The sequence below is a fragment of the Arachis stenosperma genome, chromosome 1 (assembly GCF_014773155.1).
Source record: "Arachis stenosperma cultivar V10309 chromosome 1, arast.V10309.gnm1.PFL2, whole genome shotgun sequence".
Taxonomy (NCBI): Eukaryota; Viridiplantae; Streptophyta; class Magnoliopsida; order Fabales; family Fabaceae; genus Arachis; species Arachis stenosperma.
The window spans coordinates 102,639,371-102,711,459 of NC_080377.1; the positions used below are offsets into that span (position 1 = coordinate 102,639,371).

General features: G+C 37.5%; 1 protein-coding gene and 2 non-coding genes across 3 annotated transcripts; 1 reads left to right on the top strand and 2 right to left on the bottom strand.

The window, feature by feature from the left end:
- Positions 1-32,522: 32,522 nt before the first annotated feature.
- On the bottom strand, positions 32,523-32,626 carry LOC130949934 (small nucleolar RNA R71). Its single transcript, XR_009073490.1, has one exon. It is a non-coding gene; the product is annotated as a small nucleolar RNA R71 (small nucleolar RNA).
- Positions 32,627-40,499: 7,873 nt separating this feature from the next.
- LOC130954853 (small nucleolar RNA R71) lies at positions 40,500-40,606 on the bottom strand. Its single transcript, XR_009076434.1, has one exon. It is a non-coding gene; the product is annotated as a small nucleolar RNA R71 (small nucleolar RNA).
- Positions 40,607-51,304: 10,698 nt separating this feature from the next.
- On the top strand, positions 51,305-52,978 carry LOC130982866 (uncharacterized). The gene has a single exon (XM_057906991.1). It carries the CDS (start codon positions 51,305-51,307, stop codon positions 52,976-52,978), a length of 1,674 nt encoding a protein of 557 aa, XP_057762974.1.
- The last annotated feature ends 19,111 nt before the right edge of the window (positions 52,979-72,089 follow it).

Sequence of the window (72,089 nt, forward strand, 5' to 3'; positions counted from 1 at the left end):
CAAAAAAAATTTTCCTCAAATTTTAAGGTATTCAACCTTAGTTCAACAAAAGTTCAACCCCAAACATTCAAAACTTCACAAAATCAAGATCCATACCAAATTAACCTATCTATGCTTCAAATTAAACTAATCCTAAGCTAACCAAGACAAACAAAAGTGCAATTAAGGCAAATTATAAACAAAGAGAAAGGGGTTAGAACAATGTTACCATGGTAGGGTGTCTCTCACCTAATACTTTGGTTTATAGTCCTTAAGTTGGACTTGTTGAGGAGACTCTTGTTAGGGTGGCTTGTTGGTGCACGAAATTGTGATCATCAATGGCGCCATCAACATGGTACGCTCAATTGTAATCTCAACTCTTTATCACAACTTCGCACAACTAACCAGCAAGTGCACAAGGTCATCCAAGTAATAAACCTTACGCGAGTAAGGGTCGATCCCACGGAGATTGTTGGTATCAAGCAAGCTATGGTCACCTTGTAAATCTCAGTCAGGCAGATTCAAATGGTTATGGATGATATATGAATAAAGCATAAAATAAAGATAGAGATACTTATGTAATTTATTGGTGTGAATTTCAGATAAGCGTATGGAGATGCTTTGTCCCTTCCGTCTCTTTGTTTTCCTACTGTCTTCATCCAATCCTTCTTACTCCTTTCCATGGCAAGTTGTATGTTGGGCATCACCGTTGTCAGTGGCTACAATCCCGTCCTCTCAGTGAAAATGTTCAACGCGCTCTGTCACAGCACGGCTAATCATCTGTCGGTTCTCAATCAGGTTGGAATAGAATCCATTGATTCTTTTACGTCTGTCACTAACGCCCAGTCTTCAGGAGTTTGAAGCTCGTCACAGTCATTCAATCCTTGAATCCTACTCAGAATACCACAGACAAGGTTTAGACCTTCCGGATTCTCAAGAATGCCGCCATCAATTCTAGCTTATACCACGAAGATTCCGATTAAGGGATCTAAGAGATATCCACTCAATCTAAGGTAGAACGGAGGTGGTTGTCAGACACACGTTCATAGGTGAGAATGATGATGAGTGTCACGGATCATCACATTCATCAAGTTGAGGAACAAGTGATATCTTAGAACAAGAACAAGCTGAATTGAATAGAAGAACAATAGTAATTGCATTAATACTCAAGGTACAACAGAGCTCCACACCTTAATCTATGGTGTGTAGAAACTCCACCATTGAAAATACATAAGAACAAGGTCTAGGCATGGCCGTGAGGCCAGCCCCCAAAATGTGATCAAAAGATTCAAAGATCTAAAGATGAAAATACAATAGCAAAAGGTCCTATTTGTAGAGAACTAGTAGCCTAGGGTTTACAAAGATGAGTAAATGACATAAAAATCCACTTCCGGGCCCACTTGGTGTGTGCTTGGGCTGAGCATTGAAGCTTCTATGTGTAGAGACTTTTCTTGGAGTTAAACGCCAGCTTTTGTGCCAGTTTGGGCGTTTAACTTCCATTCTTGTGCCAGTTCCGGCGTTAAACGCCAGAATTCTTGAGCTGATTTAGAACGCCAGTTTGGGCCATTAAAACTCGGGCAAAGTATGAACTATTATACATTTCTGCAAAGCCCAGGATGTCTACTTTCCAACGCCATTGAGAGCGCGCCAATTGGGCTTCTGTAGCTCTAGAAAATCCACTTCGAGTGCAGGGAGGTCAGAATCCAACAGCATCTGCAGTCCTTTTTAGCCTCTGAATCAGATTTTTGCTCAGGTCCCTCAATTTCAGCCAGAAAATACCTGAAATCACAGAAAAACACACAAACTCATAGTAAAGTCCAAAAAAGGAATTTTAACTAAAAACTAATAAAAATACAATAAAAACCAACTAAAACATACTAAAAAACATACTAAAAACAATGCCAAAAAGCGTATAAATTATCCGCTCATCACAACACCAAACTTAAATTGTTGCTTGTCCCTAAGCAACTAAAAATAAAATAAGATAAAAAGAAGAGAATATGTAATGAATTCCAAAAACATCTATGAAGATCAGTATTAATTAGATGAGCGGGGCTTTTAGCTTTTTGCCTCTAGACAGTTTTGGCATCTCACTCTATCCTTTGAAATTCAGAATGATTGGCTTCTATAGGAACTCAGAATCCAGATAATGTTATTGATTCTCCTAGTTAAGTATGATGATTCTTGAACACAGCTACTTTATGAGTCTTGGCCGTGGCCCAAAGCACTCTGTCTTCCAGTATTACCACCGGATACATACATGCCATAGACACATAACTGGGTGAACCTTTTCAGATTGTGACTCAGCTTTGCTAGAGTCCCCAATTAGAGGTGTCCAGGGTTCTTAAGCACACTCTTTTTGCCTTAGATCACAACTTCATTATTTTTTTTCTTTTTCCTCCCTTTTTTTTCGTTTTTTTTTTGTATTCACTACTTTTTCTTGCTTCAAGAATCATTTTTATGATTTTTCAGATCCTCAGTAACACGTCTCCTTTTTCATCATTCTTTCAAGAGCCAACATTCATAAATAACAAATTCAAAAGACATATGCACTGTTCAAGCATACATTCAGAAATCAAAGTATTGCCACCACATCAAAATAATTAATATGTTATAAAATTTAAAATTCATGCAATTCTTCTCTTTTTCAATTAAGAATATTTTTTATTTAAGAAAGGTGATGGATTTATAGGACATTCATAACTTTAAGGCATAGACACTAAGACACTAATGATCATAAGGCACAAACATAGATAAACATAAGCATGAAAATTTCGAAAAATAGAAAAATAAAGAACAAGGAGATTAAAGAACGGGTCCACCTTAGTGATGGCGGCTTGTTCTTCCTCTTGAAGATCTTATGGAGTGCTTGAGCTCCTCAATGTCTCTTCCTTGCCTTTGTTGCTTCTCTCTCATGATTCTTTGATCTTCTCTAATTTCATGGAGGAGGATGGAATGTTCTTGGTGCTCCACCCTTAGTTGTCCCATGTTGGAACTCAATTCTCCTAGGGAGGTGTTGATTTGCTCCCAATAGTTTTGTGGAGGAAAGTGCATCCCTTGAGGCATCTCAGGGATTTCATGATGAGTGGGATCTCTTGTTTGCTCCATCCTTTTCTTAGTGATGGGCTTGTCCTCATCAATGAGGATGTCTCCCTCTATGTCAATTCCAACTGAATAACAGAGGTGACAAATGAGATGAGGAAAGGCTAACCTTGCCAAGGTAGAGGACTTGTCCACCACCTTATAAAGTTCTTGGACTATAACCTCATGAACTTCTACTTCTTCTCCAATCATGATGCTATGAATCATGATAGCCCGGTCTATAGTAACTTCGGACCGGTTGCTAGTGGGAATGATTGAGCGTTGGATAAACTCCTACCATCCCCTAGCCACGGGCTTGAGGTCATGCCTTCTCAGTTGAACCGGCTTCCCTCTTGAATCTCTCTTCCATTGAGCGCTCTCTTCACAAATGTCTATGAAGACTTTTGTCCAACCTTTGATCAAAGTTGACCCTTCTAGTGTAAGGGTGTTCATCTCCTTGCATCATGGGCAAGTTGAATGCCAACCTTACATTTTCCGGACTAAAATCTAAGCATTTTCCCCGAACCATTGTAAGCCAATTCTTTGGGTCCGGGTTCACACTTTGATCATGGTTCTTCGTGATCCATGCATTGGCATAGAACTCTTGAACCATTAAGATTCCGACTTGTTGAATGGGGTTGGTAAGAACTTCCCAACCTCTTCTTTGAATCTCATGTCGGATATCCGGATATTCACTCTTTTTGAGTTTGAAAGGGACCTCGGGGATCACCTTCTTCATGGCCACAACTTCATAGAAGTTGTCTTGATGCACCCTTGAGATGAATCTCTCCATCTCCCATGACTCGGAGGTGGAAGCTTTTGCCTTCCCTTTCCTCTTTCTAGAGGTTTCTCCGGCCTTAGGTGCCATAAATGGTTATGGAAAAACAAAAAAGCAACGCTTTTACCATACCAAACTTAGAAGGTTTGCTCGTCCTCAAGCAAAAGAAGAAAGAAGAGAGTAGAAGAAGAAGAAATAGAGGAGATGGAGGTGGCTTTGTTTTTCGGCCAAAGGGGAGAAGTAGTGTGTAGGTTGTGTGAAAATGAAGGAGTGAGGATGGGTTTATATAGGAGTGGAGAGGGGGTGTATAGTTCGGCCATTGTGGGTGGGTTTGGGCGGGAAAGTGGTTTGAATTTGAATGGTAGGGTAGGTGGGGTTTTATGAAGGATGGATGTGAGTGGTGAAGAGAATGGTAGGATTTGATAGGTGAGGGGTTTTTGGGGAAGAGGTGTTGAGGTGATTGGTGAATGGAGCAGAAGAAGAGAGAGAGTGGTGGGGTAGGTGGGGATCCTGTGGGGTCCACAAATCCTGAGGTGTCAAGGATAATTCATCCCTGCACCAAGTGGCGAGCAAAATTGCTCTTTCTGCCAATCCTGGCGTTAAACGCCAGGCTGGTGCCCATTTTTCTGGCGTTTAACGCAAGCTTAGTGCCCATTCCTGGCGTTAAACGCCAGTCTGGTGCCCCTTTCTGGCGTTAAACGCCCAGAATGGTGCCAGACTGGGCGTTAAACGCCCATTTGCTGCCCTTACTGGCGTTTAAACGCCAGCAAGGTTTTCCTCCAGGGTGTGCTGTTTTTCTTTCTATTTTTCATTCTGTTTTTGCTTTTTCAATTGATTTTGTGACTTCCCATGATCATCAACCTATAGAAAACATAAAATAACAAAGGAAATTAGATAAATATAACATTGGGTTGCCTCCCAACAAGCGCTTCTTTAATGTTAGTAGCTTGACAGTGGGCTCTCATGGAGCCTCACAGATGCTCAGAGCAATGTTGGAACCTCCCAACACCAAACTTAGAGTTTGAATGTGGGGGTTCAACACCAAACTTAGAATTTGGTTGTGGCCTCCCAACACCAAACTTAGAGTTTGATTGTGGGAGCTCTGTTTGACTCTATTTTGAGAGAAGCTCTTCATGCTTCCTCTTCATGGTAATAGAGGGATATCCTTGAGCCTTAAACACAAAGGATTCTTCATTCACTTGAATGATCAATTCTCCTCTGTCCACATCAATCACAGCCTTTGCTGTGGCTAGGAAGGGTCTGCCAAGGATGATGGATTCATCCATGCACTTTCCAGTCTCTAGGACTATGAAATCAACAGGGATGTAATAGTCTTCAATCTTTACCAGAACATCCTCCACAAGTCCATAAGCTTATTTTCTTGAATTGTCTGCCATCTCTAGTGAGATTCTTACAGCTTGTACCTCAAAGATCCCTAGCTTCTCCATTACAGAGAGAGGCATGAGGTTTATTGGTGCGCGAAATTGTGATCACTACAACTTCACACAACTAACCAGCAAGTGCACTGGGTCGTCCAAGTAATACCTTACGTGAGTAAGGGTCGATCCCACGGAGATTGTTGGTATGAAGCAAGCTATGGTCACCTTGTAAATCTTAGTCAGGCAGACTCAAATGGATATAGTGATATACGAATAAAGCATAAAGATAAAGATAGATGTACTTATGTAATTCATTGGTAGGAACTTCAGATAAGCGTATGAAGATGCCTTCCCTTCCGTCTCTCTGCTTTCCTACTGTCTTCATCCAATCCTTCTTACTCCTTTCCATGGCAAGCTTGTGTAGGGTTTCACCGTTGTCAATAGCTACCTCCCATCCTCTCAGTGAAAACGTTTGCAAATGCTCTGTCACAGCACACGGAATTCAGCTGTCGGTTCTCGGTCAGGCCGGAATAGAATCCATCGATTCTTTTGCGTCTGTCACTAACGCCCCGCCTGCTAGGAGTTTGAAGCACGTCACAGTCATTCAATCATTGAATCCTACTCAGAATACCACAGACAAGGTTTAGACCTTCCGGATTCTCTTGAATGCCGCCATCTGTTCTCGCCTATACCACGAAGACTCTGATCTCATGGAATGGTTTGCTCGTTTGTCAGGCGAGCACTCGGTTGTCAGGCGATCAACCATGCATTGTGCAATCAGGAATCCAAGAGATATTCACTAGAGCCTTGGTTGCTTGTAGAACAAAAGTGGTTGTCAGTCACCTTGTTCATAAGTGAGAATGATGATGAGTGTCACGGATCATCACATTCATCAAGTTGAAGAACAAGTGATATCTTAGAACAAGAACAAGCGGAATTGAATGGAAGAACAATAGTAATTGCATTAATACTCGAGGTACAGCAGAGCTCCACACCTTAATCTATGGTGTGTAGAAACTCCACCGTTGAAAATACATAAGAACAAGAGTGATCATTGGTTTCGGCCCCAGAGAGGGAACCAGAAGAACCAAGATCTGATCTAAGAACTAGATGTCCAAAGATGAAAATACAATAGTAAAAGGTCCTACTTATAGAAAACTAGTAGCCTAGGGTGTACAGAGATGAGTAAATGACATAAAAATCCACTTCCGGGCCCACTTGGTGTGTGCTTGGGCTGAGCAATGAAACATTTTCGTGTAGAGACTCTTCTTGGAGTTAAACGCCAGCTTTTATGCCAGTTTGGGCGTTTAACTCCCATTTAGGTGCCAGTTCCGGCGTTTAACGCTGGGATTTCTGAGGGTGACTTTGAACGCCGGTTTGGGCCATCAAAACTTGGGCAAAGTATGGACTATCATATATTGCTGGAAAGCCCAGGATGTCTACTTTCCAACGCCGTTAAGAGCGCGCCAATTGGGCTTCTGTAGCTCCAGAAAATTCACTTCGAGTGCAGGGAGGTCAGAATCCAACAGCATCTGCAGTCCTTTTTAGTCTCTGGATCAGATTTTTGCTCAGGTCCCTCAATTTCAGCCAGAAAATACCTGAAATCACAGAAAAACACACAAACTCATAGTAAAGTCCAGAAAAGTGAATTTTAGCTAAAAACTAATAAAAATATACTAAAAACTCAACTAAAACTACTAAAATCATACTAAAAACAATGCCAAAAAGGGTACAAATTATCCGCTCATCATTTATACTTGACCCTAAGTCACACAGAGCCTTCTTAAAGGTCATGGTGCCTATGGTACAAGGTATTGAAAACTTCTCAGGATCCTGTCTCTTTTGAGGTAATCTCTGCCTAATCAAGTCATCCAGTTCTTTGGTAAGCAAAGAAGGTTTGTTCTCCCAAGTCTTATTACCAAATAACTTGTCATTTAGCTTCATGATTGCTCCAAGGTACTTAGCAACTTGCTCTTCAGTGACATTTTCGTCCTCTTCAGAGGAAGAATACTCATCAGAGCTCATGAATGGTAGAAGTAAATCCAATGGAATCTCTATGGTCTCAGTGTGAGCCTCAGATTCTCATGTTTCCTCATTGGGGAACTCATTGGAGGCCAGTGGACGTCCATTGAAGTCTTCCTCAGTGGCGATCACTGCCTCTTCCTCCTCTCCAAATTCGGCCATGTTGATGGCCTTGCATTCTCCTTTTGGATTCTCTTCTGTATTGCTTGGAAGAGTACTAAGAGGGAGTTCAGTAACTTTTTTACTCAGCTGACCCACTTGTGCCTCCAAATTCTTAATGGAGGACCTTGTTTCAGTCATGAAACTTTGAGTGATTTTGATTAGATCAGAGACCATGGTTGCTAAGTCAGAGTGGCTCTGCTTAGAATTCTCTGTCTGTTGCTGAGAAGATGATGGAAAAAGCTTGCCATTGCTAAACCTGTTTCTTCCACCATTATTGTTGTTGAAACCTTGTTGAGGTCTCTGTTGATCCTTCCATGAGAGATTTGGATGATTTCTCCATGAAGGATTATAGGTGTTTCCATAAGGTTCTCCTATGTAATTCACCTCTTCCATTGAAGGGTTCTCAGGATCATAAGCTTTTTCTTCAGATGAAGCGTCCTTAGTACTGCCTGGTGCAGCTTGCATTCCAGACAGACTTTGAGAAATCATATTGACTTGCTGAGTCAATATTTTATTCTGAGCCAATATGGCATTTAGAGTATTAATCTCAAGAACTCCTTTCTTCTGATTCGTCCCATTGTTCACAGGATTCCTTTCAAAAGTGTACATGAATTGGTTATTTGCAACCATTTCAATGAGTTCTTGAGCTTCTACAGGCGTCTTCTTCAGATGAAGAGATCCTCCAGCAGAGCTGTCCAATGACATCTTGGACAGTTTAGACAGACCATCATAGAAGATACCTATGATGCTCCATTGAGAAAGCATGTCAGAAGGACACTTTCTGATCAATTGTTTGTATCTTTCCCAAGCTTATAGAGGGATTCACCTTCCTTCTGTCTGAAGGTTTGGACTTCCACTCTAAGCTTACTTAATTTTTGAGGTGGAAAGAACTTTGCCAAGAAGGCATTGACTAGCTTTTCCCAAGAGTTCAGGCTTTCTTTAGGTTGCGAATCCAACCATATCCTAGCTCTGTCTCTTACAGCAAAATGGAATAGCATAAGTCTGTAGACCTCATGGTCAACTCCATTAGTCTTGACAGTGTCACAGATTTGCAAGAATTCAGCTAAAAACTGATGAGGATCTTCCAATGGAAGTCCATGGAACTTGCAATTCTGTTGCATTAGAGAAACTAATTGAGGCTTAAGCTCAAAGTTGTTTGCTCCAATGGCAGGGATAGAGATGCTTCTCCCATATAAGTTAGGAGTAGGTGCAGTAAAGTCACCCAGCACCTTCCTTGCATTGTTGGCATTGTTGTTGTTTTCGGCTGCCATGTCTTCTTCTTGTTTGAAGATTTTTGTTAGGTCCTCTTTAGAGAGTAGTGCTTTAGCTTCTCTTAGCTTTCGCTTCAAGGTCCTTTTAGGTTCAGGGTCAGCCTCAACAAGAATGCTTTTGTCTTTGCTCCTGCTCATATGAAAGAGGAGAAAACAAGAAAGTATGGAATCCTCTATGTCACAGTATAGAGATTCCTTGAGGTGTCAGAGGAAAAGAGGAAGGAGAGGGTAGAAGAAGAATTCGAACTTATCTAGAAAGATAGAATTCGAATTGTGCATTGAGGAGGAGTGTTAGTCCATAAATAGAAGGATGTGAGGAGAGGGGAAGAAATTTTCGAAAATTAAATTGAATTAATTAAAAGAAATTTTGAAAAATAGTAATTGATTTTTGAAAACTAAGATTGGCAAAGAAATTAAGTAATTTTTGAAAAAGATTTTGAAATTAGAAATCAAAAATATATGATTGAAAACTATTTTGAAAAAGATGTGATTAAAAGATATGATTGAAAAGATATATTTTTAAAAAGATATGATTGAGAAGATATGATTTGAAAAACAATTTAAAAAGATTTGATTTTGAAAATTAATGACTTGGCTAACAAGAAATTTAAAAGATATGATTCAGACATTAAACCTTTCTCAATAGAAAAGGCAGCATACCTGAAATGTTGAATCAAATCATTAATTGTTAGCAAGTATTTTTGAAAATGGAAAGAAATTGATTTTGAAAATATATTATTGAAAATATATGGTTTGAAAAAGATTTGATTTTGAAAAATTTTGAAAACTTGAAAAAAAATTTGAATTAAAAACAAAATCTTCCCTCTTGTGCCATCCTGGCGTTAAACGCCCAGAATGGTATACATTCTGGCGTTTAACGCCCAAAATGCTACCCTTTTGGGCGTTAAACGCCCAGCCAGGTACCCTGGCTGGCGTTTAAACGCCAGTTTTCCTTCCTCACTGGGTGTTTTGAACGCCCAGCTCTTTCTGTGTAATTCCTCTGCTGTATGTTCTGAATCTTCAATTCTCTGTATTATTGACTTGAAAAGACACAAAATAAAAAATTTTTTTGAATTTTTAATGATGAGGAATAATCAAAATGCAACTAAAATCAAATAAACAATGCATGCAAGACACCAAACTTAGAAGTTTGTATACTATTGACACTAACAAAATGAGAATGCATATGAGAAACAACAAAACACTCAAAACAAGAGAATTTAAAGATCAGAGTAAGGAAATCATCAAGAACAACTTGAAGATCAATGAAGACACATGATTGAATTCAAAGAATGCAAGAAGAACAGAAACATGCAATTGACACCAAACTTAAAATGAGACACTATACTCAACAAGAAACATAAAATATTTTTGGTTTTTATGATTTTGTAATTTTTTTTGGTTTTTTTTTTGAAAATTGAAAGAAAATAAGGATATCAAAATTCTTGATGAGAATTCCAGGAATCATGCAATGCTAGTCTAAAGCTTTAGTCTAAAGAAATTAGACATGGCTAGCCAAGCTTCAGCAGGACATTGTATTCAAGAGCTAAATTGATGAGAATCAATCAGCTTTGGTGATGATAAGAACATCACCTTGAAACACTAGAATTCATTCTTAAGAACTCTGAAGAAAAATACCTAATCTGAGCAACAAGATGAACCGTCAGTTGTCCAAACTCAAACAATCCCCGGCAACGACGCCAAAAACATGGTGCACAAAATTGTGATCATCAATGGCGCCATCAACATGGTACGCTCAATTGCAATCTCAACTCTTTATCACAACTTCGCACAACTAACCAGCAAGTGCATTGGGTCGTCCAAGTAATAAACCTTACGCGAGTAAAGGTCGATCCCATGGAGATTGTTGGTATGAAGCAAGCTATGGTCACCTTGTAAATCTCAGTCAGGCAGATTCAAATGGTTATGGATGATATATGAATAAAGCATAAAATAAAGATAGAGATACTTATGTAATTCATTGGTGTGAATTTCAAATAAGCGTATGGAGATGCTTTGTCCCTTCCGTCTCTCTACTTTCCTACTGTCTTCATCCAATCCTTCTTACTCCTTTCCATGGCAAGCTGTATGTTGGGCATTACCGTTGTCAGTGGCTACAGTCCCGTCCTCTCAGTGAAAATGTTCAACGCGCTCTGTCACAGCACGGCTAATCATCTGTCGGTTCTCAATCAGGTTGGAATAGAATCCATTGATTCTTTTTTGCGTCTATCACTAATGCCCAGCCTTTAGGAGTTTGAAGTTCGTCACAGTCATTCAATTTTTGAATCCTACTTAGAATACCACAGACAAGGTTTAGACCTTTCGGATTCTCAAGAATGCCGCCATCAATTCTAGCTTATACCACGAAGATTCCGATTAAGGGATCCAAGAGATATCCACTCAATCTAAGGTAGAACGGAGGTGGTTGTTAGGCACACGTTCATAGGTGAGAATTATGATGAGTGTCACGGATCATCACATTCATCAAGTTGAGGAACAAGTGATATCTTAGAACAAGAACAAGCTGAATTGAATAGAAGAACAATAGTAATTGCATTAATACTCAAGGTACAACAGAGCTCCACACCTTAATTTATGGTGTGTAGAAACTCCACCGTTGAAAATACATAAGAACAAGGTCTAGGCATGGCCGTGAGGCCAGCCCCCAAAATGTGATCAAAAGATTCAAAGATCTAAAGATGAAAATACAATAGCAAAAGGTCCTATTTGTAGAGAACTAGTAGCCTAGGGTTTACAAAGATGAGTAAATGACATAAAAATCCACTTCCGGGCCCACTTGGTGTGTGCTTGGGCTGAGCATTGAAGCTTCTATGTGTAGAGACTTTTCTTGGAGTTAAACGCCAGCTTTTGTGCCAGTTCCGGCGTTAAACGCTAGAATTCTTGAGCTGATTTGGAACGCCGGTTTGGGCTATCAAATCTCAGGAAAAGTATGGACTATTATACATTGCTGCAAAGCCCAGGATGTCTAATTTCCAACGCAATTGAGAGCGCGCCAATTGGGCTTCTGTAGCTCCAGAAAATCTACTTCGAGTGCAGGGAGGTCAGAATCCAACAGCATCTGCAGTCCTTTTCAGCCTCTGAAACAGATTTTTGCTCAGGTCCCTCAATTTCAGCCAAAAAATACCTGAAATCACAGAAAAACACACAAACTCATAGTAAAGTCCAGAAAAGTGAATTTTAACTAAAAACTAATAAAAATACAATAAAAACCAACTAAAACATACTAAAAAACATACTAAAAACAATGCCAAAAAGCGTATAAATTATCCGCTCATCACTTGTGTTTCCACTCTTCCTTAAATCTCCATCTGAGCTTGCACTTCAAGGCTCCTCCGGGATCCCATATTCTAATTTCTTGTTGTTCTTCTTGTTGATCTTTATTCTTCAAGCAGGATGGACAAACTATCAAATTACCCTTAAAGCAAACCCAACACTCTCCGGAATCCACTCAATTGTGCTTTACACCATGCTTGAATCCTAAAGCTTGAATTGGCTTTCTTGAAGAGCTTTGGACTCCTTTGACAACTAACACTATTTTCTTCACCATGTACCAACCCAAGAAGGACCTTAAGTTGGTAGTCCGTCTCCAAGATAGCATATTGATGGGGGCCAATAAAGTTCATCGGTGAAATTGTCACCCACTCAATATGTTCTTGGAACAGAATTGCTTCCTCACCAACCTCCTCTTCCCCATTACTTAAGTTATAACAATGAGGTTGTGAGAAATCTACCTCCATATCTCTTTCAAGCTCAATGGGAAGATGTTCATTAATATCATTAAGGGTATTGACCAAGGTGGACAAAAAATCATCACTGATGGAATCCACCTCTTGGTCAATCTCCCTCAATGCTTCATCTCTCTCCACCAGTTTAAATACTTCACTTTCTTCCTCTTGTTTCAATTCATGCTCTAACCCTTCTTCTTTCCCTTAAGGCTTCATGCTCTCCTCTTTACTACAATCTTTAGTTGACCCTTCACATTCTTCAAGAGGAGTGTCTTGATCGGATGAGTGAAGTAGGACCAAGTGGCTCACCGCTTCGGCTATGGTGGACATGAATTCCCCTTGTGTCTATGGAATCCTTCTTGCTCTTTGAGAAAGGCTTGAAGGTCTTGGGCCAAGGATGGAAAAACTTCACATTATGGTGAAAAATGAGATTCATAGTTTGGGAGAAAGGTTGTATATGTGGGAGGTGACTCATGTTGGTAAGTATTTTGAAGTGGTATATAAGAAGGTGGATGGTAGTAGTGGTATGGTGTTTGGAAATATGGTGATTGAGGATTATGTTGGGGGTATAGATTATAGGTATATTGTGGTGAAAGTGCATAATCAAAGTGAAATCCACCATATCCTTGGTTTGGGTATGTATATTAGGGAGGATTTTGCTCATTATAGTATAGAGGAGGTTGCTCCTTCCAAAATTGATGTTCCAATCCCATGATACAATCCAAAATTGAAGTTATCAAGCCCTACAAAATGATCACAACCATACTCCAAACCAAGAGGGTGATAACTTATAGAGAAAATTGAAAATAAAAACTAAAGACATCAATTAACAAAAGAAACAAAATCCTAATTAATAGCAAAAACAATCAAACAACCAAAAAAAAGTATCTATTCACACTATTCACATATTCACAACAACCAAAATCATAGCACTCATTGCACTAGTTCCCCAGCAACGGCACCAAAAACTTCATAGGTAGGATTTGTGCCAGTTCAGAATTTCTCAAAACAAGAATTACTTCATCGGTAGCATAGTCCAAACCGGCAATTTAAATCACATCAATCAAAGTTTAATTTCTAATTAAAATAAACCGAGAGTAATTAAACCTCGGGTCATCTTCCCTAGGAACTAATGCCTAAGAGTGCACAATTTTGGTTGCAGAAAGCAAATGGTGTTTTCAATAATTGAAGCAAGCAATAAAGAAATAAAAGAACAATCTAAAATTGCAATTAATAAACTAATAAAAGAGCCAAAGAACTATGTATGTAATATGAACAAGTAAGACTCAAAATTGATGGAAATGTCGTTTAAAACATAAATGGAGCCTTGACTTGGGATGAGTTATGAAATTCCTTCCTTGCCATAACCACAACTATGATAATTATAATGGATTAATCTCACTTAGTCTACCCTTAACATCGAAGAATAAGTCAAGTGAGCATAATTATTTTTAATCCATACATCCTAGCTAACTTACTAATTACCTTAGTAAGATGCTAGCGTTAGTGGAAACAATAACAACTAACAACCCAAGAATTATCACTAAATGTCGGACATTATGACTCTAGTATTCCATAGTCTCATAACCCGAAGCCAAGGGGTGGAAATCTCCCCCATAATTAAAATTGACATTTCATCAAACACATAGTGGGCATAATCATAAAACATGCCAAATTGAGAAAATGATAATAGCTATGAACCATAAATGATCAAAATAAACAAAGGCAACTCAATAAGCATATAAAAATCACTAAACATCAAATTTATTAACCAAAACTCAAAATTGCATAACTATGTATATATTGACAAGAGAAATAAAAATATAAGAGAGTGTAGAACAAGTAGTGCAATAAAAGGGAAAATTAAGAAATACTTACAATGGAAAATGGGTAGAATGAAAGATAAAAACTTGAATTATAAAATTCTACAAATTCTAATTAAACCTAAGAGAAATTGAGAGAAAAAAAACCTAAGCTAAACTACCCTAAAACTATCCTAAGTGTGTTGTATAATGTGTGGTATGAGTGCCTATGTTTTATGGCTGCTAGCCCTTCCTTTATAAGCTCCAAGCCATCAGAAATGGGCCAAAAAGCCCCTCAAATCGCGAGTGATGCCAAGACATCTAGGCCAATTTCACTGACCTTTTCTTTACTATTTTAGGGTAGTTTCATGCATTTTCTTAGTAAATAAGGCAAGTTTTAGATGAAAATACACTTACACCTTGATTCAGGCAAGTATTGTGAATTTTATATGGTTTCATGAGAATTAGGCATGAATTGAATGATATAATTGATGATGCATAATCTCATGACTTGGAGCAGAGCTTTAATGCACTTTAATTGCTTGATTTCAGGACAAAGGAAGCAAGGAAGAGCCACGTTAGTAGCCACGTTAATCTAATTAACGTGACCACTAACATGGAATTGGAATGAGCTTGCAACGTTAAAGAGAAAAGTGATCGCCAATAACGTCTTCGAAGCCATCATAGCCCACGTTAATTGCCACGTTAACTACATTAATGTGGTAGTTAACGTGGAAGAAAAGGGAGCTCCAATGTTAGTGGTAAAAGTGAATACCACTAACACTCCAAATTGGCAATTGGCCACGTTAAGAGTCACGTTAACTCAGTTAACGTGAACTCTAACATGGAAGGGGAAGACAATGCCAACGTTAGTAACACTCACCTTTGTCACTAACGTTGGATTAAGCCAACATTGCCCATGTTAGTGGTCACATTAAGACCACTAACGTGAGAGATAACGTGGAGCTAAGCATGATGAGCCAACGTTAGTGACAATCACCTTTGTCACTAACGTTGGAGATGGCATTCACTACCACGTTAGTGGCCACGTTAATCCAATTAACGTGAGCTCTAACGTGGGAAGGAGGGGCATTTGGAGCGTTAGTGACAAAGGTAAGTGTCACTAACGCTCTCGAAGCTTAGGCATGCCCACATTGAGAGTCACGTTAGTTATACTAACGTAAACTCTAACATAGGGAAAGGGGGCACAAGGCAACATTATTGGAAAAGGTGATTCCCAATAACGTTCGCGAAGGACCAAGAAGCAACGTTAGTGCCACTAACGTTGAAGTTAACGTTGATCATTTTGGGTTGAAACGTTAGTGGAAAAGGTGATTGGCACTAACGTTCCCGAACCCACATCCTCACTTAACGTTAACGCCACTAACGTCCTAACTAACGCCCATGCCTAACTCACACTTTTTCTGCAAACAAAGCTGAGCCCACTGAAGATTGTAACTGCTTCAACTCAAGATCAAAGGCCCATATCCAAGACTTGAAGAACTCACTAGAAGATCAAGATGAGTAGTATATATAGGAGTAGTTTTGAACTGTAGGAAAGCTTTTCGGCACTTTTGGAGAACCACCCTTTGTATATTTACTTTTCTGCATTTTCTAGTTAAGCATGTATTCTTCACGGCCATTTTCCATTTCCAGAGCTATGAACAACTAAACCCCTTTCATTGGGTTACGGAGCTCTGTTGTAATTTGATTGATCAATTATAGTTTTCATTCTTCTTCCTCTTTCTTTTCTCTTGATTTACTAGAAAGCTTTCAATCTTAATTCAATTGGTTAGTTGTCTTGGAAAAGAAACTCTCCATAATTGGATCTCCTCTAAGCCTTGGAAAAGGGATGAGGAGATCATGCTAAAAATGCTTTCTCATGTTGGACCAAATTGGGATTTGGATGGATATAGTGACATGTAATCCTCCCAACACTTTGATTTCAAAATACGTGTGGTTTAATCAGTGACCACACTTCATCTCTTCCCATGAGCAATTTGATGAGCGGATAATTTATTCGCTTTTTGGCATTGTTTTTAGGCAGTTTTTAGTAGGATCTAGCTACTTTTAGGGATGTTTTCATTAGATTTTATGCTAAATTCACATTTCTAGACTTTACTATGAGTTTGTGTGTTTTTTTGTGATTTCAGGTAATTTCTGGCTGAAATTGAGGGACCTGAGCAAAACTCTGATAAAAGGCTGACAAAGGACTGCTAATGTTGTTGGATTCTGACCTCCCTGCACTCGAAATGGATTTTCTGGAGCTACAAAACTTCAAATGGCGCGCTCTCAACGGCGTTGGAAAGTAGACATCCAGAGATTTCCAGAAATATATAATAGTTCATACTTTATTCGTGATTAGATGACGTAAACTGGCGCTCAACGCCAGTTCCATGCTGCATTCTGGAGTCAAATGCCAGAAACGCGTCACGAACCAGAGTTGAACGCCAAAAACATGTTACAACTTGGCGTTCAACTCCAAGGTAAGTCTCAGCTCGTGTAAAGATCAGGCTCAGCCCAAGCACACACCAAGTGGGCCCCGGAAGTGGATTTCTGCATCAATTACTTTCTTCTGTAAACCCTAGTAGCTAGTCTAGTATAAATAGGACTTTTTACTATTGTATTAGAAATATTTGGTCTCACTTTTATATTATTATTCATCTTAGGAGACTATTGATCATGCTTTGGGGGCTGGCCATTCGGCCATGCCTGAACCTTCATCACTTATGTATTTTCAACGGTGGAGTTTCTACACACCATAAATTAAGGGTGTAGAGCTCTACTGTACCTCGAGTTTTAATGCAATTACTACTATTTTCTATTCAATTCGATTTATTCCTATTCCAAGATATTCGTTCCACTACACCATGATTAATGTGGTGATCCGTGACACTCACCATCATTATCACCTATGAACAAGCGTGACTGATAACCACTTCCGTTCTACCTTAGACCGAGCGCATATCTCTTGGATTTCTTAATCAGAATCTTCGTGGTATAAGCTAGAATTGATGGCGGCATTCATGGGAATCCGGAAAGTTTAACCTTGTCTGTGGTACTCCGAGTAGGATTTCAGGATTGAATGATTGTGACGAGCTTCAAACTCGCGATTGTTGGGCGTGCTGACAAACACAAAAGAATCAAGGGATTCTATTCCGACATGATCGAGAACCGACAGATGATTAGTCGTGCTGTGACAAAGCATTTGGACCATTTTCACTGAGAAGATGGGATGTAGCCATTGGCAACGGTGATGCCCTTCATACAGCTTGCTGGTGCACGAATTTGTGATTCGCACAACTAACCAGCAAGTGCACTGGGTCGTCCAAGTAATACCTTACGTGAGTAAGGGTCGATCCCACGGAGATTATTGGCTTGAAGCAATCAATGTTTATTTTATTTGTCTTAGTCAGGATTTCAAGAAAATTGTTTGGACTACTTGAACAATAGAGTTATTTGTTTATAAAGGATTATGGAATATATTGGAATAATAAAGAATACTAGCGTTACTTGTTGTGCAGTAATGGAGAATATGTTGGAGTTTTGGAGATGCTTTGTCCTTTGAATTTCTACTTTTCCTTGAGATCCTCTTCTCACACGCCTGGTTCCTTCCATGGCAAGCTCTATGTAGGGTGTCACCGTTGTCAATGGCTACTTCCCATCCTCGCAGTGAAAACTATGCTCACGCACTCTGTCACAGTACGGCTAATCACCGGTTGGTTCCCGCTCCTACTGGAATAGAATCCCTCTTTTGCGTCTGTCACTAACGCCCAGCAGGTTAAAGTTTGAAGCACGTCACAGTCATTCAATCCCGGAATCCTACTCGGAATACCACAGACAAGGTTTAGACTTTCCGGATTCTCATGAATGCCGCCATCAATCCGGCCTATACCACGAAGATTCTGTTGGGGAATCTAAGAGATATTTATTCAGTCTGATGTAGAACGGAGGTGGTTGTCAGGCACACGTTCATGGATTGAGGAAGGTGCTGAGTGTCACGGATCATCACCTTCTCCACAGTTAAGCGCGAATAAACATCTTAGATAAGAACAAGCGTGTTTGAATGGAAAATAAAGGAATTGTATTAAATCATCAAGACGCTGCAGAGCTCCTCACCCCCAACAATGGAGTTTAGAGACTCATGCCGTCACAAAGTATGTAATTTAGATCTGAAAATGTCATGAGGTACAAGATAAGTCTGTAAAAGTTGTTTAAATAGTAAACTAGTAACCTAGGTTTACAGAAAGTGAATAAACTAAGATAATTGGTGTAGAAATCCACTTCTGGGGCCCACTTGGTGTGTGCTGGGGCTGAGACTAATGCTTTCCACGTGTGGAGGCCTTTCTTGGCGTCAAACTCCAGGTTTTGACGTGTTTTGGGCGTTCAACTCCGGATCATGACGTTTTTCTGGCGTTTAACTCCAGACAGCAGCATGTACTTGGCGTTCAACGCCAAGTTACGTCGTCTATCCGTGCGCAAAGTATGGACTATTATATATTGCTGGAAAGCCCTGGATGTCTACTTTCCAACGCCGTTGAGAGCGCGTCAATTGGACTCCTGTAGCTCCAAAAAATCCATTTCGAGTGCAGGGAGGTCAGGATCCAACAGCATCAGCAGTCCTTTTTCAGCCTAAGTCAGATTTTTGCTCAACTCCCTCAATTTCAGCCAGAAAATACCTGAAATCACAGAAAAGTACACACACTCATAGTAAAGTCCAGAAATATGATTTTTGCTTAAAAACTAATAATATTTAACTAAAAACTAATTAAAACATGCTAAAATCTACATGAAATTACCCCCAAAAAGCGTACAAAATATCCGCTCATCACAACACCAAACTTAAACTGTTGCTTGTCCTCAAGCAACTAGATGAATAAAATAGGATCTGACAGAAATTAAGAAGTAATATATATTTTAGAGTTTTAAATGAGGCTCAGATTCTTATTAGATGAGCGGGGCTTGTAGCTTTTTGTCTCTGAATAGTTTTGGCATCTCCTTGTATCTTTAGAATTTCAGAATAATTGGCATCCTTAGGAACTCAGAATTCAGATAGTATCATTGACTCTCCTAGTGTAGTATGTTGATTCTTGAACACAGTTATTTTATGAGTCTTGGCTGTGGCCCTAAGCACCTTGTTTTCCAGTATTACCACCGGATACATAAATGCCACAGACACATAACTGGGTGAACCTTTTCAGATTGTGACTCAGCTTTGCTAGAGTCCCCAATTAGCGGTGTCCAGAGCTCTTAAGCACACTCTTTTGCTTTGGATCACGACTTTAACCACTCAGTCTCAAGCTTTTCACTTGGACCTTCATGACACAAGCACATGGTTAGGGACAGCTTGATTTAGCCGCTTAAGCCTGGATTTTATTTCCTTGGGCTCTCCTATCCATTGATGCTCAAAGCCTTGGATCCTTTTTACTCTTGGCTAGTGCCCATGGCTTGTGAATATTGTTTTTTTTTTTTTTTTTTTTTTTTGAACTGCTTTTTCTTGCTTCAAGATTCAATTTCATGATTTTTCAGATCAATGATATTTTTCGTGTTCCTCATCCTTTCAGGAGCCAATATTCATCAAATTCAAAGTACATATTATGCACTGTTCAAGCATTCATTCAGAGAACAAAAAGTATTGCCACCACATATAATTAATTATAAATTTTATTATTAAGAACTCGAAAAATATAGATTACTTCTTTATTCTAAAATAAAATCTACTACTTTATTCATGCCTGATGATGATGAGAAAAATAAACTATAGCTTAATTGGAAATAAAATCAAAATAGACATACTAATTACTACTAAATATCTCCTAAGGTGAATTTCAATAAAATAATAAAAAAACGCTATCACTAAATTAAAGCAGGAAAATTGGAACTCAGCAACCTGTTGTTTTGAGTAGTAGATGTTCTTTTAATCTATGGAGCACTTTTCAGGGATTAATTTTTGGCGCTTCAGCTCCCTTAGATCACGCCCTTGCTCCTCCTGTTCCTTGAGCAGTTTGCAAATCATGCTACTTTGATTATTCTGTTCTTCCTTTATTTGATCCATAGCTTCTTGCAATCTGGAAATAGAAGCCTCAAGATGTTCCCAGTATTCGAATTGGGGCAGTTCTGGGAGGGCTTCTTGTGCTCTCCTCTTGGTTGAATCATCTTGTTGCTGTTGTCTGACCATTGATATTCCAGTAATGGGCTTTTCAATTAGGATATATTCAGTTATTCCCATCTTCACTCCAGCATCTTTGCAAAGCATGGAAATTAGGCTTGGATAAGCCAATTTGGCGTCCTTGGAATTCTTGTTTGCAATTTTATATAGCTCATATGAGATCAGCTGATGGACTTCCACTTCTTTTCCTTGCATGATGCAGTGAATCATGACAGCTCTTTTGATGGTAACTTCAGAACGGTTGCTGGTGGGCAATATGGAACGACTAATAAAATCCAGCCAGCCTCTAGCTACTGGTTTTAGATCTTCTCTTTTGAGTTGAATTGGGGTGCCAGTTGTACTGGTAGTCCACTTGGCTCCAGGAACGCATATATCTTCCAAGATCCTGTCCAATCCTTTATTGACCCTCATCATTCTCCTATTAAAGGAGTCTGGGTCATCCTTCAGTTGAGGAATCTTGAATATCTCCCTGATCTTGTCAGCATTGGTATGAATGATCTTTCCTCTGACTACGGTCTTATGGTCAAAGAGAGCCGCTCCAATGATTCTTTGCCTTTCTGTCTGCCATAGATTAGCATAGAATTCCTGAACCATGTTCCTTCCCACTTTCGTTTCAGGATTGGCCAGAATTTCCCAATTCCTGTTTCGAATCTGCTCTTGGATCTCCGGATATTCATCTTCTTTCAGATCAAATCTGACTTCCGGGATCACTGATCTGTGACTCATTATCTTGTAGTAATGGTCTGAATGTTCTTTAGTTAAGAACTTCCCTTGATTCCAGAGGGGCTTTGGATTGCTCTTTTCCTTGCCCTTTTGGGTGGTTTGCTTTCCTCTAGGGGCCATGATCAAGAGACACAATAGTTTTTGTGATCACGGGTAAAACACACCAAACTTAGAGCTTTGCTTGTCCTCAAGCAAAAGAGAAGAAAGAAGAGGGAATGAAGGAGAGCAGGTGTTGGATGGTGTTGAGGAGGAAGTCGCCGAACACAAGATATAGGGAGGGGGGGTGGGCAAATTTCGAAAAATAAGAAAGAGATAAGATAGAAGATATGATTTTAAAAGATATGATTAGAAAAAGATATAATTTAAAAAGAAAGAAAGATATGAAAAATAATTTTAAAAGATAGAATTGAAATTTTTAATTTTGAAAAAGATTTTAAAAGATAGTAGATGTGTTGGAAACAAATTTGAAAAGAAGATGGATTGAATTGGAAGCCATTTGTTTTTTTGGGTTAAGATGTATCTAAAACATTTGCAAAATTGGATTTTAGAAATTAGGATAAAAACTTTTGGAATTGAAAGTGATAATTTGAAATATGTTTGTGCAAGAAATCATGAATTAAAACATAAAAATTATGAAAAATTATATAAAAAATGAAAATGTACCTCCTCCCATCATCCTGGCGTTGAACGCCCATGTGGTGCATGTTTTGGGCGTTCAACGCCCACATGGTGCTTCTCCTGGGCGTTCAACGCCCAATTGGAGCTTCTTTCTGGCGTTGAACGCCAGGAAGTCCTTCTTCACTGGGCGTTTTTCTGAACGCCCAGGATGCTAGCAGACTGGCGTTAAACGCCCAGAAGGTGCATCTTTCTGGCGTTTAACGCCCAGAAGATGCTCCTTTCTGGCGTTTAACGCCCAGATGGCTACCCTTACTGGCGTTAAACGCCCAGTGGGAGCTTCTTTTGGGCATTTAACGCCCAAAGTATTTCTCACTGGCTTTTTCACGCCAGTGAGCTTCCAAATTTTCCTGTAACTCTGTGACTTCAACCAATTGCTAATTCACCTTTGAAGATACTCGGACTTAAAACCTGTAAAGAAAAGAAAATTTATCTAATTAGTAACTAAACTTTGTAAATGGCTGGGTTGCCTCCCAGCAAGCGCTTCTTTAATGTCCTTAGCTGGACTGTCACTGATCTTCAATGTAATCTCAGTCTTGAGCATTCTTGCTCAAAATTATCTTCAAGATAGTGTTTAACTCTTTGTCCATTGACAATGAACTTTTTGTTAGAGTCATTATCTTGAAGCTCTATGTGGCCATATGGTGATACACTTGTAATTACATATGGACCTCTCCACCGGGATTTTAATTTCCCGGGGAATAATTTGAGCCTAGAATTAAATAGCAGAACTTTCTGCCCCGGCTTAAAGACTCTGGATGACAATTTCTTATCATGCCATTTTTTTGCTTTTTCCTTGTAAATTTTTGCATTTTCAAAAGCATTGAGTCTAAACTCTTCTAGCTCATTTAACTGGAGCAATCGTTTTTCTCCAGCTAATTTGGCATCAAGATTCAGGAATCTGGTTGCCCAGTAGGCCTTGTGTTCCAGTTCCACTGGCAAGTGACATGCCTTTCCATACACAAGCTGGTATGGAGAGGTCCCTATAGGGGTCTTAAATGCTGTTCTGTATGCCCACAGAGCATCATCCAAGCTTCTTGCCCAATCCTTTCTACGGTTAATTACAGTCCGTTCCAGGATTCTTTTAAGTTCTCTATTTGAGACTTCCGCCTGCCCATTAGTCTGTGGGTGATATGGAGTAGCCACCCTGTGGTTGACTCCATAACGTACTAGAGCAGAGTAGAGCTGCTTATTACAGAAATGAGTACCCCCATCACTGATTAACACTCTGGGGATACCAAATCTGCTGAAGATATGTTTCTGGAGGAATTTTAACACTGTTTTAGTGTCATTAGTGGGTGTTGCAATAGCCTCCACCCATTTGGATACATAATCTACTGCCACCAGAATATAGGTGTTTGAGTATGATGGTGGGAAAGGTCCCATGAAGTCAATGCCCCATACATCAAACAACTCAATTTCCAAGATTCCTTGTTGAGGCATAGCATAACTGTGGGGCAGGTTGCCTGATCTCTGGCAACTATCACAGTTAAGCACAAATGCTCGGGAATCTTTATAGAGAGTAGGCCACTAGAAGCCACTCTGGAGGACTCTTGTGGCTGTTCGTTCACTTCCAAAATGTCCTCCATACTGTGATCCATGGCAATGCCAGAGGATCTTCTGTGCTTCTTCTTTAGGCACACATCTACGGATTACTCCGTCTGCACATCTCTTAAAGAGATATGGTTCATCCCAAAGATAGTATTTTGCATCTGTGATTAATTTCTTTGATTGCACCTTACTGTACTCTTTGGGTATGAATCTCACTGCCTTGTAGTTTGCAATGTCTGCAAACCATGGCACTTCCTGGACGGCTAGTAATTGCTCATCCGGAAAGGTTTCAGAAATTTCAGTGAGAGGGAGGGACGCCCCTTCCACTGGTTCTATTCGGGACAGGTGATCTGCTACTTGATTTTCTGTCCCTTTTTTGTCTCTTATTTCTATATCAAACTCTTGCAGAAGCAGCACCCACCTAATAAGTCTGGGTTTTGAATCCTGCTTTGTGAGTAGATATTTAAGAGCAGCATGATCAGTGTATACAATCACTTTTGATCCTACTAAGTAGGATCTGAATTTGTCAATGGCGTAAACCACTGCAAGTAGCTCTTTTTCTGTGGTTGTGTAATTCTTCTGTGCATCATTTAACACACGGCTGGCATAGTAAATGACATGCAGAAGCTTGTCATGCCTTTGTCCCAACACTGCACCAATGGCATGGTCACTGGCATCACACATTAACTTAAATGGTAATGTCCAGTCTGGTGCAGAGATGATTGGTGCTGTAACCAATTTAGCTTTCAGAGTTTCAAATGCTTGCAGACACTCTTTGTCAAAGATAAATGGCGTGTCTGCAGCTAGCAGGTTGCTCAGAGGTTTGGCAATTTTTGAAAAATCCTTTATAAACCTCCTGTAGAACCCTGCATGTCCCAGAAAGCTTCTGATTGCCTTAACATTAGCAGGTGGTGGTAATTTTTCAATTACTTCTACCTTAGCTTGGTCCACCTCTATCCCCTTGTTCGAAATTTTGTGCCCAAGGACAATTCCTTCAGTCACCATAAAGTGACATTTTTCCCAGTTTAAAACTAGGTTAGTCTCTTGGCATCTTTTCAGAACAAGTGCTAAATGGTTAAGGCAGGAGCTGAATGAGTCTCCAAATACTGAAAAGTCATCCATGAAGACTTCCAGGAATTTTTCCACCATATCAGAGAAAATTGAGAGCATGCACCTCTGAAAGGTTGCAGGTGCATTGCATAAGCCAAATGGCATCCTTCTGTATGCAAATACTCCAGAAGGGCATGTGAATGCCGTTTTCTCTTGATCTTGGGGATCTACTGCAATTTGATTATAACCTGAATATCCATCCAGAAAGCAGTAGTATTCATGACCTGCTAGTCTTTCTAGCATCTGGTCTATGAATGGTAAAGGAAAATGACCCTTTCTGGTGGCTGTATTGAGCCTTCTATAATCAATACACATACGCCACCCTGTAACTGTCCTTGTAGGGACCAGTTCATTTTTTTCATTGTGAACCACTGTCATGCCTCCTTTCTTAGGGACGACTTGGACAGGGCTCACCCAGGGGCTGTCAGAAATAGGATAAATAATCCCAGCCTCTAGTAATTTAGTGACCTCTTTCTGCACCACTTCTTTCATAGCTGGATTCAGCCGCCTTTGTGGTTGAACCACTGGCTTGGCGTCATCTTCCAACAAGATTTTGTGCATGCACCTGGCTGGGCTAATGCCCTTAAGATCACTAATGGACCACCCAAGAGCTGTCTTGTGCGTCCTTAGCACTTGAATTAGTGCTTCCTCTTCCTGTGGCTCTAAGGTAGAGCTTATAATTACAGGAAAGGTTTCACCTTCTCCCAGAAATGCATATTTCAGAGATGGTGGTAATGGTTTGAGCTCGGGTTTTGGAGGTTTCTCCTCTTCCTGAGGGATTTTCAGAGGTTCTATTATCTTCTCTGACTCCTCCAAATCAGGCTGAACATCTTTAAAGATGTCCTCTAGCTCTGATTCGAGACTCTCAGCCATATTGACCTCTCTTACCAGAGAATCAATCATGTCAACACTCATGCAGTCATTTGGGGTGTCTGGATGTTGCATGGCTTTGACCACATTCAACTTAAATTCCTCCTCATTGACTCTCAAGGTTACTTCCCCTTTTTGGACATCAATGAGGGTTCGGCCAGTTGCTAGGAAAGGTCTTCCTAGAATGAGAGTTGCACTCTTGTGCTCCTCCATTTCCAGCACCACAAAGTCAGTAGGAAAGGCAAATGGCCCAACCTTGACAATCATGTCTTCAATCACGCCTGATGGGTATTTAATGGAGCCATCAGTAAGTTGAAGACATATCCTGGTTGGTTTGATTTCTTCAGTTAAACCAAGCTTTCTGATAGTAGATGCAGGTATCAGGTTGATACTTGCCCCAAGGTCACATAAAGCTTGCTTGGTGCAATTACCTTCTAATGTGCATGGTATCATAAAGCTCCCAGGATCTTTAAGCTTCTCAGGTAAGCTTTTCAGAATGACTGCACTGCATTCTTCAGTGAGGTAAACCTTTTCATTCTCCCTCCAATCCTTCTTATGACTTAAGATCTCTTTCATGAACTTAGCATAAAAGGGTATTTGCTCAAGTGCTTCTGCAAACGGAATCTTTATTTCAAGAGTCCTGAGATAGTCTGCAAAGCGGGCAAATTGCTTATCCTGTTCCGCTTGGCGGAGTTTTTGAGGATAAGGCATTTTGGCTTTGTATTCCTCAACCTTAGTTGCTGCAGGTTTATTACCTACAGAAGTGGGTTGGGAAGCCTTGTTATCAGCACTTGTATGTGACTGATTCCCTACTGGCATTTGAATGCCAGAGGTATGAGCTGGAGTGGCGTTAGACGCCACTTCCTTGCTTGTTACTGGCGTTTGAACGCCAGAACCATGCTCCTTTTGGGCGTTCAACGCCAGATTCAAGCTTGTTTCTGGCGTTGAACGCCAGGAATCAGCATGGTCTGGGCGTTCAGCGCCAGCTTTATCCCTTTCTGGGCTCTGCTTGTCCTCAGAGGGATTTTGATTAGCTATTCGTTCATTTCCTTGCTTCTTGCTGCTTTGAAGTGAGGTATTTAATGTTTTCCCACTTCTTAATTGAACTGCTTGGCATTCTTCTGCTATTTGTTTTGACAGTTGTTTTTCTGTTTGCTTTAATTGCACTTCCATGTTCCTGTTTGCCATTCTTGTTTCCTGTAATGTCTCCTTGAATTCGGCTAGCTGCTGAGTTAGAAAGTCTAATTGCTGATTAAATTCATTAGCCTGATCCACCGGACTGAGTTCTGCAGTTACTATTTTAGCTTCTCCTTTCATGGAAGATTCACTGCTTAGATACAGATGCTGATTTCTGGCAACTGTATCAATAAGCTCTTGAGCTTCTTCAATTGTTTTTCTCATGTGTATAGATCCACCAGCTGAGTGGTCTAGAGAAATCTGAGCTTTTTCTGTAAGCCCATAGTAGAAGATGTCTAATTGCACCCATTCTGAAAACATTTCAGAGGGGCATTTTCTTAGCATCTCTCTGTATCTCTCCCAAGCATCATAAAGGGATTCATTATCTCCTTGTTTGAAGCCTTGGATGTTTAGCCTTAGCTGTGTCATCCGTTTGGGAGGGAAATAGTGATTCAGGAATTTTTCTGACAGCTGTTTCCATGTTTTTATGCTGTTCTTAGGCTGGTTATTTAACCACCTCTTAGCTTGATCTTTTACAGCAAATGGAAACAGTAATAGTCTGTAGACATCCTGATCTACTTCCTTATCGTGTACTGTATCAGCAATTTGCAGAAATTGTGCCAGAAACTCTGTAGGTTCTTCATGTGGAAGACCAGAATACTGGCAGTTTTGCTGCACCATGATAATGAGCTGAGGATTCAGCTCAAAGCTACTAACTCCAATGGAGGGTATACAGATACTACTTCCATATGAAGCAGTAGTGGGGTTAGCATATGACCCCAGAGTCCTCTTGGACTGTCCATTCAAACTTACTTCCATAATGGAATACAAGTTGAGAATTTATATGTTAATTTTAAAAAAAATGGAATAAATAAAAGTGGAATATATAAAAATATTTATTTATTTATTTATTTATTTATTTTTTTTTTAAAATAAAATAAAAACGAAATAAGTAAAAGAAAGTGGAAATATTTTGAAATTGAAAATTGAATTTTTAATGTAAAATTTTCGAAAAAGTAGTTTTAAAAATAGTTAGAAAATAAAATTTTTTGAATTTTGAATTTTATGATGAAAGAGAAAAACACACAAAAGACACAAGACTTAAAATTTTTAGATCTAATGCTCCTTATTTTTCGAAAATTTTTGGAGGGAAAACACCAAGGAACACCAAACTTAAAAATTTTAAGATCAAGACACAAGAAAAACTCAAGAACACTTTGAAGATTCACAAGAACACCAAGAACACAAGAAAGAACACCAAACTTAAAATTTTTAGAAAATCAACACAAGTTTTCGAAAAATAAAGAAAAATTAACAAGAAAACACCAAACTTAAAGTTTGGCACAAGATTAAATGGAGAAAAATTGTTTTTGAAAAAGGTTCCAAAGCGTAAACCCAATTGGATTAAATATAACACTTGTTCTAAATATTCCAATTAATGCTTTAGAAAGAACAAAAGTGAAACAAGAAAAGACACAAAACAAGAAAAATTCAAGATCTAACAAGAAAAATAAACAAGAACAACTTGAAGATCAATGAAGAACCAAGAGCAAAAACACGAAAATTTTAGAGAAAATATAAAATATGCAATTAACACCAAACTTAGAACAAGACACTAAACTCATGAAAATTAGCAATTAATTAAAAGAAAAATAATAAATTTTGAAAAGAAATTTTTGAAAAGAAACTATCCTATCAATATTGATTTAATGACTCTATAAAAAAAATAAGAACAAAAATAAAAATAAATTATTCCTAATCTAAGAAATAAAATAAGCCTTCAATTGTCCAAACTCAATAATCCCCGGCAAAGGCGCCAAAAACTTGGTGCACGAATTTGTGATTCGCACAACTAACCAGCAAGTGCACTGGGTCGTCCAAGTAATACCTTACGTGAGTAAGGGTCGATCCCACGGAGATTATTGGCTTGAAGCAATCAATGTTTATTTTATTTGTCTTAGTCAGGATTTCAAGAAAATTGTTTGGACTACTTGAACAATAGAGTTATTTGTTTATAAAGGATTATGGAATATATTGGAATAATAAAGAATACTAGCGTTACTTGTTGTGCAGTAATGGAGAATATGTTGGAGTTTTGGAGATGCTTTGTCCTTTGAATTTCTACTTTTCCTTGAGATCCTCTTCTCACACGCCTGGTTCCTTCCATGGCAAGCTCTATGTAGGGTGTCACCGTTGTCAATGGCTACTTCCCATCCTCGCAGTGAAAACTATGCTCACGCACTCTGTCACAGTACGGCTAATCACCGGTTGGTTCCCGCTCCTACTGGAATAGAATCCCTCTTTTGCGTCTGTCACTAACGCCCAGCAGGTTAAAGTTTGAAGCACGTCACAGTCATTCAATCCCGGAATCCTACTCGGAATACCACAGACAAGGTTTAGACTTTCCGGATTCTCATGAATGCCGCCATCAATCCGGCCTATACCACGAAGATTCTGTTGGGGAATCTAAGAGATATTTATTCAGTCTGATGTAGAACGGAGGTGGTTGTCAGGCACACGTTCATGGATTGAGGAAGGTGCTGAGTGTCACGGATCATCACCTTCTCCACAGTTAAGCGCGAATAAACATCTTAGATAAGAACAAGCGTGTTTGAATGGAAAATAAAGGAATTGTATTAAATCATCAAGACGTTGCAGAGCTCCTCACCCCCAACAATTGAGTTTAGAGACTCATGCCGTCACAAAGTATGTAATTTAGATCTGAAAATGTCATGAGGTACAAGATAAGTCTGTAAAAGTTGTTTAAATAGTAAACTAGTAACCTAGGTTTACAGAAAGTGAATAAACTAAGATAATTGGTGTAGAAATCCACTTCTGGGGCCCACTTGGTGTGTGCTGGGGCTGAGACTAATGCTTTCCACGTGTGGAGGCCTTTCTTGGCGTCAAACTCCAGGTTTTGACGTGTTTTGGGCGTTCAACTCCGGATCATGACGTTTTTCTGGCGTTTAACTCCAGACAGCAGCATGTACTTGGCGTTCAACGCCAAGTTACGTCGTCTATCCGTGCGCAAAGTATGGACTATTATATATTGCTGGAAAGCCCTGGATGTCTACTTTCCAACGCCGTTGAGAGCGCGTCAATTGGACTCCTGTAGCTCCAAAAAATCCATTTCGAGTGCAGGGAGGTCAGGATCCAACAGCATCAGCAGTCCTTTTTCAGCCTAAGTCAGATTTTTGCTCAACTCCCTCAATTTCAGCCAGAAAATACCTGAAATCACAGAAAAGTACACACACTCATAGTAAAGTCCAGAAATATGATTTTTGCTTAAAAACTAATAATATTTAACTAAAAACTAATTAAAACATGCTAAAATCTACATGAAATTACCCCCAAAAAGCGTACAAAATATCCGCTCATCGCTTGCCATGGAAAGGAGTAAGAAGGATTGAAGAAAGGCAGTAGGAAAGCAGATATCCAACAGGGACAAGCATCTCCAGACACTTATCTGAAATTCCCACCATTGAATTACATAAGTATTTCTATCTTTATTTTCGGTTTTATTTATTTACTATTCAAAAACTCCATAACATTTATTATCCGCCTAACTGAGATTTACAAGATGACCATAGCTTGCTTCATACTAACAATCTCCGTGGGATCGACCCTTACTCACGTAAGGTTTATTACTTGGATGACCCAGTGCACTTGCTGGTTAGTTGTGCGGAGTTGTGACTAAGTGTGATTCACGTTTGAGAGCGCTACCAAGTTTTTGGCGCCACTGTTGATGATCACAATTTTGCGCACCAAGTTTTTGGCGCCGTTGCCGGGAATTGTTCGAGTTTGGACAACTGACGGTTCATCTTGTTTTCAAAAATTTTTTTCAAAAATTTTTCCCTTTGTTTTCGAAAATTATTCCAAAATTTTTAAGAATGAATTCTAGAGTTTCATAGTAACATGTTGAAGCCTGACTGGCTGTAAAGCCATATCCAAATCCTTTTGGATTGAGGCTTCCACTTGTCAACATAACAGGTATGTATATGGAGTTGGATGAAATTTCAACTATTGCATGCCTGATTTATATCTTCTAAAGCTGGCTGGCTATTAAGCCATGCCCAACCCTTGGATTGGAGCTTTAGACTAACATTGAAAGATTCCTGGAATTCTTATTAAAAATTTTGAATCTCTTAATTTCTTTTCCTATATGTTTTTTCAAAAAATTAAAAGAAAATACAAAAAATCATAAAATTATAAAAATAAAAAATATTTTGTGTTTCTTGTTTGAGTCTTGAGTCAATTTATAAGTTAGGTGTCAATTGCATGCTTTAAAAACTTTTTCTTGCATTTTTCGAAAATTCATGCATTCATAGTGTTCTTCATGATCTTCAAGTTGCTCTTGGTAAGTCTTCTTGTTTGATCTTGATGTTTTCTTGTTTTGTGTCTTTTATTATTTTTCATGTGCATTCTTGCATTCATATTGTCCAAGCATCAAAGATTTCTAAGTTTGGTGTCTTGCATGTTTTCTTTGCATAAAAAATTTTTCAAAAATATGTTCTTGATGTTCATCATGATCTTCAAAGTGTTCTTGGTGTTCATCTTGACATTCATAGTGTTCTTGCATGCATAATGTGTTTTGATTCATAATTTTCATGTTGTGAGTCATTTTTTATGTTTTTCTCACTCATCATTAAAAAATTCAAAAATAAAAAAATATCTTTTCCTTTTTCTCTCAAAATTTCGAAAATTTGGGTTGACTTAGTCAAAAATTTTTAAAATTAGTTGTTTCTTGTAAGTCAAGTCAAATTTTCAAATTTTAAAAATCTTATCTTTTCAAAACTTTTTCAAAAATTAAATCTTTTTCATTTTTCGTATTTATTTTTGAAAATTCTTTAAAATATTTTTCAAAAATATTTTTCTTAATTTTATCTTTATTTTCGAAAATTATGCTAACAATTAATGTGATTGATTCAAAAAAAATTTGAAGTTTGTTACTTTCTTGTTAAGAAAGGTTCAATCTTTAAATTCTAGAATCTTATCTTTTAGTTTCTTGTTAGTTAAGTAATTAATTTTAATTTTAAAAATTAAATCTATCTTATCCTATCTTTTATATCATATCTTTTTCAAAATTTTATCTTTTTCAAAAATTTGATTTTAAAATATCTTTTCTAACTTCTTATCTTCTTATCTTTTCAAATTTAATTTTCAAATCTTGTTCAACTAACTACTTGTTTTAATTAATTAATTGTTTTAAATTTTTTATTTTAATTTTATTTCTTATCTTTATTTTCGAAATCATTTAACTCATTTTCAAAATTTAATTTCAAACATTTATCCCTCTCTCATCTTATCCTATTTATTTATTCATTTACTAACACCTCTCTTCACTTCTCTTCATCTCAAATCACTGCCCATATCCTTACCCTTGTGTTTGGATTCTCCTTTCTTTATTCCCTTCTTCTTCTACTAATAATAAGGAACCTCTTTACTGTGACATAGAGGATTCCTCTTCTTTTTCTGTTCTTTTCTCTTTCATATGAGTAGGAACAAGGAAAAAGGCATTCTTGTTGAAGCTGATCCAGAACCTGAAAGGACTCTAAAGAGGAAACTAAGAAAAGCTAAATTACAACAATCTAGAGACAACCTTGTTGAAATTTTCGAACAAGAAAAGGAGATGGCAGCCGAACCTAACAACAATAATGCAAGAAGGATGCTTGGTGATTATACCACACCTACATCCAAGTTTGATGGAAGAAGCATCTCAATTCCTACCATAAGAGCAAACAATTTTGAGCTGAAACCTCAATTAGTTGCTCTAATGCAACAGAACTACAAGTTTCATGGACTTCCATCAGAAGATCCTTACCAGTTCTTAACTGAGTTCTTGCAGATCTGTGAGACTGTTAAGACTAATGGAGTAGATCCTGAAGTCTACAAGCTCATGCTTTTCCCTTTTGCTATAAGAGACAGAGCTAGAGCATGGTTAGACTCTCAACCTAAAGATAGCCTGGACTCCTGGGATAAGCTGGTCACGGCCTTCTTGGCTAAGTTCTTTCCTCCTCAAAAGTTGAGCAAGCTTAGAGTGGATGTTCAAACCTTCAAACAAAAAGATGGTGAATCCCTCTATGAAGCTTGGGAAAGATACAAACAGATGACCAAAAGATGTCCTTCTGACATGTTCTCAGAATGGACCATGATAGATATATTCTATTATGGTCTATCTGAGTTCTCCAAGATGTCATTGGACCATTCTGCAGGTGGATCCATTCACCTAAAGAAAACGCCTGTAGAAGCTCAAGAACTTATTGACATGGTTGCAAATAACCAATTCATGTACACTTCTGAGAGAAATTCCGTGAATAATGGGACACCTCAAAGGAAGGGAGTTCTTGAAATTGATGCTCTGAATGCCATATTGGCTCAGAACAAAATGTTGACTCAGCAAGTCAACATAATTTCTCAAAGTCTGAATGGATGGCAAAATGCATCCAATAGTACTAAAGAGGCATCTTCTGAAGAAGAAGCTTATGATCCTGAGAACCCTGCAATAGCGGAGGTAAATTATATGGGTGAACCTTATGGAAACACCTAAAATTCATCATGGAGAAATCATCCAAATTTCTCATGGAAGGATCAACAAAAGCCTCAACAAGGCTTTAATAATGGTGGAAGAAATAGGCTCAGCAATATCAAGCCTTATCCATCATCTTCTCAGAAACAGACAGAGAATTCTGAATAGAGCACCTCTAATTTAGCTAATCTAGTCTCTAATCTGTCTAAGGCCACTTTAAGTTTCATGAGTGAAACAAGATCCTCCATTAGAAATTTGGAGGCACAAGTGGGCCAGCTGAATAAGAAAGTTACTGAAACCCCTCCTAGTACTCTCCCAAGCAATACAGAAGAGAATCTAAAGAGAGAGTGCAAGACCATTGATATACTCAACATGGCCGAATGCAAGAAGGAGGAAGAGGACGCGAATCCCAATGAAGAAGATCTCATGGGACGTCTCTCAAGCAGGAAGGAGATCCCTATTGAGGATCCAAAGGAATCTGAGGCTCATATAGAGACCATAGAGATTCCATTAAATCTCCTTCTACTATTCATGAGCTCTGAAGATTATTCTTCCTCTGAAGAGGATGAAGATGTAACTGGAGAGCAAGTTGCTCAATATCTAGGAGCCATCATGAAGCTGAATGCCAAATTGTTTGGTAATGAGACTTGGGAAGGTGAACCTCCCTTGCTCATTGGTGAACTAGATACATGGGTTCATCAAACTTTACCTCAAAAAAAAATAAGATCCTGGCAAATTCTTAATACCCTGTACCATAGGCACCATAACCTTTCAAAAGGCTCTGTGTGACCTGGGGTCAAGCATAAATCTTATGCCACTCTCTGTAATGGAGAAGCTGGGGATCATTGAGGTACAGCCTGCCTTATTCTCATTACAAATGGCAGACAAGTCAGCAAAACAAGCTTATGGATTGGTAGAGGATGTGTTTAGTAAAGGTTGAAGGCCTTTACATCCCTGCTGATTTCATAATCTTAGACACTAGGAAGGAGGAGGATGAATGCATCATCCTTGGAAGACCTTTCCTATCCACAGTAGAAGCAGTGATAGATGTTAACAGAGGAGAATTAATCCTTCAATTGAATGGGGACTACCTTGTGTTTAAGGCTCAAGGATCTTCTTCTTTAACAATGGAGAGGAAGCATGAAAAGCTTCTCTCAGTACAGAGTCAAACAAAGCCCCCACAATCAAACTCTAGGTTTGGTGTTGAGAGGCCACAGCCAAACTCTAAGTTTGGTATTGAATCCCTACATCCAAACTCTAAGTTTGGTGTTGGGAGTCTACAATATTGACCTGATCACCTGTGAGGCTCCATGAGATCCCACTGTCAAGCTATTGACCTTAAAGAAGTGCTTATTGGAAGGCAACCCAATTTTTATTTATCTAATTTTATTTTATTTTCATTGTTCTTTTATGTTTTATTAGGTTCATGATCATGTGGAGTCACGAAAAAAATATTAAAATTACAAATAGAATAAAAAATAGTAGAAGAAAAATTGCACCCTGGAGGAAGGACTTACTGGCGTTTAAACGCAAGTAAGGAGCATCTGGCTGGCGTTCAACGCCAGAACAGAGCATGGATCTGGCGTTGAATGCTAGAAACAAGCAACATCCTGGCGTTGAAACGCCAAGAATGCACCCTGAGGAGAGCTGGCGCTGAATGCCAGAAACAAGCATGGAACTAGCGTTCAACAACAGAAACATGCTGCACATGGGCATTGAACGCCCAGAGCATGCATCACTTCGGCGTTTAAATGCCAGAATTGCATGCAAAGGCATTTTACATGCCTAATTGGTGCAGGGATGTAAATCCTTGACACCTCAGGATCTGTGGACCCCACAGGATCCCCACCTACCATATTCTCCCCTCTTATCAACATTCATCCTCTCTTTCCAATAAACAGTCTTCCCCAAAACCCTTCACCAATCACCTCAATCTCTCTTCCCAACAATACCCTTCACCACTCATATCCATCCACTCTTCCCCATAAACCCCACCTACCTTCAAAATTCAAAATTTCTTTCCCACCCAAACCCACCCTAAATAGCCGAACCTACTCCCTCTCTCCTCCCTATATAAACCCCTCCATTCTCCTTCATTTTCACACAACACACAACCCCCTCTTCTATACCTTGGCCGAATACACCTCCCCCTCACTCTCCTCCATATTTTCTCTTCTTCTTCTTCTTTTCTTTCTTCTCTTGCTCGAGGGCGAGCAATATTTTAAGTTTGGTGTGATAAAAGCATAAGCTTTTTGTTTTTCCATTACCATTGATGGCACCTAAGGCCGAAGAAACCTCTAGAAAATGGAAAGGGAAGACAAAAGCTTCCACCTCCGAGTCATGGGAGATGGAAAGATTCATCTCAAAGCCCATCAAGACCACTTCTATGATGTTGTGGCCAAGAAGAAGGTGATCCCCGAGGTCCCTTTCAAGCTCAAGAAAAATGAGTATCCGGAGATCTGACATGAGATCCAAAGAAGAGGTTGGAAAGTTCTAACCAACCCCATCCAACAAGTCAGAATCTTGATGGTTTAAGAGTTCTATGCCAATGCATGGATCACTAGGAACCATGATCAAAGTATGAACCTGAATTCAAAGAACTATCTTACAATGGTTTGGGGGAAATACTTAGATTTTAGTCTGGAAAATGTGAGGTTGGCATTCAACTTGCCCATGATGCAAGGAGATGCATGCCCCTACACTAGAAGGGTCAACTTTAATCAAAGGTTGGACCAAGTCCTTATGGACATATGTGTGGAAGGAGCTCAATGGAAAAGAGACTCCAAAGGCAAATCGGTTCAATTAAGAAGACTGGACCTTAAGCCTGTGGCTAGAGGATGGTTGGAATTTATCCAACGCTCCATCATCCCTACTAGCAACCGATCCGAAGTTACTGTGGATCGGGCCATCATGATCCATAGCATCATGATTGGAGAGGAAGTAGAAGTTCATGAAGTTATCTCTCATGAATTCTACAAAATAGCCGATAAGCCCTCTACTTTGGCAAGGCTAGCTTTTCCTCATCTTATTTTCCATCTACGTTACTCAACTGGAGTTATCATAGAAGGAGACATCCTCATTGAGGAAGATAAGCCCATCACTAAGAAAAGGATGGAGCAAACAAGAGAGCCCACTCATGGATCCCAAGAGACGCATGAAAAAGTTCATCACCAAGAAATCCCGGAGATGCCTCAAGGGATGCACTTTCCCCCCAACAACTATTGGGAACAACTCAACACTTTTCTAGAAGATTTGAGTTATATTGTGGATCAATTAAGGGTGGAACATCAAGAGCACTCCATCATTCTCCATGAAATTAGAGAAGATCAAACAGCAATGAGGGAGGAGCAACAAAAGGCAAGGAAGAGACATAGAAGAGCTTAAGGACATCATTGGTCCTTCAAGAAGAAGGCACCACTAAGGTGGACTCATTCCTTGTTCTTATTTCTCTATTTTTTGATTTTTATGCTATATGTTTATCTATGTTTTGTGTCTCTACTTCATGATCATAAGTATGTAGTAACTATGTCTTAAAGCTATGAATAAATTCCATAAATCCTTCACCTCTCTTAAATGAAATATGTTTTAATTCAAAAGAACAAGAAGTACATGAGTTTCGAATTTATTCTTGAAATTAGTTTAATTATATTGATGTGGTGACAATACTTTTTGTTTTCTGAATGAATGCTTGAACAGTGCATATTTTTGATCTTGTTGTTTATGAATGTTAAAATTGTTGGCTCTTGAAAGAATGATGAACAAAGAGAAATGTTATTGACAATCTGAAAATTCATGAAATTGATCCTTGAAGCAAGAAAAAGCACTGAATAGCGGAAAAAAAAATTTGGCGAAAAAATAGAAAGAAAGAAAGAAAAAGCAAACAGAAAAAGCCAATAGCCCTTAAAACCAAAAGGCAAGGGTAAAAAGGATCCAAGGCTTTGAGCATCAATGGATAGGAGGGCCCAAGGAAATAAAATCCAGGCCTAAGCGGCTAAATCAAGTTGTCCCTAACCATGTGCTTGTGGCATGCAGGTCCAAGTGAAAAGCTTGAGACTGAGTGGTTAAAGTCATTATCCAAAGCAAAAAGAGTGTGCTTAAGAGCTCTAGACACCTCTAAGTGGGGACTCTAGCAATGCTGAGTCATAATCTGAAAAGGTTCACCCAGTCATGTGTCTGTGGCATTTATGTATCCAGTGGTAATATTGGAAAACAAAGTGCTTAGGGCCACGGCCACGACTCATAAAAGTAGCTGTGTTAAAGAATCAACAAACTTAATTAGGAGAATCAATAACACTATCTGAAATTCTAAGTCCCTAGAGATGCCAATCATTCTAAACTTCAAAGGAAAAAGTGAGATGCCAAAACTGTTCAGAAACAAAAAGCTACAAGTCCCGCTCATCTAATTTGAACTAATATTCATTGATATTTTGGGATTTATAGTATATTCTCTTCTTTTTATCCTAATTGATTTTCAGTTGCTTCGGGACAAGCAACAATTTAAGTTTGGTGTTGTGATGAGCGGATAATTTATACGCTTTTTGGCATTATTTTTAGGTAGTTTTTAGTAGGATCTAGCTACTTTTAGGGATATTTTCATTAGTTTTTATGCTAAATTCACATTTCTGGACTTTACTATAAGTTTGTGTGTTTTTCTATGATTTCAGATAATTTCTGGCTGAAATTGAGGGACCTGAGCAAAACTCTGATAAAAGGCTGACAAAGGACTGCTGATGTTGTTGGATTCTGACCTCCCTGCACTCGAAATAGATTTTCTGGAGCTACAAAACTCCAAATGACGCGCTCTCAATGGCGTTGGAAAGTAGACATCCAGAGCTTTCCAGCAATATATAATAGTCTATACTTTATTAGTGATTAGACGATGTAAACTGGCGCTCAACTCCAGTTCCATGCTGCATTCTCGAGTCAAACGCCAGAAACACGTCACGAACCAGAGTTGAACGCCAAAAACACATTATAACTTGGCGTTCAACTCCAAGATAAGCCTCAGCTCGTGTAAAGATCAGGCTCAGCCCAAGCACACACCAAGTGGGCCCCGGAAGTAGATTTTTGCATCAATTACTTACTTTTGTAAACCCTAGTAGCTAGTCTAGTATAAATAGGACTTTTTACTATTGTATTAGAAATCTTTGGTCTCAGTTTTATATTATTATTCATCTTAGGAGACTATTGATCACGTTTTGGGGGCTGGCCATTCGGCCATGCCTGAACCTTCATCACTTATGTATTTTCAATGGTGGAGTTTCTACATACCATAGATTAAGGGTGTGGAGCTCTGCTGTACCTCGAGTTTTAATGCAAGTACTACTAGTTTCTATTCAATTTGAGTTATTCCTGTTCCAAGATATTCGTTTCACTTCACCAAGATATTCGTTTCTCACCTATGAACGAGCGTGACTGACAACCACTTCCGTTCTACCTTAGACCGGGCACATATCTCTTGGATTTCTTAATCAGAATTTTCATGGTATAAGCTAGAATTGATGGCGGCATTCATGGGAATCCGGAAAGTTTAACCTTGTCTGTGGTACTCCAAGTAGGATTCCGGGATTGAATGTTTGTGACGAGCTTCAAACTCGCGATTGTTGGGCGTGATGACAAACGCAAAAGAATCAAGGGATTCTATTCTGACATAATCGAGAACCGACAGATGATTAGCCGTGCTGTGACAGAGCATTTAGACCATTTTCACTGAGAGGTTAGGATGTAGCCATTGACAACGGTGATGCCCTACATACAGCTTGCCATGGAAAGGAGTAAGAAGGATTGAAGGAAGGCAGTAGGAAAGCAGAGATCCAACAGGGACAAGCATCTCCAGACACTTATCTGAAATTTCCACCATTGAATTACATAAGTATTTCTATCTTTATTTTCGGTTTTATTTATTTACTAATCGAAAACTCCATAACATTTATTATCTGCCTAACTGAGATTTACAAGATGACCATAGCTTGCTTCATACCAACAATCTCCGTGGGATCGACCCTTACTCATGTAAGGTTTATTACTTGGACGACCCAGTGCACTTGCTGGTTAGTTGTGCGGAGTTGTGACTAAGTGTGACCAAGTTTTTAGTGCCATTGTTGATGATCCCAATTTTGTGCACCACAATTAAATAAAGGAATTGGGCAATTGTTCAAGCTTAGAGAGATTGGATTGCCAAGGAATTGAGATCCAATCACTTAAGATTGCCAAGGAGATCAATGAATGCATTGATTGAGGAAGAGATGAGAATGAATTTGATCCGGAGAATGCAACATCTCCTAAGCCCAATGAATCTCCCATTTTTTATCTTACCCATTCTCTTTACTTTCTGCCATTTATTTCCATGTTCATCTCCCCAAATCCCCATTTAAGATTCTGCACTTTATTTTCTGTAATTTACTTTCCTGCCATTTAATTTCCTGCAATATCAACTACATTCTGTTTAGCTCAACTAGCACACTCTTCCAACTAAAGTTGCTTGACCAATCAATCCCTATGGGATTCGACCTCACTCTATTGTGAGTTTTTACTTGACGACAATTCGGTATACTTGCCGAAAGGAAATTTGTTTAGAGACAAGTTTTCGTGCATCAAGTTTATGGCGCCGTTGCCGGGGATTGATTTTGTATCAACAATGATTAAGTTGGAAGTTCACTAGATTGAGCATTTTTCTTTTGTTTGTTTATTTTATCTAATCATTTACCTTTAGTTTATTTAGTTTCTTCCTCATCCCCCTATCCCCTCGTTATTTTATGTTTCTTTGAATTTACTTACAATTCTGCTCACTAACCCACCAACTGTTTGATAATTTGCACCACTCACACTAACAATCACTCTAACAAGAATAATCACTTCATTTTATTTCTTGTCGTGTGCTCTGTTAGTTGTATGACAGGGAGAAGAAGCAGAGCTTCAACTTCCTTTGATTTCGAACCTAAGTGGACCCTCCGTAGATTGAGGAGGGAAGCAAGAGGGAAAAGAGTTATTGGTGCTGAGGAAGTGAAAGAGTACTTTGAAACAAATATGAAAGAGAACTTGGAAAACAGCTATGAAGAAGAAGCTCACAACCATGCCAGAGAAGGCCATGTGAGTCATGCTGGGCAAGAAAGGAGAGTTATAGGCTCTTACATCAATCCAAACCCAGGAAATTGTGAAAGTAGCATCCAGAAGCCAACCATACATGCCAATAACTTTGAATTGAAACCCCAGCTTATCACCCTTGTTCAGAATAATTGCTCATTTGGAGGAAGTGCCCAAGAAGATCCTAATCAACATCTAACCACCTTTCTGAGAATATGTGACACCGTGAAGTCTAATGGTGTTCATCCGGATGTCTATAGATTGCTTTTGTTCCTTTTCTCACTCAGGGACAAAGCATCTAAGTGGCTGGAATCCTTCCCGAAGGAGAGCTTAAAAAATTGGGAGGACGTGGTAAACAAGTTTTTGGCAAGACTCTACCCTCCTCAAAGAATTAATAGGCTGAGAGCTGAGGTACAAACTTTCAGACAACAAGATGGTGAAACTCTCTATGAGGCATGGGAGAGATTTAAGGACTTAACAAGAAGATGCCCACCAAACATGTTCAATGAATGGGTTCAACTGCACATCTTCTATGAAGGTCTTTCTTATGAGTCAAAGAAGGCTGAAGACCATTCATCAGGGGGCTCTCTAAACAAAAAAAGACCATTGAAGAAGCCATAGATGTCATAGAGACTGTGGCTGAGAATGACTACTTCTATACTTCTGAAAGAAGCAACACTCGAGGAGTAATGGAGCTAAACCACATAGATGCATTGCTGGCTCAGAATAAGATGATCACCAAGCAGCTAGCAGATCTCACCAAGAAGGTGGAAGAAAACCAAGTCGCAGCAGTCATCACTTCATCACCAGCTCAAGAAGGAGTGAATGTAGGAGAAGAAGGTAACTGGGAACAAGCCAACTATGTTGGAAACTCACCCAGACAGATCCATGATCCATACTCCAAAATTTATAATTCTGGATGGAGAAACCATCCTAACTTTGGGTGGGAAAATCAGCAAGACCATGGCCAGGACCAAAGACACCGCAACCACAATCCCAACAACAATGCAACTCACCAACATACCACACAGAGATCCTATCAACAGCCACCTAATCACCCTTCTCAACCACCTAATCTCAACCCACCATCACTAACCGAGGATAGACTCTCCAGAATTGAGACTCTACTTGAAGACATATGTAAAAAAGTCCAAGACAACAGAGTGTTCAAGGATGAAGTGCGAGCCAACATCAAAAACCAGGGAGACACCATCAAGAGGCTGGAGTCCCAAGTGGGGTATCTATCTCAACAGTTTCCAAAACCCACTGATAGTTTTCCAAGTGACACAGAGAAGAACCCAAGAGGAGAAACAAAGAAAGTAAGGTGGGAAAAATGCAAGATGATCACTATGAGTGATGAGAGGAGTGTGGAGGAAGTGCACACAAAAACAGAACATCTCCAAGACATTCCAAAGGAAAAATCATGAAGAAGGAAACCATACACCCCAACCCACACATAGGGAGGAGCTAAAGAAAGGGGAGACCCTAAACTCATATGCACCCTTTCCCCAAAGGCTTAAAGGTGGAGTAGCAAGGAGAATGTATTCAAGCTTCCTCGATATGTTTGCATCTCTTGATGTAAATATACCATTCATTAAGGCCCTTCAGCAAATGCCTTCCTACATCAAGTACATAAAGGAGCTACTGGCTAAAAAGAGTTCATGTAAGAGTTTTCACCATGGGAGGAGGCTTCAACATTGTACTCTGTATGCAAGTACCTCCTCTATCAGGGGGTAGTAGAGGTTTAAAGACATTGAAACCCAACCAATCCTTATGTAATTGCAGTATGAACTTGCCTCTCTCAGCATCAATGAAGTTTCTCCCTGTAGAGAGAGGCCTTTGCTTCAAAACCCCAGCAAAGGAAATCTTGATTTGCAGTTTCTTGAAGACTTCCAAGAACTGAGGGATGCTCATCCTTGGTTTCCTTTTGGGACTCCTGAGGGTGTGGTGCTTCAAGCTCTTGAATAGGTGTCATAGAGGAGGAATGTGAAAGTGTGACCTCAGCCTTTTCTGGAGTTTCTCTATCCTCTGACCCTTTAGTAGTTTGTACTTCCTCCTTTGGTATGGATTCAGTAACCATTATGATGGCCTTGCACTCTACGCTTGGGGTAGGCACTGTGTCACTGGGAAGAGTGAGAGGTCTTTTCAGTTTCTCATTAGGATTCCTCTGAATGACTGCACTAAACTCCTTAGGAAGCACCACTGTCTCTACTTCCTTCCAATCCCTCTTGTTATTCAGTATTTCCTTCATGAACTTAGCATATGAAGGCATTTGTTCAAGAGCCTCTACAAAGGGGAGTTTGATCTCCAGCATCTTAAAATCTTCTAAGAACTTGGAGAATTGCTTATCATTTTCTTCCCGCTGAAGTCTCTAAGGATATGGTAACTTGGCCTTGTACTCTAAGGCTTTAGGTAGTGCAGGATGAGTGGCAAAAGTCACTAAAAAAGGATTGTCAGGATGTCTAGCGAGGATGTCCTTTGAATTGGCGTTTATGCCTCCTCCCCTTTTTGGGCGTTGAACACCCTTAGTGACCGCTGCTGGGCATTGAGCGTCAGTGTTGCTTTTCTCTAGGCGTTCAGTGCCCTTGGTAGTGCCTTGGGTTGTTGGGTTTTCACTCTCTAGTGTTTCCTCTTCGCCCTACTCTCTATTTTTCTGAGGCTGTGTATCTAGTGCCGTACTACTCCTGAATTGAATAGCTTGTCACTCCTTTCTTATCTATTCAGATATCTGTTGTTCAACCTGGCTCAACTGTGCTTCCATATTCTTGATGGAAGCTTGGGTCTCCAGCAATACTACTTGCAAGCTTAGAACTTGTTGTGTGAGAAGGTGCAGCTGCTGGGTTAATGGTTCACTTTGTTCTGCAGGGTTAGATTCAGTGGACACTGTCTGGACCTTTCCTTTCATTGAAGTCTCACCAGATGAGTATAGATGCTGGTTACTGGCGACTGTCTCAATGAGTTCTTGAGCTTTGTAAATTGTCTTTTTCATGTGTATTGAACCACTTGCAGAATGATCTAGGGACATCTTAGCTATGTCTGTGAGTCCGTAATAGAAAATATCTAGCTTTACCCATTCTAAAAATATTTTCATGGGGCATTTCGTAGCATCATTCTGTATCTCTCCCAAGCACATAAAGAGACTCATTCTCTTCTTGTTTGAAGCCTTGAATGTCCAGCCTTAGCTGGGATAGCTTCCTTGGGGGGAAGTATTAGTTCAAGAACTTGTCCACTAACTTATCCCAGGTTCTCAAGCTCGATTTGGGTTGAGTATCCAACCACCTCTTTGCTTGCCCTTTTACGGTAAACGGAAAGAGCAGCAGCCTGTAGACATCCTGGTTTACTCCATCGGCTTGTACTGTGTCAGAAATCTACAGGAAGTCTGCAAGCAATTCTGTGGGTTCTTCTTGTAGAAGCCCATAAAACTCGCAATTTTGTTGCACTAGGAAGATCAACTCTGGGTTGAGCTCAAAATGATCTACTCCAGTAGGAGGTATACTAATGCTGCTTCCATAGAAATCAGGATTGAGAGCTGAGAAAGATTCCAGGGTTTTTCTGGGTTGTACACCTCCATCTAGATACATAGTGATTCTAGTGTTCCTGCAAAGTCAAGAAATAATGGAAGGTGGGGAGTCTCCATGTCAAAGTCTAGAGAATTCCCAACGAAGTACCCAAAAGATAAATATTTTTTTAAATTTAAAAAATAAATAAATAAATAAAATTAGAAATTTCAAAAATTAAAAAGAAAAAGTCAATTAAAGATTTTGAATTTCAAAAATTGGAAAGAAAAAGTCAAGAGAAAGAAACTTTTAAATTAAAATAAGATAAAACAAATAATTAACTAACAAGATTTGAAAATAAAATAAAAGATTTGATTTTGAAAATTTTTGAAAATTAAAAAGAAAGAGTCGATTAAAGATTTTAAAATTTAAATTTGGAAAGAAAAAGTCAAACAAAATAAGATAAGATTTTAGAATTTTAAGATAGAATATTTGATTTTGAAAAATTTTGAAATTAAAAAGATAAAGTCAAAGAAAGATTTTGAAATTCAAAATTTGAAAAAGTCAAGAGAGAGAGAAACAAGATAATATGATATTTTAAAAATTTAAAAGTTTTTAAAATTCAAATTTAAAAGAAAGAAAAGATTTAGAAATTTGAAAATTAAAATAAGATAAGAAAAGATTTTGAAATTCAAACTTAAGAAAGAGAAACTAGCCAAATACTAAACTTTTAGAAATTGAATTTAAAATAAAAGTAAAGATAAGATAACAAAACTTTGAAAATTAAAGGGAAAGATAAAATAAGATTTAAAGATAGAAAAGATAAATAAGGAAATTAAATGAAAACATTACTAACGGAATACCAAACTTAAAATTTGAAATTAAATTTTAAAGATTTTCGAATACATATATATATATATATATATATATATATATATATATATATAACTTTTTTTGAAATTAAAAAGAAAAGAAAAATACTAAACAGACACCAAACTTAAAGATTTTAAAATCAAAAACATAAATTTCAAAAAAAAATAGAGAGAGAAACACTGAAAGACACCAAACTTAAAAGTTTTGAAATCAAACAAGGGAAAATACAAAATATTCAAACACAAAGAAAGACAACAAGAACAATTTTCGAAAATTTGAGAAAAGAAATAAAAACCAAAGGGATACCAAACTTAAGACTTGACACAAGACTCAAACAAAAGAAAAGATGACTAAAGATGAATTTTTGAAAAAGACTTTTAAAGAGTTTTCAAAAATTAACAAGAAAAGAAATTAAAAGAAAACTAGTAAAAAGTACCTGATCTAAGGAGCAAGACAACTGGTAGTTGTCAATCTCGAACAATCCCCGGCAATGGTGCCAAAAACTTGGAGCGCGAAATTATAACTCACACAACTGAACCGACAAGTGCACCGGGTCGTCCAAGTAATACCTCAGGTGAGTGAGGGTCGAATCCCATTAGGATTGCTCAATTGAGCAAGTTGTGGTTATCCTGCAGATCTTAGTTAGGCGAATAGAAAGCTGATTATTGTTGTTGTAGGCACATAAAATAAAATGATAAAGAAAGAGACACTGAATTAACGTAAAAATAGTAATAAAGAATCAGTTAAGGCTTTGGAGATGCTTTATCTTTCTGGATTAACTTTTCTTACTAATTACTTCAATAATGACTGATTCATTCTTGGTGAATTTTGTTGAAATTTTGATGAAATTTGATGAAATTCAAGCTATGAATTTGTGTTCTTGATTGTAGCTGGAAAACAAAATCCTAACCCTTAAATTGGGATTGAATTTGTATTGAAATCAATTGGAAAATGTAGGGCTTTGGTGGCTGCAATTTTATTTTAAATTTTGGTAAAAATCGGTTACTGAGAAGATTGAAAAACGAGTGCAACCAGAGAAAGAATCTGAAGAATTTATGAGGAACACTTTGAGTGTGATAAAGAACAATGAAAAAAAGGTTTTAGATATTAAAAATGGCAAGAAAGTAATTATTTTGGTGTTTGGGGGGTTAATTTGTAATTTTCAAAATTTAGGGTGGTTAATGTAAAAATATTTAAAGTTACGGGTGGTAAAAAGTAGATTTATAAAGTAAAATTTAAAAATGAAGTAATTTTTGAAAATTTAATGATAAAACGATAAATAATAATATTTAATTAAAAAAAATATTTTAATAAAAATAATAAAATAAAACGGAAAAGACAATTTTTCGTAAAAGTTTTAGAAAGACAATTTTAAGCGCAGAATCTTATAATTACCTTCATAAAATACTTAGGGAGTGGTAATAACATATTGGTGAGGCAAAGACAAAGGAAAGATAAAAAGTTGAAGAAAGGATAAAAATCAAGGAAAAAGTCGGTAAAGTTTTAATGACAGAAACAAACAGAGATTAGTGAACGAACTAGGAGCAACATAGTTAGTACTTGAGTTGTTTCTAGGGTTAGGTATAATATGAAAAGTTAAACTGTTTCAGTATAGACTTAATGAACCTATACTTGGGACAGGCTAACTATTCATACCAAAACGTACATAAGCTTTAAATACATACGTTAAGTAGAGAAATCAGAGCAGAGTTAAGTGACACAGAGAAAAGAGTAACTAGAGCAGAGAGATAAAGAGAAAAGAGTAATATGATAAAGAGAATAAAGAACAAACAAAGGGCCTATTGAAAGGTCATATGCTTCAGAGATATTTGTGTGTATGTTTGTTGCTTGAGGCAACCCAGAGCTTCTATAGGAAAACAAAGTTACCTATAGTCATTTTCTGTTCCCCAGAACAGAGTATATATATATATATATATATATATATATATATATATACTTTCCTGTGAGTAGAAAGCAGAGGCTGTCTCAGTAGAGCTACTATTATTATATGTGCATTTATTTAGAACGGAAAATCGTATCCGAGAAATCGAGGACTCGTGACCGGATAAATGTCAAGATTGTGGGCAGATAACCGACACATGAGCTCATGGCCTATACTAGGGCTAGACATGCTTCATTCTTGTCTGCACATCATTCTCTGTTGCATTTCTTGTGTATGTGTGCTTTACTTCCTATTTTTGTTTGCTTGTATGCTATTTCTATGTTTTCTTCTATTTTTACTATTTTCTATTTTCTCTACTTTTCTGTTATCTACTTTCCTATCTTCCTCTGTTTTTTGTAAAGAACTTGGTTATTTGATAAACACGACGGAGCCGATTAACATGACTAATTAGCCTGACTCTACTAAGAACTCCCAAGTTCTTACCCCCTTCTTTCCCTCTCCCCCTCTAGATGGAAATGTGCGTGATATTCTATAAGTTTGAGGACCCTTAAATCTACAAGGATCCAGTACACTACAGTTATTTCATTATGGGATTAAAGCCTCGTATCAGACGATACGTGTTACAAAATTGAGCTTTTCAACATCCTCTGTCTATCCCGTTGTTTGACCATGACGCTCCTTACTACTTTCCCTTATCCTGATTACACCCTAACATACCTGGACATCTTTTTTTCTCGATGATCACGAACACCCTATACCAGCTCAACCCTTGAATGAGGCGGCACCTGAGCCTATCATTCCTGAAGAGCCCGAGATAGATGGTGAGTATGTACCTGCGATTCCACCAAAGTGGACCTTTCCCCCAGAGCCGGTTCCTGACTTTCCATAGAATGATGAGTCGGCACTACCAGATGAGGGGTAGCTCCTATATACGCGAGCGGACCTGTGCTCGCGAATGGCTTTGTATATAGTCACAGTAGTACTTCTGGTGGTTCCGAGAGTATAGCTATAGTTGCTGACGAGGAGGAGGAGGAGGATCCAGAGATGGAGATAGAGCAGGAACAGGAAATGGATGAGCCACATGATGACTTACCAAATGGCCACGTATAGATATAGACTGACAGTAGCAGGGGCATTCTTATAATGACACTCTAGTTTGATATTGACTTTTGGTTAGTCTCTTACTTGTGTTAGTACACCCAAGAGCTAGGAGCTATAGATTGGTTAGGCTAGCCTGGGTGCCAGTTTAGTGGCTTTTTGTATGGGCCAGGCCTTGGGAGTGTCGTGTATATATTAGTTATGTAGGTTTGATGAGGATGTAAACTGACTTGATCTTTTGTAAACTCTACATGTTTTGTTATAGTGTACATGATATATATTATCATCTATGTTCTATATTTGTTTATGCTTCCTTGTTATTTTTGTCTATGCATGCTTATTTATATTACTTCATCGCTCGCAACGATAAGTTAAATAAAAAAAAAGTTACTCGTAAAATTGGCAACGTTCTAACAAGGAACAGGCTCATATATTAAATAATTGTTAATAATTAGGAAGAACAAGTTGGTAACACTTGGCTTCTTGTATGACCATGGCATACCGGGAGTTGGGTCGTTACAAAGCCCAACATATAAAAGCCTAACTCAATGAGCATTCAGATCATTCACCACACCATAACAAGACAAACACAGCTGAGTGAGTTAAGAGGAGAGGAAGAAAGAAATACTATTCACCATTCTCTTCTTTTACATGTAACTTGAGCTACAGTACTTTGATTTGTGTGCCATTTGCGGCCACGGAAAAGCTCTCGCTGAGCGCGTCATTTCTAGCTAAGTATTGCTGGTAAGAACTCAAATTTCACACTCCTTCTTTCAACCCTAATAGATTTTAAAAATTTAGATTTGGTTATTGAGTAAATTTTGTGTTTTTGGTTGATTAGGGGTGATTTAGGATTGGAGTATGGTTAGGTTTTGCCCCTAATACCAATGGGTAAGGTAAGCTACTTTGAAACCCATGTGATTTGGTATATTATGTGATTAATTGTGGAAAATTAAATGTGTATAGCTTGAATTTGGTGATTATTAGAGTTGGTTGTGGCATTTGGATTGGCTTTGGTGGCTAAAGCTTTGTGGAAGCTTGTTTGGAAGTCAATTTTGGTAATTTTGGGTTATGCAAAAATTAGCCAAGTTATGGTTTTGGTTTTCTTTAGTTAATATGTAATGTTTTGTGAAACATAAGCTAGTGGACCTTAGGATAAGTTTGAATTGTTTATGATATATGATGTTTAATGATGATGATTCATGATGTTAATGTTGATAAATGATGAGGGTTTTGAGAATTTATGACGATAAGTTGATAAAAAATGTTTGTGATGGTTTAGAATGGTGTATATGTAATTTATTTGATGTTGGGATTGTTAATTGATGAGAATAATGGTATATGAGTGGGAATCTTGGAAGAAATTGTTGATTTGGAGAAACTAATGAAAAATTATATGAATTATATCAAATTGAGAAGTTGAAAGGGGTTTAGATGGTTGAATGGTTGATAAATGATTGAGGAATGTTTGGTATTTATTTTGGTATTGTTAGAATGTGATTAAATTGGTTTGGTTGAGGAATGTGGTAAATTTTAAGGAGTTGACAAGTTTGGTAAAACCATATTTTGGGCCAACTTCGCGAGCTATAACTTGGCATTCGAAGATTAGATTCAAGTGAATTTTAGCTTAAATTAAAGGTAGTTAAGAGAGCTTTAAAATGGTATAAAGATGAGTAAAATTAGAATTTTTTAGAGAAAGTTATGGACGTTGGAATTTAGGGTTAGAAATTTGAATTCTATGATATTGCAAAAACTTGAAAATCTGGTGTGTGTGCGTGCCCACGCACACATCCTGTGTGCATGCATAGACCAGAGCGAGTGTTTCAACTCATGCGTACGCACGAGAGCGTGTGCGCACGCACACTATGGGAAATTTACAAGTTGTGCATACGCACAACATCATGCGTACAGACACTATCACGCGTACACACAAACCAAGAAACCTTGCTGGTGCATGCGTACACACAACACCATGCATACACACAAGCCCTATTTTTCAATAAAAACTCTATTTTTGACTGTTTTATCTTCCTGACAAGCTTGTAAACTTCTGTGATGCTTGTTTAAGATCCCCTACTAGTATTTAAGCTTTGAAATAAGGGAAAACACAAAAAGTGAACTTAAGTGGGTATTTGCTATTATGAATTAGAGACGGTGACTTAGGCTTGGGATGAACTATGGATGAAATGACTTGAGTAAATTGGAGGAGTGTTGAGATGATGATGTACTGAGACAAATGAATGATAGCAGTTAATAAGAGTAATGAGATAAGCAGGGGCGCAGGTACATATAAGTAAAGGGGGGCAATGGCCCCCCCTCCCAAAATTTTAGTTTTTATTTAAAAAAAATAGTTTGGTCCCCCCTTTCTTTATTTCCCAGCCCCCTGCCCCCTCTCTTTTTGTTCTATCTTTTTCAACCCCCCTTTTAATTCCTACAAAAAAAACCCAGCCCAATAGCCCATTCCCTATCCTTTTTTTTATTTCCCAATCCCTATCCCTTTTTTTATTTCCCAACGTCAGTTTCCCCATCCCCTTTTTTATTTTCCAATTTCCAGCATATAACCAGTCTCTCCCTCTCCCCCTTCTGGCTTTGGCTTTCCAAAATTGTAGGTAACAACTTTTTCTATTTTTTTTTCTTTATCTCTTTAGTCTTATTATCTTTTATAGTTTTACCTCTTTGACTCTTATTTTTTTTGTTTTTTTGCAGATTAAAAAAAAGATAATAGTTTAACAAGTGATTTTTCACTCTTCTTTCTCAAAAAAGGTTCTATTTTTATTCTTTTTTATATATTTAGTTATTTACTTAATTAGTTAATTTATTATTATTTGTTAATTAAGTTTATATTATTATATGTTAGTTTGTATATTTAGTTTTTTTTTAGTTAACTATTTAAATTTAATTACAATTTTATATTATTTATAATTATACTAGGATGTTAGTATTATTGTTCTGAATTTTAATATTTTATTTTAAATTGAAATATAATTTTTATATTTTATAAAGATTTAGACTGTAATTTATACTTTTTGCTAAATATATTTTTAATTATAGGAACTTATTTGGCCATTTGAATTATGAGTAAATTCAAAACCATTGATACATTTTTTAAAAGAAAAGATCAAGAGAATGAAGATGCTTCTACTATTACTACTCCAATACTTGAGGGGTCATCAAATTTCATTACTTCAAGTTCTTCATTGAATAGCTCAAAGCGTCCACGACTTCTTCCAAATCAACTGGATGTTTTTCGTTTGGAAAGAGATCCTGGAATGCGACCAATGATTTGGAAGTTCCCTCCAAATAAAAGAGATGAAATCCGTCGGGCTTATATTAAAGTTGGGCCAAATCAACCAATTCTTGATAATTATCCATTTTCTGGTGATAAAAGTCATCGTCGCTTTCAAGCTTCATGGTTTAAATTGTTTCCATCTTGGTTAGAATATTCTATAGAAGATGATGCTATATATTGTTTTCTGTGCTTTCTTTTTGCTAAGGAACCTTCAATCAATACGGGTTCAAATGCTTTTATTGAGAATGGTTTCAAGAATTGGAAGAAAGTAAATAGTAGAAAAGAATGTGCTCTTTTGAATCACATTGGCAAAGGTCCTAACTCATTCCATCATAAGGCGCTAAAATTATGTGATGATTTGATGAAACAATCACAACATATTGACAGACTTCTTCATAAGCAAACATCAGAAGAGATTGAAAAGAATTGAATTCGACTAGGAGCATCTATAGATTGCATTAGATGGTTGACATTTCAAGGTTATGCATACAGAGGACATGATGAAAGCCAAAGTTCAAGCAACAGAGGTAACTTTTTGGAAATGTTGAAATTTTTGGGATCTTACAATGAAAGAGTGAAAAAGAATGTTTTGGAAAATGCTCCAAAAAATGCTAAGTATACTTCAAATGATGTCCAAAAAGAAATTCTATATATTCTTGCTACTAAGGTGAGAAATTTAATTAGAGAAGAGATTGGAAATGCCAAATTTTGTATTATTGTTGATGAAGCTAGAGATGAATCTAAAAAGGAGCAAATGGCCATTGTTTTGAGATTTGTTACTCTAGATGGTTTTGTTAAAGAGAGATTCTTTGATCTTGTGCATGTCACTGATACTTGTGCAACAACTTTAAAGAAAGAATTGATTTCTGTCCTTTCTCATTATAATCTCCAAGTTGAAAATATTAGGGGTCAAGGGTATGATGGTGCTAGCAACATGCGGGGTGAGTGGAATGGTTTGCAAGCTTTGTTTCTTAAAGATTCTCCACAAGCATACTATGTGCATTGTTTTGCTCATAGGTTACAATTAGCATTGGTAGCAGCTTCAAGAGAGGTACTTCAAATTCATGAATTTTTTACTCAATTAAACTCTATTGTCACTATTGTTAGTGCTTTTTCAAAAAGACATGATCAATTACAAGAAGCTCAAGCAATTGAAAATGCAAACTTGGTTGCTCAAAATGAATTAAAAACAGGCAAAGGTGCGAATCAAATAAGCACTTTACAAAGAGCTGGGGATACTCGATGGAGCTCTCACTTTAATTCTATTTGCAGTTTGGTAAAAATGTTTACTGCTACCAATATTGTTCTCAATAATATCATTGAAGACGGGACAACTTATGCACAAAGAGGTGATGCTTATGGTGTTAGTAAAATATTATTTTCATTTGAATTTGTTTTCACTTTGCACTTGATGAAAGAGATTATGGGAATCACTAATGTTCTTTGCCAAGCACTACAACAACAATCTCAAGATATTCTTAATGCAATACATATTGTTTCTACATCAAAGTTACTTCTTCAACAATTAAGAGATGGTGGATGGTGCAATTTTCTTGCAAATGTTAAAGATTTTTGTGAAAAACAAGAAATTGAAGTCCCTAATATGAGTGCACAATATGTTTTTGGAAGAGGTCGATCTCGTCAACCAAGTGTGACAGTTGAACATCATTATCGAATAGATGTATTCTTTGCAACAATTGACTCTCAAATACAAGAGTTGAATAGTAGATTTAATGAGCAAACAATAGATCTTTTGACTTTGAGTTGTGCTTTGGATCCTAAGGACAATTTCAAATTATTTAATATTAAAGAAATTAGCAAGTTAGCAGAGAAGTTTTATCCCCTTGACTTTCCTTCTAATGAGCTAAATATTTTGAAATCTCACTTGCAACATTATCAGCATGATATACCAAATCATTTGAAAGGTATTGGTGCACTTTCTGAATTGTGCAACAAGTTGCAAGAAACGGGAAAATCAAGAATTTATCACATGGTTGATAGATTAATACGTCTTGTTTTGACTCTACCAGTGTCTACAGCAACAACAGAAAGAGCTTTTTCAGCAATGAAAATTGTTAAGACAAGACTCCGAAGTAAGATGGCTGATGAATTTCTTGCAGACAATTTGGTCATCTATATAGAAAAAGAATTAGCAGCTATTTTCGACACAAATTCAATTATGGATGATTTTGAAAATAGAAAAAATATCAAATAGCCTTTTCATGATACAAAACTGTAAGTAGTAATTTTTATATATTATTGTCTTACTTTGATTGAGATTATATATATATTTTTTTAATTTTATCAACAGAAATAGTAATATAAAATATAACACCGCCCCTCCTAAATAGTTAGCCTAGCTCCGCCCCTGGAGATAAGTATCAATGAACTTGTACTATATGAACGGTGATCACTGAGAATGATTATATATTATTGATATACTGAGATTGATGAGTTGTTATGCTCCTGGAAAGGATGGTGGTTAATCCTGCTTGTCGAGGTCACGGCAGCGGCATAAGGATGGAGGTTAATCCTGCTTACATTGAGATATGATGTCTGAGACTGAGTATCCTACTCGCATCCTTTTGAGTCGTAAGAGTGTGCCAGGCACTATATCCCTAGATAGTGGGTCGAGCACTATATCCTTGGGGTAGCAATTATTCGTGACCAAAAGGAGACATCCCAAGTGGATGTGTCGGATTGCCAGTTGAATCAACAAGTGATATCACAGCCAATAGGACAAACATTCATAATGTGCATGTTCTATGTGTTTTCTTGCTTTGTCTAATTGTATCTTTTGCCTAAATGTATAACATGCTTACTTGCTTCTTAAATTACCTGATGTATATGTATATTACTTGTGTTTTACTTGTCTAAAATTATCTGTGTTTTCTACTAGGATTGAGGAGGTTTGGTAGGCAGTGGCAATGGGATCGCATGGAGTTTAGGATGGCAAAGGTTGTGGGACAACGATGTTTATGTTAGATACAAATCCCTTAAGATAGATAACCTTTTTATGGTTTAAGTTTACTTTAAGTTTGAATTTTATGCATGTGGGAAGTTCTAGGATTGTTTTTAGCATCTCGGAACCTTATATCTTATCTATTGGGCACTGTTACCATACTGAGAACCTCCGACTCTCATACCATATGTTCTTGTTTTTTCAAATGCAAGTCGCAACCCACCTCGGTGAGTTTCGGGATGGTGACAGAATGGAGGATCTCTCTTACCTTACATATTTTGTTCATTATGATATAGTTATACTCTCACTTTTGTATACGATATCTTGTTGCCTTGGAGGCTTACTTTGAGAGTTAGGATGTTGCTGTTTTATTCCAAAAAAAAATTCTGTTATATTCTGTTTGAGCTAGTCGTCCTAAACTCCGCAGGCTGTGTCTAGTTCTCTCTTGTATACTCTATATATATCTCCATTTTGATTATCTTGTATCCATGATCCTTTTCTTACCTTTATGCATTTGTATCTCTATTTTAGAGTTTTATTTCTCCATTAGACTTCTAGTATTATTACTTCCTTCCATATATATTATTGTATGAGTTTTAGAACTATCATGACGCTTTATTATCCTTTGCTTTATGTCATGAGGTAAGGTTTAGGGTGATAAGTAAGGCTTACCTCATGCTGTAAAGCAAAGGATAACAAAGCATCATGACAGTTCTAAAGCTCATACAATAATATATATGGAAGGAAGTACTAGAAGCCCAATGAAAAAATAAAGCTCTAAAACAGAGATACGAAGGCATGAAGCATTCACACGAACTAACTACAAGCATAAAGGTACAAGAGATAACATAATACATATAGTAATCAAGATATATATATATATATATATATATATATATATATATATATATATATATATATATATATGATTATAATTTATTTGTGGACAATACATAATTTATTTGTGAACAATACATATATTGATTATAATCACAAATGATGCTATTTCAAATTAAATGACTTATATAACAACGATCTCATTTATTATTATAAATGTTAAATTGAATAAGTCATAATTACTTTTGATTTGGAGTTAAATGAGAATAAAACTAAATATTATCTTTTAGACTTTAGATACTATTTTTATTTGAATTTTAAGGTTTAACGGGTGCCATGCACAAATATAAATAGTGATTTTAGGGTTTCGGTCTCCAACATAGTAAAGCCACCTCAACAACTATTTTTCCATCAGAGGAGTTGCAATTCAGTCAAATACAGAAGGTTTTGGTTGAAGAAGACTGAGATAATTCTTCCATTAATTTCTAATTTTTAATTTCTATGAGTAAAAGTATATTTTTACACTATGATATATATTTTTGGTGATTTAATATAGATGATTTAAATTAATAAAATAATTTATTTTAACAAGTAATATTAGAATCATCTATAATTGAGTTATTGAGAATATTAAATTTTTAATTTCAGTGGATCAAAATATATTTTCGTTGATGATCTCTATTTGGATCGAATTTAATTTTATTGATCCGGTGAATTTATTATTTGTGCATAGACTCTGTAAATTGCAATGCTTTCTTTATATATTGATTTATTTTTTCATTCAATAATGTATTTGGTACATATTAATATACTGCGCCTTTGACAAATGATCGAGCAATATATATGTGTGGATAATGATCATGCACACATAGGTACCTTTTCATTATTTGTTTCATGGATTTATTCTTTTTAAAAAAGAAAACAATTGATAATAAGTTTTCGAGAATATATGGCATATGAAATTAATCGGCGTACTTATTTTTTTATATATATATTTACTTGATATGGTTCTTTTAGTCTTTTACAAAAATAAGGATTATTGTATATGTTATTTATGTGAATATTAATCGATCTAAAAAAAAGTTTATATTTAGTTTATATTTAGCCAAGTTATATGTATACATTAATAATATTTGAATAATAAAAAATAATGTTCATTATTTATGCGAACAATAATCAATCCAAAAAAAGTTTATTGTTTGGCCAAATAATAAGCATTATATACTTTTGTTTATTTTCTATTAATTATGCGGTCAATAATCGGCACAAAGGAAGATTATTGTTTGGCAAATTAATAAAAAATATATGTGATAATAAATAGGTTGTGAAGTTTAAGTTTTCATATAAACATTCAGTCGGTCCAAAGAAAGGCTTAATGTGTGACATAAATTTTTGACAATATTTGATTATTGTAATAAGAGTATCACTTACAGTTAATTTTTTTATTCAAAAATTCAAAATTAATGTTGTTCTAGATATCTCAATATGAATTTTTTTTCCATTATTTAACTAATGTTTACTGCATGTTTTTTGTTCTAATCTAGAAACTATGGTTTCAGTTACCAATGTTTCTGTACAAATTAGCAGTATTCCTATGCTGAAGGGTTCAAACTTCAAGGTTTGGAAGGATACCATGGAGATTGTTCTCGGTTGTATAGATCTGGATACAGCTCTTCGAGAGGAGAAACCTACTTTCACTCTAGAAAATCCCAATGAGGTTAAAATAGAGAAGTGGGAGAGATCCAATCGAATGAGCATTATGATAATGAAACGACTCAATTTCTGAGGGGTTTCAGGGCTTAATTACTGAGGATAAAGATGCCAAACAGTTCCTGAAAGATGTTGAAAAATTTTTCGCTAAGAATAAAAATGCGAAGACAAGTAACCTTTTGAGAAAACTTGTCTCTATGAGGTATAAAGGTAAAGGGAACATAAAGGAGTATATTATGTAAATGTCTCATCTTGCTTCTAAATTGAAAGCACTAAAGTTATAGTTGTCTAAAGATCTACTCATGCATTTCATTTTGATCTCTCTTTTTGCACACTTTGGGCAATTCAAAGTGAGTTATAACACTCTAAAGGACACTTGGTCCCTGATGAGCGGATATTTTATACGCTTTTTGGGGTATTTTCATATAGTTTTTAGTAGGATCTAGCTACTTTTTAGTATACTTTTATTAGTTTTTATGCAAAAATCATATTTCTGGACTTTGCTATGAGTATGTGTGTTTTTCTGTGATTTTAGGTCTTTTCTGGCTGAAATTGAGGGACCTGAGCAAAAATCTGAGTCAGAGGCTGATAAAGGACTCCTGATCTTGTTGGATTATGACCTCCCTACACTCGAAATGAAATTTTTAGAGCTACAGAAATTCAAATAGCACGCTCTCAATTGCGTTGGAAAGTAGACATCTAGGGCTTTCCAGCAATATATAATAGTTCATACTTTGCCCAAGTTTAGACGATGCAAACTGGCATTCAACGCCAGTTTTCTGCCTTATTCTAGCATTAAACGCCAGAAACAAGTTGCAAGCTAGAGTTAAACGCCAGAAACAAGTTACAAACTGGCGTTCAACTCCAAGGAAGGCCTCTACACGTGAAAGCTTCAATGCTCAGTCCCAACACACACCAAGTGGGCCCCGGAAGTGGATTTCTGCACTATATATCTTAGCTTACTCATTTTCTGTAAACCTAGGTTACTAGTTGAGTATAAAAACTACTTTTAGAGATTTATTTTGTACCTCATGACATTTTACATCTGAATTTGTATCTTTGACGGCATGAGTCTCTAAACCCCATGGTTGGAGGTGAGGAGCTCTGTTGTGTCTCGATGAATTAATGCAATTATTTCTGTTTTCTATTCAATCACGCTTGATTCTATTCTAAGATTTTCATTCGCACTTCAACATGATGAATGTGATGATCCATGACACTCATCACCATTCTCAACCTATGAACGCATGCCTGACAACCACTTCTGTTCTACCTTAGATTGAATGTATGTCTCTTGGGTTCCTGGCTCACGAGTTTGACTGCCTCTCCTGACAATAGAGAATTCAAATCCATGAGATTATAGTCTTCGTGGTATAAGCTAGAATCAATTGGCAGCATTCCTAAGATTCGAAAAGTCTAAACCTTGTCTGTGGTATTCTGAGTAGAATCCGGGAAGGGATGACTGTGACGAGCTTCAAACTCATGAATGTTGGGCGTGGTGACAGACGTAAAAGGATCAATGGATCCTATTCCAACATTAGTGAGAACCAACAGATGATTAGCCATGTACATGGACCCTTCTCACTGAGAGGACAGCTGGTAGCCATTGACAACGATGATCCACCAACATATAGCTTGCCATGGAAGGAGACCTGCGTGCGTGAAGAAGAAGACAGTAGGAAAGCAGAAATTCAAAGGATAGAGCACCTCCAAAACTCCAACCCATTCTCCATTACTGCGTAACAAGTATTCATTTCATGCTCTTTCACTTTTCACAATTAAAACTAAGAACCACTATTGATATCCTGACTAAGAATAATAAGATAACCATATCTTGCTTCAAGCCGGCAATCTTCGTGGGATCGACCCTTACTCACGTAAGGTATTACTTGGACGACCCAATGCACTTGCTGGTTAGTTGTGCGAAATTACATAGTGTGAGTGTAATTTTTGTGCACCAAGTTTTTGGCGCCGTTGTCGGGGATTGTTCGAGTTTGGACAACTGACGGTCTATCTTGTTACTTAGATTAGGAAAATTTTATCTTTTTGGTTTAGAGTCACTAGGATTGCATCTTTTATTATTCCTTTTAAAAATATTTCAAAAATATTATTTTTCTTCATTGGTTTTTAATTTTTCTTTGAGTCTTTTGTATGAGTTTAGTTTCATATTTTAAGTTTGGTGTCAATTTCATGTTTTTATTTTCCTTTAAATTTTCGAGTTTGTGTTCATTGTTCTTGCTTGATCTTCAAGTCGTTCTTGCTATTTTTCTTGTTTGATCTTTAGTTTTTCTTATTTTGTGTCTTTTCTTGTTTTTCTTGTGCATTTTCAAATTATCAGTATTCAAAAAATTATATATATTAATACCTTTTAAAACATGTTAAATTTATAGCTCAGTTGGCTAGAGCGTTGTGCTTATGTTCTTGGTAATTGGGTATCTTCCTTTTAAAACTTTTTCAAAAATAATTTTTCTTTGATTAAATTTGGTGTCAAACTTTTAAGTTTGGTGTTCTCTTGTTATTTTTCTTTAATTTTCGAAAATTTATTTTTAGTTTTCTAAAAATTTTAAGTTTGGTGTTCTTTCTTTTTGTTCTTGTTGTTCGTGTCAGTCTTCAAAGTGTTCTTGAGTCTTCTTTGTGTTTTGATCTTAAAATTTTTAAGTTTGGTGTGCCTTGGTGTTTTCCCTCCAAAATTTTCAAAAATAAGGAGCATTGGATCTAAAAATTTTAAATCTTGTGTCTTTTGTGTGTTTTTCTCTTTCATAATAAAATTCAAAAATTAAAAAATATCTTTTTCTTTAATTGCTCTTAATTTTCGAATTCATTAGTTTGATTTGGTCAAAATTTTTAAAAATCATATCTTTTTCAAAAACTCCTAACTACTTTCTCTCTCCTCATTCTTTTTCAAAAATCCTCATAAAATATTTTCAAATTTTTTTATTTTATCTTATTATTTCGAAAAAAATTAATAAATAAATATAATAAATTAAATAAAATAAATCCACATCACCTCCCTTTCTCCATCATGGACCTAAGTGAAAATGAACAGTCCAGAAGGACTCTGGGGTCATATGCTAACCCCACTACTACTTCATATGGGAGTAGTATCTGTATACCCTCCATCGGAGTCAGTAGTTTTGAGTTAAATCCTCAGCTCATTATCATGGTGCAACAAAATTGTCAGTATTTCGGTCTTCTACAGGAAGAACCTACTGAGTTTCTGGCACAGTTCTTATAAATTGCTGACACAGTACATGATAAGGAAGTAGATCAGGATGTCTATAGACTATTACTGTTTTCATTTGCTGTAAAAGACCAAGCTAAGAGGTGGTTAAATAACCAACCTAAAGCTAGCAGAAGAACATGGAAACAGTTGTCAGACAAATTCCTGAATCAATATTTCCCTCCTAAGAGGATGACACAGCTAAGGCTAGACATCTAAGGCTTTAAATAAGAGGATAATTAATCCCTTTACAACGCCTGGGAGAGGTACAGAGAGATGCTAAGGAAATGTCCCTCTGAAATATTTTCAAAATGGGTGCAATTAGACATCTTCTACTACGGGCTTATAGCAAAAGCTCAGATATCTCTAGATCACTCAGCTGGTGGATCTATACACATGAGAAAAACAATTGAAGAGGCTCAAGAGCTCATTGATACAGTTGCTAGAAATCAGCATCTGTACTTAAGTAGTGAGTCCTCCATAAAAGAAGAGGCTAAGGCAGTATCCACTGAACTTAGTCCTCTAGAACAAGTTGCTGAAATTAATAAGCAATTATGTTATCTGACAGAACAGTTGGCAGAATTTAAAGAGATTTTACAAGACACTAAGGATACTAACAAGAACATGGAAGCATAACTTGACCAGACAAGACAGCAGTTATCAAAACAGATAACAGAAGAGTGCCAAGCGGTTCAATTAAGGAGTGGAAAAATATTGAATACCTCAACTCAAAGCAGCAGAAAGCCAAGAAAAGAACAAATAATAAAGGATGAGCAGACTGCTACCCAAAATCCCTCTGAGGACAGTAAGAGCCCAGAGAGGAATGATTCTGGCGTTCAAATACCAGAAAAGGGAGAAAAATTGGCGTTTAATGCCCAACCCATGTTCAGTTCTGGTATTCAAATGCCAGAAAAATGGGGAAATTTGGCGTTGAACGCCAATCCAGTCCCCAATCCTGGTGTTCAAACGCCCATGAGGGGTCAGACACTTGCAAGTGTTGATAATAACTCCCTCAAGAAGGCTTCTTAACCAACCTCTGTAGGAAATGCACCTGCAGCAACCAAGGTTGAAGAATACAAAGCCAAAATACCTTATCCTCAGAAACTCCGCCAAGCGAAACAAGATAAACAATTTACCCGCTTTGCAGACTATCTCAGGACTTTTAAAATCAAGATTTCGTTTGCAGAGGCACTTGAGCAAATACCCTATTATGCTAAGTTCATGAAAGAGATCTTAAGTCATAAGAAGGATTGGAGAGAAACTGAAAAAGTTTTTCTCACTGACGAATGCAGTGCAATCATTTTAAAGAGCTTACTAGAGAAGCTTAAGGATCTTGGAAGCTTTATGATACCATGCACATTAGAGGGTACCTGTACAAAGACAGCTCTATGTGATCTTGGGGCAAGTAACAACCTAATCCATGCATCGACTATTAGAAAGCTTTGCCTGACTGAAGAGGTCAAACCAACCAGGATATGTCTTCAACTTGCTGATGGCTCCATTAAATACCCATCAGGCGTGATTGAAGACATGATTGTCACAGTTGGGCCATTCGCCTTTCCCACTGATTTTGTAGTGCTGGAAATGAAGGAGCACAAGAGTGCATCTCTCATTCTAGGAAGATCTTTCCTAGCAACTGGACGAACCCTCATTGACGTCCAAAAAGGGGAAGTAACCCTGAGAGTCAATGAGGATGAGTTTAGGCTGAATGCTATTGAAGCAATGAAGCACCGAGACACATCAAAAGAATGCATGCGTGTTGATATTTTTGACTCCCTGGTACAGGAGATCAGTATGGCTGAGAGTCTCAAATCAAAGCTAGAGGATATCTTTAAAGATGTCCAGCCTGATCTGGAAGAACTAGAGGAAATAAAAAAACCTTTGAAAATTCCTCAAGAAGAGGAGAAACCTCCTAAATCCGAGCTCAAACCACTACCATCATCCCTAAAATATGCATTTCTGGGAGAATGTGAAACTTTTCCTATAATCATAAGCTCTGCCTTAGAGCCACAGGAAGAAAAAGCACTAATTCAGGTGCTAAGGACACACAAGACAGCTCTTGGGTGGTTCATTAGTGATCTTAAGGGCATTAGCCCAGCCAGATACATGTACAAGATCCTACTGGAGGATAATGCCAAACCAGTGGTTCAACCACAAAGGCAGCTGAATCCAGCCATGAAGGAGGTAGTGCAGAAAGAAGTCACTAAATTACTAGAGGCTGGGATTATTTATCCCATTTCTGATAGCCCCTGGGTGAGCCCTGTCCAAGTTGTACCCAAAAAAGAAGGCATGACAGTGGTTCATAATGAAAAAATGAACTGGTTCCTACAAGAACAGTTACAGGGTGGCGTATGTGTATTGACTACAGAAGACTCAATACAGCCACCAGAAAGGATCATTTTCCTTTACCATTCATAGACCAAATGCTATAAAGGCTAGCAGGTCATGACTATTACTACTTTCTGGATGGCTACTCAGGCTACAACCAAATTGCAGTAGATCCCCAAGATCAAGAGAAAACAGCATTCACATGTCCATCTAGAGTATTTGCCTACAGAAGGATACTATTTGGTCTGTGTAATGCACCGACAACCTTTCAGAGATGCATGCTCTCTATCTTCTCTAATATGGTGAAAAAATTTCTGAAAGTCTTCATGGATGAGTTTGTGTGTTTTATACGCTTTTTGGGGTAATTTCATGTAGTTTTTAGTATGTTTTAGTTAGTTTTTAGTATATTTTTATTAGTTTTTAGGCAAAATTCATATTTCTGGACTTTACAATGAGTTTATGTGTTTTTCTGTGATTTCAGGTATTTTCTAGCTGAAATTGAGGGAGCTGAGCAAAAATTTGATTCAGGCTGAAAAATGACTGCTGATGTTGTTGGATTCTGACCTCCCTGCACTCGGAATAAATTTTTTGGAGCTACAGGAGTCCAATTGGCGCGCTCTCCACTGGGTTGGAAAGTAGACATCCAGGGCTTTCCAGCAACATATAATAGTCCATACTTTGCGCAAAGATAAATGACGTATTCTGGCGTTAAACGCCAGAAACAGGTTACCAGTTGGAGTTAAACGCCAGAAACAGGTTACAACCTGACGTTTAACTCCAGAAACAGCCCAGGCACGTGAGAAGCTCAAGTCTCAGCCCCAGCACACACCAAGTGGACCCCAGAAGTGGATTTCTGCACTATCTATCTTAGCTTACTCATTTTCTGTAAACCTAGGTTACTAGTTTAGTATTTAAATAACTTTTAGAGACTTATTTTGTATCTTGATAGCAAGGATTTATACCGGTTCGGAATTTCACAAAATATTTCCGTTGTTAGTATAGTCCAAACCAATAGTTAATCCTCAAATCAAATTAAATTTGAGTTGTCACAAATAACAAACCCCAAATAAGAATTAACCGGAGTATTTAGACTCCGGGTCGTCTCACAATGAATTGTAATGAAGTGATCAATTATTAGCTATGATGGTGCAAGGGGGGTTTTGATTATTAATGGGCAAGAAAATAAATGACAAGAAAGTAAATGAACAATTAACTAATAAAAGAAGGGAAAAGTACTCTTGGCTAGACATAGGTAATTGAGATCACCATCCTTGTCTACAAACCAAATATTGATAATTATGAGGAACCAAGCTCATTAAGTCTACCTCCAAAAGCTTTAAGTACATATAATCTACTCCTAAGCTTGAGGTACGTCAAATGGCTTGATCAACATCAACCCATAAGGACTAACCTCACTACTAATTAACCTAGTAGTAGGTTAGTGTCAATGGGTATCAAAATTGATCACCAAAGGTTCTCAAATCACCAATTCATTGAGACCCAATGACTCAAGGTCACTCAATTCCCTTAGCCTAGGCCAAGAGTAAAGAGAACTACTCAAAAACTAAAGGAAACATTCTATCAAACACCTAATATGCAATAAAAGTAAACATCACAAAATGCAAGAATTAACAAGATCCATAACCATCATAAGCAAGAAATCAACAATAGCAATTAAGATCAACATAAAAGAGACATGGAAACATAAAATTGCATTAAAAGAAATCAAGATCCAACAATGGTTCATCAACATAAAAGGGAGCAAAATAAGAAACTAACAAGAGAAACTAAGAAGATTAAGACAATAGAACACTAAAATATAAAGAGAATTAAAATCAAAACAAGAATTGAAAGAGAAATTTGAGAGTGATTAACAGAATTGAAATCAAAACAAGAATTGAAAGAGAAATTTTAGAGTGATTAACCTAACTTTACCCTAATTTCTATCCTAAATCTAGAGAGAGGAGAGAGCCTCTCTCTCTAGAATTCTACCCTAAAACATGATGAAAACTAAACTATAACTACTTGGTTCATTCCCCTTTCAATTCTTGGGTTCAATAGCATCAGAAATGAGTTGGATTGGGCCCAAAATGAGCTAGAAATCGCTAGCCACGAGTTGCTCTTTAGTGAATCACGTGCTCCATCGACGCATCCGCACAAAGTGCGCGTGGGCGCCCCTATACTTCAGAAAACTATAGCAAATTTTATATCATTTCGAATCCCCGGATGCTAGCTTTCCAACGCAACTAAAACCGCCTCATTTGGATCTTTGTAGCTCAAGTTATGGTCGATTGAGTGCAAAGAGGTCAGGCTTGACAGCTTTACAGTTCCTTCATTTCTTCATGAGTTCTCCCACTTTGCATGCTTTTCTCCTCACTTCTTCCATCCAATACTTGCCTTATGAACCTGAAATCACTCAACAAACATATCAAGGCATCGAATGGAATTAAAGTGAGTTAAATTTAGCTATTTTAAGATCTAAAAAGCATGTTTTCACACTTAAGCACAAATCTAGGGAGAATTGCAAAACCATGCTATTTCATTGAAAAAATGTCAGAAAATTGATAAAATTCCCCAAATTAAGCACAAGATAAACCAAAAAATTGGGGTTTATCAAATCTCCCCACACTTAAATCAAGCATGTCCTCATGCTAAGAATAAAGAAGGACAAGAAAAGGGTTATGAACATTTATTCAATGCAAATAAACTATATGCACCCATCTATATGAATGCAACTAAATGCAAAATGATTCTACCTACTTAGTTAAAAGCAAATCAATCTCTAAGAACATATATAAGCAAGTAGGGAAAATGTTATATGATGACTCACAAACTCTACCAATTCAAATATCAAAATGAAGTTCAAATAGACTTGCAAGAAGAAAGCTCACGAAAGCCGGGAACAAGGAATTGAGCATTGAACCCTCACCGGAAGTGTATCCGCTCTAGTCGCTCTAGTGTATAGGGTCGATCACTCAATTCTCTTCTAATCATGCATTCCAAGATTTTTTTTTCATCTAACAATCAACAATTATTCAATGCATGCATACATTCATCATGAGGACTTATTCATAGGTTGTAATGGGGCTACTCACAAACTCTACCAATTCAAATATCAAAATGAAGTTCAAATAGACTTGCAAGAAGAAAGCTCACGAAAGCCGGGAACAAGGAATTGAGCATTGAACCCTCACCGGAAGTGTATCCGCTCTAGTCGCTCTAGTGTATAGGGTCGATCACTCAATTCTCTTCTAATCATGCATTCCAAGATTTTTTTTTCATCTAACAATCAACAATTATTCAATGCATGCATACATTCATCATGAGGACTTATTCATAGGTTGTAATGGGGCTAGGGTCAAGGTAGGGATGTATATGGTCAAGTGAGCTTAAAATTTGTATCTTTGATTAGTCTAAGCTCTCACCTAACACATATGACAACCTATACAATTCTAATACACAACCTAGCTACCCATGATTCCCACTATTTCACATACTCATGCATTCTTTTTAATTCACATTCCATATGCATTGATTTTTATTGAACTTTACTTTGGGGCATTTTTGTCCCCTTTTTATTTCTTTTTCTATATATATATATATATATATATATAATATATATATATATATATATATATATATATATATATATTCTTTATCATTTTTTCACATTTTTTTTGTTTTTTTTTCAAAAGTATATACAAATGTATCAATGCATATGGTTTTACATATAGTGCATGAATATGTACCCAATTTCCAAGATTTTGATGAAAATATAAAAACACCCTTTTATCCCATCCCAATGTTTCCAACTCTCCAAAACTTGAATGATAAGCACTCTCACTAGCTTAAGCTAATCAAAGGTCCAAACAAGGGACATTTATTGTTGTTCACTTAAGGCTTGTAATGTGCTAAAATTAAGAACAAATGGGTTAAGCATAGGCTCAAAGTTGGCTAACAATGGAAGATAAAAGGTAAGGCTATTTGGGTAAGTGAGCTATTTGAAATGATGGCCTCAATCATATAAATGCATATATACATGGAATAATGGACATAAAGAATCAAACAAATCAAAAATTACAATCATAGAAAGAGAACAATGCACACAAGAATGGAAAATAATGGTTATAAGATGTAACCACACAATTTGGCTCAAGACTCACATGCTTGTGTTCTTAGCTCAAAAACCATGTTCCAAAATACATTCTTCAAGCAAGTTTATCACAAATTTTTTTTTCAAATTGGTAGGGTGCCCTAAAAATAGTTTCTTGGAAAAGAAATCATCACCCTAACCAAGTAGTCCTAACATAAAAAGAAATGGTAAAATATATACAAATTCTAACTAACATGCAACCTATCATGCAATGCAAGCAACTAACTAACAAAGGAGATCAAGAATTGGTGTAGAAAGAGGAAATTGTTACCCATGGAGGTCGGTCGGACAACCTCCCCACACTTAGAAATTTGCACCGTCCTCGGTGCATGCAAAGAAGAGCAAGGTGGATGGGTTGCTACAATTGATGAGTTTCTTCCAAAAGGTTGTGCGGAAGGACTTGTTTGTTGCCCTATTTAAAAGTTTTTCCATTCCTTTCCTTCTTGGTGGCCAACCTAAAAAGAAAGAAAAAGAAAGAGAATTAAGCCAACAATAAAGATATTAAGAAAATATAACATAGGCGGGGGCTAATGCCAAATAAGAATAGGGTTCTCACTACATGGTAGCTACAACATGTGAGTGAGAAAACAATATAAGCTAAGGCATATTAACTAACACTTGATGCAAGAGTAAAGTCAAAGCACAGGTAAATGACATGAAGAGCATGTTGCATCAAGCTTAATCAACAATTGACACAAACAAGATTAGTGATGAGCATGAGAGCATTTGGTCCCATCCTAACTCAATGATGATGAGGTACAAAAACAAAGAATAATGAGTTAGGAAGGACTAAAGCACTAATCTTGTGTGTAGAGCGAATATTACAATGAATGCAACAAGATACAAACCACCAATACTGACCAAGAAAGTCTCAACAATTGAGTAGAAAAATTCAACACCATTATTAAAATAAGAACATAGAAAAGAAAAGAAGAACAAGCTATAAAAACAAAACTAAAATGCAATGAATGAAAATAAGTAAATGCAACAAAATGAAGAATAGAAAAAAAATGAGAAGTGGAGAATTGAAAAGAGAGAAGAAAGAGAGAAAGAAAAGAAGAGAAGAAGGAAGAAAGAAAACAGGGCAGAACATGGGAAAAACAGGGTGCAGAGGGCGACGCGTACACGTCACGCACGCGTGCACGTCGGTGGGCAGGCAGCATAAGGGCGCGTACGTGCCGTGTGTGCTTACGCGTGGATGTGAAGATGGCGACCGACGCGGATGCGTCATGCACGCTGGCGTGTGGATCGCGGACACAGATTAGGCACAACTTGGGCACATTTCTCTGGTTTTTGTACCAGGAGTGCGATATGCACCACCGGCGCGCGCGCGTACAGCGCGCTTGCGCGCGGATGCCCCCTTTTTCCTTTTTTTCTCTTTTTTTTTTGAAAACAGGACACTCTCCTAATCTACAAGCATTTTAAAACAATCAAAAATTAAATTTAACAACAAATCTTTTTGTTTTTTGAAAAATTTTCAAACATATTAAAAACAAAACTTATACTACAAGCAAAATACAATTCAATAACAACTATTCTAATCAAAGCATGAATGCAATAAACAACCTATCAATAAAAGCAAAATGCATAAGAGTATAGAAAATAACAAAAACTACCTACAATGGCAACTCCAATCACTTATTAACCAAATCTAAAAGAGAGTGGAAAGAGTTTACCATGGTGGGGTGTCTCCCACCTAGCACTTTTAGTTTAAGTCCTTAAGTTGGACATTTGGTGGGGGTCCTTGCTTGGGTAGTTTATGCTTGAATTTATCCTTGAATCCCCACCAATGTTTGCATCTCCAATGTCCTCCGGGATCCCAAATTAGGAGCACAAGGCCTTCAAGTAAGCTTAGGTAAATGACAAGACCCACCCCAAGAGTTTTGGTTATTGAAATGAATACCAGGGTCCCAAACCTTGTTCTTGCACCCATCTTCTCGTTGACTACCATAGTTAAATTTGGGTGACAAGGCGTGTAAATTCTCAATCAAGCATCCAAACATTCTCCTAGACCCTCGCAATTTGGTTCTACACCAACCATTGCTATTTGACTTTGGGCATGCAACCATCATGAACTTAGAGTGATGTTTCCAACCACTACACAACTCTCTCCTACTCTTAACTCCATAATGAGCTCTAAGTTGACCATCATTTTCAATCAAACCATATTCAAGTGAGAAAGTGAAGCTTAGGGATAAGAATTTTACCCACTTGAATGTTGTGTTGGATGGTGACTTAGGAAGGGGGACCTCCCCACACTTAGCCAATGTGAGATCCATTCCCTTCTGCTCTTCCTTGATTACCTCCACCTCTTTACAACTTTCCTCAGCTTCAACCTCTTCCTCTTGGTGGCTCTCTTCCAATTCAATCTCTTCTTCATTGCTCACCAAGGGCATGGGAGGTGAGGTATCTTCTTCTTTGACCTCAATTTCAAGCCCAATGGGAGAGGATTCAATTGTAGATAGGAACTCCTCAATGATTGAATCCATCTCTTGATCAACCTCTTCAAAGTCTTCAATCAAGATATGCTTTGGAGGTTGTACACCCTCCTCAACATCAATATCAAGCTTCTTGGAAGAAGGCTCTCTAATACTACATTCCCATGGACTTTCAACATCTCCTAGGTCTTCAACCACTTCTTCTTCATTAACAATTTCTTCACTCTCCACTTGTTGCGAGACATACCCCATCTCTTTGTCCTCATGTTGAGATTCTAAAATCTCTTTCATGCTCCTTTCTTCTGTTGATTTCTCACATTCATCTGTGGAGATGCTTTGCTTGTTGCATGAGTCCCATGAGTCCAAGATAGCAGTAATGTTAGCAAACTGAGCCATGATTTTTTTAAATATGGGAGATGATTCGTCTTGTGGTTGAGAATTCTCATACATTAGAGGTGGTTCATCTTGGTAATAGTATGGAGGTGGTAGTTCTTGAGGGTATTGGGGGTTGAATTGGGGTGGTTCTTCATATGGTTCATATGGTTCATAAGGTGGTTGGTATGGCAGATATGGGTTGGGGTCATAATTAGGTGTTTGGTGGTATGGAGCTTGTGAGTAAGGTGGTTCAAAATCATGTTGAGAGGTGGTTCATAGGCATGAGGTGGTGGCTGTTGACAATCACAATAAGAGTCACCACATCCATTAGATTGATATGCATTAGGATGAGAGTTATACCCATAAGAATCCGGAGGGGGTTGTTGCCAATAAGGTTGATCAATCCTTTGAGGCTCCTCCCATCTTTGATTCCCAAATCCTTCATGCATGTTACCATTGTAGTTCCCATTCCCTACAACATAATTTGAGTCAAACTCATAGTCAAAATGATGAGAATTCATAATAGCAAGAGAAAATAAAAACAAAACTAGTAAGAACTAATAAAAACTAACTCCTAAAACAAGCAAAAATTAGCAAAGAAGCATATTAACATATATACAATAGCCAATAACATAACACCATTGCAACTCCCCGGCAACGGCGCCATTAATTTGATAGCAAGGATTTATATTGGTTCGGAATTCCACAAAATATTTCTGTTGTTAGTATAGTCCAAACCAATAGTCAATCCTCAAATCAAATTAAATTTGAGTTGTCACAAATAACAAACCCTAAATAAGAATTAACCGGAGTATTTAGACTCCGGGTCGTCTCACAAGGAATTGCAATGAAATGATCAATTATTGGCTATGAAGGTGCAAGGGGGTTTTGATTTTTAATGGGCAAGAAAATAAATGACAAGAAAGTAAATGAACAATTAACTAATAAAAGAAGGGAAAAGTACTCTTGGCTAGACATAGGTAATTGAGATCACCATCCTTGTCTACAAACCAAATATTGAAAATTATGAGGAACCAAGCTCATTAAGTCTACCTCCAAAAGCTTTAAGTACGTATAATCTACTCCTAAGCTTGAAGTACGTCAAATGGCTTGATCAACATCAACCCATAAGGTCTAACCTCATTACTAATTAACCTAGTAGTAGGCTAGTGTCAATGGGTATCAAAATAGATCACCAAGGGTTCTCAAATCACCAATTCATTGAGACCCAATGACTCAAGGTCACTCAATTCCTTTAGCATAGGACAAGAGTAAAGAGAACTACTCAAAAACTAAAGGAAACATTCTATCAAACACCTAATATTCAATAAAAGTAAACATCACAAAATGCAAGAATTAACAAGATCCATAACCATCATAAGCAAGAAATCAACAATAGCAATTAAGATCAACATAAAAGAGACATGGAAACATAAAATTGCATTAAAGAAATCAAGATCCAACAATGGTTCATCAACATAAAAGGGAGCAAAATAAGAAACTAACAAGAGAAACTAAGAAGATTAAGACAATAGAACACTAAAATATAAAGAGAATTGAAATCAAAACAAGAATTGAAAGAGAAATTTGAGAGTGATTAACCTAACTTTACCCTAATTTCTATCCTAAATCTAGAGAGAGGAGAGAGCCTCTCTCTCTAGAATTCTACCCTAAAACATGATGAAAACTAAACTATGACTACTTGGTTCATTCCCCTTTCAATCCTTGGGTTTAATAGCATCAGAAATGAGTTGGATTGGGCCCAAAATGAGCTAGAAATCGCTGGCCACGAGTTGCTCTTTAGTGAATCACGTGCTCCATCGACGCGTCCGCGCAAAGTGCGCGTGGGCGCCTCTATACGTAAGGAAACTATGGCAAATTTTATATCATTTTGAAGCCCCAGATGTTAACTTTCCAACGCAACTAGAACCGCCTCATTTGGACCTCTGTAGCTCAAGTTATGATCGATTGAGTGCGAAGAGGTCAGGCTTGACAGCTTTACGGTTCCTTCATTTCTTCATGAGTTCTCCCACTTTGCATGCTTTTCTCCTACCTTCTTCCATCCAATACTTGCCTTATGAACCTGAAATCACTCAACAAACATATCAAGGCATCGAATGAAATTAAAGTGAGTTAAATTTAGCTATTTTAAGGTCTAAAAAGCATGTTTTCACACTTAAGCACAAATCTAGGGAGAATTGCAAAACCATGCTATTTCATTGAAAAAATGTAAGAAAAGGTGATAAAATCCCCCAAATTAAGCACAAGATAAACCACAAAATCGGGGTTTATCATATCTCATGACATTTTAGATCTGAACTTTGTATTTTTTGATGGCACGAGTCTCTAAACTCCATTGTTGGGGGTGAGGAGCTCTGCAGCGTCTCGATGAATTAATGCAACTATTTCTGTTTTCTATTCAAACACGCTTGTTTCTCTTTAAGATGTTCATTCGTACTTAACCATGATGAAGGTGATGATCCATGACACTCATCACCATTCTCAATCTATGAATGCGTGCCTGACAACCACCTCCGTTCTACATTCGATTGAATGAATATCTCTTGGATTCCTTAATCAGAATCTTCGTAATATAAGCTAGAATCCATTGGCAGCATCCTTGAGAATCCAAAAAGTCTAAACCTTGTCTATGGTATTCCGAGTAGGATTCAGGGATTAGATGACTGTGACGAGCTTCAAACTCGCGAGTGTTGGGTGTAGGGACAGACGCAAAAGGATCAATGGATCCTATTCCGACAAAATCGAGAACCGACAGATGATTAGTCGTGCGGTGGCAGCGCATTTGGACTATTTTCACTGAGAAGACGGATGGTAGCCATTGACAACGGTGATCTACCAACACACAGCTTGCCATAGAAGGAACCTTGCGTGCGTGAAAAAGATGACAGTAGGAAAGCAGAGATTCAAAAGACAAAGCATCTCCAAAACTCCAACACATTCTCCATTACAGCGTAACCATTACTCTTTTCATACTCTTTCACTTTTTACAACTAAAACTAAATAACCCTATCGGTATCCTGATTAAGAATAATAAGATAACCATAGCTTGCTTCAAGCCAACAATCTCCGTAGGATCGACCCTTACTCACGTAAGGTATTACTTGGACGACCCAGTGCACTTGCTGGTTAGTTGTGCGAAATTACATAGTGTGAGTGTAATTTTCGTGCACCATGTTTTTGGCGCCGTTGCCGGGGATTGTTCGAGTTTGAACAACTGACGGTTTATCTTGTTACCTGGATTAGGAAAATTTTGTCTTCTTTTGTTTAGAGTCACTAGGATTG

Excerpts from the sequence above, each read along its gene's own strand:
- LOC130982866 (XM_057906991.1), top strand. The coding sequence starts at position 51,305 with ATGTTGAAATTTTTGGGATCTTACAATGAAAGAGTGAAAAAGAATGTT.